General features: G+C 32.4%; 2 protein-coding genes across 2 annotated transcripts in view; both read right to left on the reverse strand.

Annotated features, from left to right (window-relative positions):
* Positions 1–1,040, reverse strand: part of LOC134718256 (fibrinogen C domain-containing protein 1-B-like) — a 5,622-nt gene extending 4,582 nt beyond the window's left edge. Inside the window, exons 1-2 of the mRNA XM_063580750.1 lie at positions 714–1,040; positions 164–285 (exon numbers count right to left, since the gene is read on the reverse strand). Of these exons, the coding sequence (XP_063436820.1) occupies positions 164–285; positions 714–1,011 (420 nt within the window). The 5' untranslated portion in view covers positions 1,012–1,040. The remainder of the gene's footprint in view (positions 1–163; positions 286–713) is intronic.
* Positions 1,041–13,993: 12,953 nt separating this feature from the next.
* On the reverse strand, positions 13,994–52,584 carry LOC134718257 (peroxidase-like protein). The gene is made up of 11 exons (XM_063580751.1): positions 52,438–52,584; positions 27,765–27,915; positions 26,467–26,660; positions 25,316–25,504; positions 24,057–24,105; positions 23,280–23,380; positions 20,627–20,728; positions 18,088–18,760; positions 16,660–16,829; positions 15,366–15,468; positions 13,994–14,066 (listed from the first exon to the last, which is right to left on the reverse strand). Exons 1-11 carry the CDS (start codon positions 52,562–52,564, stop codon positions 13,994–13,996), a joined length of 1,932 nt encoding a protein of 643 aa, XP_063436821.1. The 5' UTR covers positions 52,565–52,584.
* Positions 52,585–54,390: the final 1,806 nt, after the last annotated feature.

Raw genomic sequence — 54,390 nt, forward strand, 5'->3', positions numbered from 1 at the left:
TAGAATATAATGCATTCTGGGTAATATAAAAGTGTAAACCGAAACCTCTTGATTGGTTAAAATGTCATAAACAATTGAAATGTTACCAATGACGTGACGTTATTTTGATTTTGAATGAAATAACCCATGATTCTTTACATGTTGAAAAGGTCAATGTACTTACTGTCCAACCTCCGCCATCTGTAGTCATGTCACAGTAGACACTAAAACCACAACTATCTCTATCAGGGTTGATGGTGTACACTCCACTTAAACCTTTTATGTCACCGCAATCTTTTGGTGGAGCTGAAACATATATTAAGATAAGGAGATAGGGGTTGCAATGAGAAAATTATCCACACTAGGTGATTGATTGTTGCCTGCTTAAAATACAGTGGCAATTTGTTTACTAGAACGAATAAAAAAAAAGAATACAATAGGTAGGTCCTGTAATACACCGACTGAGATAAAGGTTAAACAAACTTGAATGCCACTGAAATATTATGTATACAGGGTATATGTTCATTGTTATTTGAAGTGTCCTCATGTCAAGAGACTATGGTACTTTTGCTACACGGCGCATCCGATTTATGATTCCTAACGTATCAAAGATCCCCAAAATTACTAGACTAGTGTAAAACATTTGAAACAGAAACAAACAACGGTATAATCTTTATGAACAAAAAGAAACGAAAAATACTATATATAATTAATTCATTTGCATATATACGTACGAAAATTATCTCTGTACAGAGTATTCCAGTGTAGATTTGTTTCATTTGGAGGACAACAGTTATAAGATAGGTCCATTCTGCACTCCATCAAAACTTTGTTATAACCCGAAGCACAACAGCCTTCGTTTGCGAAGCATGAATACGAACATTGCACTTCCGACACACCTGTGAATAATCTAACATGTAAGGTATCCTTAATGTTCATCCCAAAATACTCTGTAAACGTATCAGCTGTCAACACAAAAGCGCAAAGAACTAAGGTAATAAGTAAACCGTAAGTCTTTGTAAGGAGGGACATCTTTTATGTATTTTACAACTTACAACTCGTCGTTGATGAACTGTTGATAACACCACCGTTGTTTAGACACTGTATATTTAATTGTATATGTTTTGCAATTAAAACTACTTGTTTCAACTGTTTGTTAACAAATATCAACCTCTTTATACATAATAACTAATTCCATTAATATTAAGTGGTAATTTAAATTTAAACTCAATTTATTTACATAGATGGTTGATCACATCCATTTAATTGTTTATTTATCTTCTATTGGTGTGTTGAAGGGGCATCAGATAAGTTTGTCCTTGAGTTTTTTTGTTTTACATCGATTTGACGCCAATCGCTACACTTGTATATCGCTTGAACAAACTGATATGTATTTATAAGATCGAAACTTATTCTTTAAAAACAATAGGATTTTTGTCAATATTAAACTATTCTTTTAAACCAATTCACTTACATATCTGTGATATTCAAGGTACAAATGTTTAAAAAATGTAAATCAATTGATAACACATTAATAGTTAGCTTTCATATTTAAGAACAATACCATTTTTATTACAAAGTGACAATTTGATGGCCAGGAGGTGCGTTTAATAAAAAAAAATGCATTAGAATTAAAAAACATGAAACGAAAATTAAAGACAGTAATGTTCTAAAACAAATTATTATCGATTGATATCACATTAAGAGTAAGAATTAATATTTTAGAATACTACCAATGTCCTTAATAAAGAGACAATTTAATGGCCAGGAGGAGCGTTTTACAAAAACAATATCTTATTATTATTGACATACTAATTTTTACAGACGGAGTCAAAAGCTAGACATATGTATGCGGGTGTCAGCGGCGGCGTATTCAACAATGTATTAGTTATGATTAGGTCAACATTATGATGAACCACTCGTGGTAAGTCAATGATATTTGGTATGCAGTTGTATAATCATTGGCATGTCTCATTTCCATGGAGACTATTTGGCTCGACCCCCTTAGTCATTGTCTATTGACATTGAACAGTTTGCTAAGTTATAAACATGTTTTAGTGATAAGGTCAGTTCAAGGGGTACTCAGATAGATACCTATATTTTAAATATTTAAATTTGACAGAAATAAACCAAATCACCAAATAACCTGATATTTTGTAAGAGAAATATAAAATGGAGATAGCTGTATATTTTGATGAAAATACTAGCTGCTTTGATTTTTTTTTTTTTAAACATGGCTATCTGAATTTAGTCCGAAATGAAAATTCTAGCTGTTTTACCTTGATGAATGCAAGTCTTAAATTTGACAGCAATATGCCTAACAATAAAACAACACGGGATTCAGTAACTTAAAGATCAATATACAACTGAGATTGACTATCTTAATTCAGTCAAAATACCCAATAATTAAATTCTTAAACTTGACAGCAGTCAACCAAACTACCAAACAACTTGGCGTTCTGTAAGATCAATTAATGAGATTGCTGAACGACTTTTACTAAGTCTATAATATTTGGCATGCAGTTGTATTAGCATTAGCACAGCTCATTTACATGGAGATATTTTAGCCATGTACCTCAGTCATGGTTTATTTACTTTGAATATTTGAATAACTTATGTAAGATGTTACAGTATTACTTTTTAATTTTAACATTTGCATCATCAAAATTACAAAAAGACGAGACATATCTCTGTGGTCGCAGTATATTTAGAATATCAATAATAAAGTAAATAAAATTGATCAATTTATTTCCCATAAGATATCCGTTCGTTTTTCTGTAGCATTTAGGTATCTTGTAATGACACACTGATTTATTTTTCTTCTTTGCAAAAAACACCAAGTATTTACAAAAATACCAAACTCGAAGGTAAATAAAAAAAGGAGTAAATATAAAACAATTGACAAAATCAAACTATATATGACTATATCTTCCAACGGAACGAATAATGAATAGTTTGTACTTGGTTAGTTAAACCTGGTGTTAAATCAAGCTAAAGTTGTTAAAAGTAAAATCACAAAAATACTGAACTCCAAGGAAAATTTAAAACGGAAAGTCCCTTATCAAATGGCAAAATCAAATGCCAAAACACATCAAACGAATGGACAACAACTGTCATATTCCTGACTTGGTACAGGCATTTTCAAAAGTAGAACATGGTGAGACAGTTGTAAGACAGTTGTGTATATTTCAGTTTGATTTGACAAAATTGGGTGACCAATCCTTATAGATATATCACGTTAATTTGACAATAATTATATGTAAAACGGTAATTAAGACAACAACAACCATCAATTATCGCATGATAAGAGTTTAATTTGGTCTACATGTTTCGCCTACAAGTTTGGCGTCTTCATGACAATATTACATATGGAATAAAACAGTGAAGTACAAATTTTGCGATTGTGCGGTTCGCCGATAGAAATCATGCAATACATGTTGTTATGACGACGGTATAGATAATTATATATATAAGATAAGTTTTACAATAACTAAGACCCTAAAATGTGAATCATACAGTGTATGCGCTTATAAAATTCATCCTGATAAGACGAACAATTTTATTAGCGAGAGTCATCTCCCAAAGCATTCTAATTATAAGGTTAATTGATTATTACTTTAAATTGGTTCATTATAAAGCCACATGACCTTTAACAAAAGGTAAGCTGACATATGACCTTGTAAAATGACAACCATACAAAACAACGAAAGAAAAAAAATCGGAAAAAAAAATAACAACAAAAGTTAAAGGGTCTCTCCACGGAAAAGTTGAAACTCCTAATAATTAAAAACCAATTGTTGAGAGATTTGTCGAAAGTCACTTCTAGTCTATAGTGACAAATAAACTCATCATAGATACCAGGACTTAATTTTGTATATACGCCAGACGCGCGTTTCGTCTACAAAAGACTCATCAGTAAAGACCTATTTCTCATCACTTGGCGTCCGGCGGCCGTCGTCGTCGTCATCATCCGTCGTCGTTAACTTTGACAAAACTCTTCTGAAGCTACTTGGCCAAATTTAACAAAACTTGGCCACAATCATGATTCGGGTATCTGGTTACACAATTGTGTCCGGTGATCCGCCAAAACTAACCAAGTTGGCCGCTATGGCTAAAACAAGAACATAGGCGTAAAATGTATATTTTGGCTTATAACTCTGAAACCAAAGCATTTAGAGCAAATCAGGAATGGGGTGAAATTGTTTATCGAGTCAAGATCTATCTGCTCTGAAATTTTCAGATAAATCGGACAATTGATTGTTCGGTTGCTGCCCCTGAATTTGTATTTTTAAGGAAAATTTTCCGTTTTCATAAATCCATCTGTTTCCTTTGTTTAATATGCACATAGACCAAGGTGAGCTCTTAAGAGCCTCTAATTTTATTTTTTGTTATAGGTATATTCGACGTTCTAGATTTTGTCTTTTGCTTACAATTCATAATTATACATGATAAAGCCATACTTTTTGTATTAGGTTGCAAGCAACTTGACCATGGAAATCCAACCGGAAGTGACCTTGTGTTCACTGGAAGTAGCTTTTCTTTGTACTTTTGTAATGTTAAAGTATACTGAACCAAATTCTTTTGGTTTTAGTGTCAACAAACTATCAAAAAACCAGAAGTGACATTTTTAAACCGGAAGTAGCAAATGATCCCACTTATTTAAAAAAAAATGTATAGAAACCGTATATTTTGGAAACTAGCGATCATTTGACATCACATAGAACATTTAAAACCGAACTTTAATGGTTTCATATCAAAATAGATCTTTACAGTTGGAAAGAACTTCATTGTTCTCAATTTAAAAAAATTGCTTCCACCAAATTCTGTTCATGTGATAAATATTTAATTCGCTATGTGTCGCTTAGAAATTTCTTATATTGTATCGTGCAGTGTATGCACTTTTAATTTTCAACCTGCTAAGCCGAACAATTTGCGCTGTAAGAATTATCTCCCTTCTCACTGTTTATCAAGTGTGAGCATGTCATTCGTAACAAAAAAATCAGGTCGAGGTCAAAGGTCAAGGTCAAATTCACAATGTAACTTCCTTTTTGGGGCATTTTCTCCAACACTTTTACAGGTATATAAGAAAAAGAATAAGAATAAGAATACTTTATTAATCCAATCATGGACCCTTGCGGGTTTTAAATTTAATACAATGATTGGTTATAACAATGAAATGATAAAATGAAATACATGACAATAGAACACTGAACAGTAATTGCATGCACATAGTAAACAGATAGTTGAGTTGCATAAAAATGAAATGCAGCCCCAACTGATTAGATATAAGGGTATTTTTCTCCTATGTACACACAGCAACCAATTACTAGATATTTATATATATAATTATATTTTTTGACAATTGCAAGAATATGATAAGCACCTCAGAGTTTGAATGCAGCTTGTTAATGCATATATAAGCATTTATATATTAATAGAAGAAATATGCATCCACATAGAGAAATGTGCACTTAAATTTAATTTCTGAATTTAAAATATATGGATAAACTAAAAGAGATTCAGCCATTTACAGAAATTGTGGATCTCAATTCAAAACTCTGGATAAGAAAAATGCTTAACATGTTGATCTTCAGTGGTCATTAACCATACAAATTTTGATTTGCAGTCTAAGTTATTAACATTTTGACAGTGTTCATGAGCTTGTGCAAACAGTGATTCCCAACATTGATTATACAATGGACAGTTAATTTAAAAATGAAACTCATCTTCAATATCATTATGAGAACAAAAATTACAAGTCCTCTGTGACCTTTCTATAGGTTTGTTCTTATGTCGCTCTTTTTCTACTCGTAATTGGTAGGCACTTATGCGAAATTTACATAAAATTTGTCTTGATTGAAAACTTCGAATAGCAAGATATTTTTCTATTTGAATATATATAAGCAAAATGTTTGTTTTATTGAAAAAAAGATAGGTTAAATTTAGTCTGAAACAATCTAATGACATTTTATATGAGTTACTGCCCCTGAAATGTCTAAATATATTGTGAATATTGATTAATTCTTCCACTTGGTCCATAATAAAGCCACTTGAACTTTTTCCAAAAGGTTGGATGCCATATGACCTTGGAAAATGTTAACCTAAAGTGACCTTGAAAAAAACGGAAGTAGCCATTTTTGCATTTTTTTCATGAAAAAGTATTCGGATTCTATATATTTTGAAATTTTAAAACATAAACTTATCACTCCAGACAGAAGTGAATTTCAATAAACCGGAGGTGGCCAATTGTCTCCTGGTTTATAGGCAAAATTATATAGAAACTATATATTTTTCCAAACACTGTAAAAGAAGCTATCATATGAGACCGGAATTGAAATTTATTTCGTCAGAAGTAGCACATTATATCCCTTACTTCACTCAATAATATGAAGATATCATTTATTTATCGCATCAGTATGTAGGAATTTATGATGGGATGCCAATTTTAACTTTAAATAAACCGGCAATTACTTCTTTTCAATAACTTTGAAAATTGGTGTGGAAAACCCTTTATTTGTTTTGTGAACTATTTGTTTTTAAAGGGAAATTCCGCGATTTTTTCACTAATTATCTAATAATGTTCATCTTAACATAAAAAACACATTTGCAAAGTTTTAAATTTATATTCCTTCTTATTGTAATTGGGACTCTAATAAATAAATCATACGTTTTATATTATATTGACATTGAAATACTTCATTCAAAATATTAGAAAGTCAATACATTACTTACAATTGCAAGGTATACATTGTGGTTCATCTTCATTTTTAAAAGATAGTCGTGTGGTCTTCTAGTAGGACCAATACAGCATCTTAAAATAGCACACTGATCTTTTCTGTACATAAAATTATTAAAAGGCTTATCTAATTTAGCTTTATTATCATCTTTTTAACTCCTTTAATTTTTCCATATATAACAAACATATTCTCTCATATTTATATTTGATCTAAAATCGGTAAATGGAATATCACAGTTAGAGTAAAGGTCCTCCATGGCATGTTTTACTTCCTGCTCTTCAACCGTGTTTCCATGGATTCCAAAATGACTCGGAATCCATAGAAAAATTATCTCTTTATGAAGAACTTTCCAATTCCTCATTACATTTGCATTTTACCCCTATGTTCTATTTTAAGCCATGGCAGCCGTCTTGGTTGGTTGGCCGGACCAACGGACACATTTTTTAAACTAGATACCCCAATGATGATTGTGGCCAAGTTTGGTTTTATTTGGCTCATTAACTCATTTATGTCTTTTAAACAAGTTTAACTTAATTCATTTTTGCTCCTCAACTATTTTGGGAAAAGTCTTATCACTTGCCGTTTCCCGCGTTCTGTTGTCGTTTTCAATCAAATTTCCGGAAATGCACGAAGTTGCATGTGATAAACGTCACGGAAATTAACGGAAAGGCATGTGATAACATACCGGAAGCAGTCAATTAAGGTACCTTTATCAGCCCGCTATAGAAATTCTTAAGAATCTGGTCAATAAACCTAGTAATCCTTTCATAGCCTTTTGATATTTTCAAATATTATTAAACTGTAAAATTTTAGTAATATTTTTTACAAGTATATGATAAATCAATGTATCTTAGCAATATAACGAATTGACAGAGTTTTCTAGTCAAATGTCTTTAAAGTATATAAATGTAGTTTAGTGAAATAGCGAATTGACAGAATATCATAGTCAAATGTCTTTTAAGTATATAAATGTATCTTAGCAATATAACGAATTGACAAGAGTTTTCTAGTCAAAAGTCTTTATAGTATATAAATGTATTTTAGTGATATAGCGAATTGACAGAGTATTATAGCCAAATGTCTTTAAAGTATATAAATGTATCTTAGCAATATAACGAATTGACAAGAGTTTTCTAGTCAAAAGTCTTTATAGTATATAAATGTATTTTAGTGATATAGCGAATTGACAGAGTATTATAGCCAAAATGTCTTTAAAGTATTGAACATATGCTTTATGCTATATATCTTACATTAATGACATGGTTATTTTTATCATAAGGCAGCTTTGGCGTTCCATACTTATTTCTCATTTTAAATGACTTTCTGACAATCATAGCAATGATTATTTAAGTGCCAGTCTTTGTTAAAATCAGGCAATTTAGGTAAAAATCAAAAACATGATCAGAAAAAAACCCTGTTTGAAGTTTGAATCTTGATTTGATATTATTTGAATATTCATTTGATATCGTTTGAATATTAATTTTATATTGTTTGAATATTTATTTGGTATTGTTCGAATAAAAAATTGGATATCGTTTTAAAAATCATTTGATATTGTTTGAATATTCATTTGATATCGTATAAATATTCATTTGATTCCGTTTAAATATTCATTTGATATCGTTCGAATTTTCATTTGATACAGCCCGTAACAGAGAAGTGATCGAATTGATGTTTCTTTGCCATCAAAATTAGCTACTTTATGGACACACTTTTTTCAGAAGTGATATAATTTAATTTTCTTCATCGACAAAATATTTCATGTCCAACATGCAAGTTTTCATTGTTTAAGTCAAAGTTTTTAACACAGTAAAACATATTTTATAAACAACCTCTGTCATTGGCATTTTCATATAAACGGCAAAGTTAATGTAGCTCAATGTAGATACTATATACTGCTTGCACTGTGAATATTTATGAGATTCAACACTGTAATAGTTTTTCTTTCGTCTGATTCAGAATACCGCATATCTTTTCTTTTTACCTATGTTATGTCCCGGGATTATGTCAATCATACATTGTTGCAATACCGACATGCTTGTACTTTGTCACAAAAGAAACTGAAATAAATTTCCTTCAAAAAATACAAATGTACCCTTTAACATTTGAAAAAATGAAGACAAAAGTATTTTTTGTCTATCTGATGAGTTAAGCCTTTTTCAACTGTTTTTTATAGTTCGTTCTTATGTTTTACTGTTATACCACTGTCCAAGGTTAGGGGGAGGGTTGGGATCCCGCTAACATGTTTAACCCCGCTACATTATTTGTGTATGTGCCTGTCCCAAGTCATGAGCCTGTAATTCAATGGTTGTCGTTTGTTCATGTGTTACATATTTGTTTTTGGTTCATTTTTTTTACATTAATAAGGCCGTTAGTTTTCTCGTTTGAATTGTTTTACATTGTCTTATGGGGGCCTTTTGAAGCTGACTATGCGGTATGGGCTTTGCTCATTGTTGACGGCCGTACGGTGACCTATAGTTGTTAATGTTTATGTCATTTTGGTCTTTTGTGGAAAGTTGTCTCATTGACAATCATATCACATCTTCTTTTTTAATACAATATCTTAAAAGTTATTTACAAATATTTGAAATTTAAACCTCTATACGATGTGATGTACGGCATTTCATTTTGTCATTGGCAATAATCCATATCTGACAGAGAAGACATATTAATAATTCTCAGAAAGTTTTCGTAAAGATTGTTAGATACCACTAATCGTTCCAACAATCAAGACAACAGAGGCAAACAGGGATAAAAATATGAAAATGAAAAGATATGACTTAAGTGTTAGCATATTCAGGGAGACGGCACTCAATTTACAAAGGTCTCCACAGGTTTTCAACAGGGGTAGAATTTATAACCTTAAATATGAAAGCCTCGAATTCCATGATACTTTTTCTGTGCGGTATTTATATCTACAAAATTCAATCATGTACACGACATATAATACATATATATATTGGGAATTTATTTTTGTTTCCAAACAGAACTATAAGGTTATGTATAAGTGCCTCCGTTCACTTCACAATTGTAAATTGTCTTCCTACAGACCAGCAAAAATAAATGTCACAATTACACGTAGTCATAAAAACAAGTCGTATAATTAACGTTATCGAACAAAAAAATCTAAAATATGTGAATGGTTAGGAAATCCGTTTCCCCTACATGTTTTAAAAGTCAAAGAAAAATGTTTTCCCTGATACAAACGTTTTAAGAACCAGCTTTGTGTAACCTATAGACACATTCGACTGTATATAAGGAAGTTAATATGTTTACTCTGATTGAAATTATCTTTTAGAACTTTTTTTAGTAATTGAGAACCTATGTTGTTTATGGGTAATAGGTGAAATGTTGCATGATCCCTCAAAATGACAGCAAGCGGAGTTTTCCGGACGATTTTTATTTGTACACTTCTAAAAACTGTCAGGTCCTGCATGGCCGTGGAATATTTTAATTAATTTTTTTTTTCTGATTTTTACTAAAAAAAATATTCTCTGTGTGTGTCATTGCAAGAAATAATTTTGCTCGTTATTTCGTCATATTTAAAGAAATTCTCAACAAAGTTTTCCCGTTTAAACTGTTCTTGAAAAAAAATTTGGCATGTGAAACGGACGAAGACATATTCAAATAGAAGTGCAAATACCAGTCCTCCCTTTTGTGTATACATATGAGAAAACATTTCAAAGTAATTAATTGAATTCAAATCCATCACACATACGGTACACATTGTAGTCCGAAAAAATAAAGGACTTCCTATCAAACACCTTTTTAATTGTTTACCAGTATATTTCTTTTAGTTTTGGGTGAAATTGTAGAGGAAATAATACTATCAAGACGTCCTTCCATAAATTTTTTTTTCCTGTTCTGACTTTGAAGAAATGACTACTTACCGCGCAATCGAAATGGTGCATGGACATATTTTGTTTCAAATTATTAGAATTATTTTCAATATTTTCGGTATTAAACTTGATTATCGACACATGAAAGTTTGTCAGCATTGTCAATCTTTTTAACGTTAAAGTACCAATAGTTCGGTCACTACTCAATTAAGTTTGCCGATAACGTAGCTAATTTTGACGGTAAAGAAACATCAATTCGATCACTTCTCTGTTACAGGCTGTATCGTTCCAGTATTCATTTTATATTGTTTAAATATTTATTTGAAATCGTTTGAATATTTTTTTGAATAATCATTTTGTATCTCCCAGCCTCTCTATAATAGATTATCGATCGTTTGTATATATCGACTTATGAAGTGGAATATTATTTTGGTATCGTCCGCCCATCTATGGACGATTATCGATCGTTTGTATATCCCGTTTAATGAGTTTGAATATTGATTTGATATTGTTTGAATATTCATTTGATATCGTTTGAATATTCATTTGATATCGTTTGAATATTCATTTTAAATTGTTTGAATATTCATTTGATATCGTTTGAATATTCCGTTGACATCGTTCTAAAATATATTTCATATTCTTTGAAGCTATTTGATATCGTTTGAATATTCATTTGACATAGTTTGAATATTCATTTGGTAGTGTTCGAATATACATTTGGTATTGTTGGAATATTTATTCGGTTACGTTTGCATATTTATTCATAAGATATTTTATGATGTAACGCGTCTTCTGATTGGCAGACGTTATTTTGTTCTGAATACTCATTTGGTATATTCAGCCTCTTTCGAGAAGATAATCGATCGTTTGTATAGATTGACTTGTATTTGGTATTGTTCGAATATAAATTTGATATCGATTGAGTATTCATTAGACATCGGTTGAATATTCATTTGATATTGTTTAAATATTCATTTGGTATTGTTCGCATATTCATTTGGTATTGTTTTAATATGCATTTGATATCATTTGAGTATTCAGTTGATATCGTTTAAATATTCAATTGATATCGTTTGAATTTTCATTTTATATCGTTTTAATATTCATTTGGTATTGTTCGCATATTCATTTGGTATCGTTTTAATATTTATTTGATAACGTTTAAATATTCATTTGATATCGTTTGAATGTTCAGTTGATATCGTTGAATAATGTTATGTCTAAAGCCAGTTGGCAAGCTTGTGTGAGAATAACGCACGAAGCTTTAAGCGAATTAATGTACTGGAATCTTCACTGTAGAAATATAAATACAGTAGATGCTAATTCGTTGTGTTGGATTTTTAAGAAAGATGGTGATTCTAATTTGAAAAGTCGACATTTGCGTATGGTTTATATTTTTTTGAATCGTAATCATGATGCAATAGTGAATGACAAGCACGGTATTTTTTTTAAATTTTAGGCCACATTTAGCTCTTACTGGACTATCTCTATTTTAAAATTGAACCAGTTGGTAGGCTCAAAAATGATAATCGACAAAAAATTGTTTTGCTTCCAGGATGTCTTGCAAAAGTACCTACTTAAACACATGTTTAAAAAAAACTTTCAATGTTTTCTAAACAATTATTCTATATTATGTTGTTATTTCTTCCATTAGATTTAAATGTTGCATGTCCATTTTGTTTAGCTAGAAGTATCTTAGATATTTGTTATATAACACTAGAACACACCCGTGATATTGCGGGTTCGTGACTAAAGTATATAACTATGCGTATGCCTTATTTTAGTATTGGTATTGTCATCTGATAAAGTAATGCCGATTATAAGATGCACAGTTTTCTCTGCTTTTAAAATCTTTCTGTTTGAACCCGTCGACCTGGAACCTTTCAATTATTGGTAATATTATTAATTTGCAACACAAAAGGGCCTGGAATAGAGTACCTTTTACTCAACAGTATGCAGCAAAATTCTAAATACACATTTTGGTGGTGCGCCTGTCAAATGCGGAACATACAGATCATGTAGGAATAGGTAACAGTTAATATACTATTGGTATCGGTGTCGGGCTCGACCCTGAACTTCTTAATTATTGGCAATATTAATTACGTGGATAACAAATGGGCCTGGAGTGGTGTAATTTTTAATCAACACTATTGTACTATATTAGTTATATATAAAGTTGAATTCTTTGATTCATCGTTTTTACGTGATGACGGCTGACAAATTGGACCTCGTAATTTTAGTATTATAGATTACACAGTTTATTTGCGATTGAAAATGACCCTGTTTTACCGTTTGGGTTTCATTGTAAGCGTTTCCACCTTCACCGTAACAGAAAACAAGACATACAAACCAGATTCCTCGTTATATCCTGAGGATGTCTTGTCCAATGTTGGATGAAGCGATATAAGCACTACATATAACAGTTATTTCCCCTTTGTATTAAACATAAGTTTAATGACCTATGACCTTAATTTTTTTTAGTGCAAGTAATAAATGTGACGGAAGAAGAAAACGAAATAACAATCAGAACAAAATCAAAAGTTCTTTCCATGATATAGTAGAAAGTAAAATTGAGAATGAAAATGGCGCAAGCCATAACAGCCAAAGGCCTCAAAAAATTTGAGGCGGGGTTTAGTTCGCCTTTAAACATAAACAAAGTTTAGTGAAAATGGACGTCACACTAAACATATAAACATATAAATGAACTAGAATTAAAGACACATTAAGACTAACAAAAATGCGGTGGGGTTGAACATGGTTTGTGAGATCTTAACCCTTCCCCTTTACCTTTAGCCAATGTAAAATAAACAAAAGTCCAACAAAAAAAGGTCACAAAAAAGGTAACAGAAGACACTTAGAAAGCTGACAATGGTGCATTTTACATAAAGGACTACTAGCAAGGGCTGACATGTAAGCTACAAAACTTATTTAAAATGATTAACAGATTATGTCTTCATCATATTCAAATCAAGCACAACCTCTCCCATTAGGTGTATCATATACCCTAATAAAATACGTGAGACGAACCTAACCCTAACTTAACATAAAATATCAAACTCAAAGATAATTCTAAAACAAGAATATGTCCATAGTTCACGGATGCCCCACCCACACTATCATTTTCTATGTTCAGTGGACCAATGGTAAAAATTCAAAGTTGAAATACACACAACCTAGATTTAACAAATGACTTATTCAATGTGTATGAAACTTAAAAGAGCAAACAAAAATTATGTATTTGTATTCATTACTCATTAAACGTATCATTTGATTGAAGGTTTAATGTTGTTATGATACGGTTACAGTTACAGAAACAACACCCTGTCCACAATCGGATAGTATCGGTTATGATTCATTTCGTGTATCATAAATTATAATTCAAATGACAAAAGTCAAGTTATTTTAATTCAGTACAATATTTCATTTAATGAATTTCTACACTCTTCCATGTAGAGCCCATTCTCTGAGGTCAAGCTTAGGAAAGGTCATGCAGGGTACCAGTGGTTCACTGAAAAGAAAATGAGAGCCAATCAACGTCGTTGTTTTGGATTTTCAAGAAAGATGGTGATACTAATTTGCAAAGTCGACATTTGCTTATGGTTTATATTTTTGGTATCGTAATCATGATGCAATGGTGAATGACAAGCAAGGTAATTGGTGAGAAGGATTATATTAGTTGATCGTGGAATCTTCTGAATGAGAGTTTGTAGACTGTTTGTCGTTTTTGTCGGTCTGGGTTTTTTTTGCTCTCTGTAACTTTGACTCTTGTTTTCTTCTACCTGAAATGTCTTTCTCGTCACTGTCTCTTCATGATGTTTTTTTTAAAGTTATGCTGTTTTTTATTGATACATAACTACGATATAATACATCTGTCTTTAAATGGCAATAATGTTAAATGTTGTTGCGTCATAAAATTTAATTGTATTGATGTATTTGGTTGCACCTTAATTCTGCATCAAGTTTTTTTTCCATATAAAAAGGGATAAAAATATACACTTCTTTTTAAATGTTATCGTTCTTAAGGTGGCATGATTGATAATTTTCTTTCCGAAGCACCTGAGATCATGCCCATTTTTGATGGGATTCGTGTTGCTTACTGTTTAGTGTTCTATGTTTAAGTAGTGTCTTTTGTACTATTATTTGTCTGTTTATCTTTTTCTTTGATAGCCATTGCTTTGTCTGTTTATGTTCAATCTATGAGTATGACTATCAATCTGGTATCTTTCGTTGCTCTATCCTAGCACCTTATACATTTAATGTAGATTTGACCAGTCTTCAGCTTTCTATGTAGTATTGTTTGGACTTGTTCGTTAATTCGTCATATTTTGATGTCTTTTAATCGTTGACAGTTTCTCTCTTCGTAGAATTTTAATTTCCTCTTCGCATCTTCCGTCTTTTTTTACGAAGTCTATAAACTCATGTACACTGTTTTAAGTTTAACATTCATGAATACGGATTAAATGGGCAACCAAGTTAATAAACTTATTTTTTGTCGCTACATCCTAACATGGATAAGCTGTTGCCATTTTAAAGGAAACTTCAAAAGCTTTGGAAAAAAATGGACCACATGTATAAACTGAACATTTATAACTTGTAATTTTTAAGTTAAAACTATTAAAGGTTCTTACCAGCATTGGAGTTCACCCATAAACGATTTTGATCTGTGCTAACCAGAAGAAAGAGTTCACCAGAATTCTTTTATCTTTACCTACCCATATCTTGGAAATATGACAGGTATGATAATTCATCTGAGAACCAAATTTTATGCATACATTTGGACTCCTGTCCGAATATAATTTAAACCTACCCTGCTTTTGGAGATATGAAAGCATTCTGTGGAACAGCAGGTACCTTAACATGACGACACATCACTGATGATAAACTTTGCCTCTTAATTTGTCGTAATTGACCTAAAAGAAATTAAACCTCAAACAGTTTCTTGGAATTTCATCAATCGATACCCCCAAATTCTTGATGACTATCACATATGGAACATGTTATGAACCTCTTCTAAATGTATTTGCCCTTCAAGAATACCTGTATACCAAATGACCACATGTATGCTCTTTAATAGCATTGCTTCAATCCTATCTTTCCTTTCCTCTCGCAAGCTATTGCAAAAGTCCAAGTCTGTCATAATGTTTTTCGTAAATGTTTTGGTCAAAATCAGCCAGTTGTTTTCCTTTTCTCGTTTAATTTGTTACCTATTATATAATGTCAGTACATTTAAAAGCTGACTGGACAGTTTGCCCTTTACTTATTGTTAAAAAGATGTTGGTGACTTATATCAGCTTACACTTAAATTGCACTGGTGGATAGCTAACTAATCGGCTATCATATTATATTTTGTTCTCAAACACGTGTCGTCACAACGAGATTCAATATGGTTGAACAATACAAGAATGTGTCGATAGGTAACTTGATGACTTTGTGTGTCTTCTTAGCACTTCGCTGTTTAAATCTATATCAATCATATGGTCATTGTCATAAATTTTTCTGTTATGTATGAGTTTTTCGAAACACTAAGGATTGTCGTATCCTATGCATGAACGCCTTAACCGTATGTGTCACACCGTATTATAACTTTTGGTCTTCAATGATCTTCAACTTGTACTTGTTTGGCTTTATAACTATTTTGAACTGAGCGTCAATAATGAGTCTTATGAAGACAAAATGTCCGTCTGGCGTATAGAATTATGAGCCTGGTTCATTTGATAACTAATTAAAAGATACATGCAATGAAGATTTGTTCCATTGTCAATCATATCATATCTTCTTATTTGGATAATAAACACAATATCATTTTAACCGATTCATTTGAAAAATGAGACCTTTGCTTTACACACAACGCAAACCTTCAGATTTCATGCTAATGGATAGACACTGGATGACATCTAAATCTGTTTTTAATTTTGTGAGAAGTCAAATTGTTTTTTTTTATTACGGAATAAAATCAATACAATATATACAAAATAGATTAACATGTTTTGTATTATTATCAAATAACTATAATCACAATTAAATCCACTAATCGTTTGTTATGGGTATTACATAAACTTGTGCTAACCAGATAGTTTAAAACCAATCAAATTAATACAAACCTTTTGTAAATCCTGTTGGATGAAAATCATTTTCATAAAAATACCTATCTCCCGTTTTAAATAAAGCAAACTGCTCGCCAAGCAAACATGCAAATGTGGGTCCAACAATTCCACCTGAAACAGGCCTCTCTGCCATGGCACCGGAAATAAGGTCTATATCGTCTGGATGTCTGTAATAACATTGCATCTCTGACATTGTAACTATGCAATTATTTAAATGCAGCTTGGAAAATTAAATCACATATATTGTCATAATTTTATTGTGTACTCTTCAACTACAGTTATCTGCTTGTTTTTGTTTGACATATATTATATATATTTTCGTTTACCATATCATGTATATGTTTCTTGCAAATACAAGTATTCATTCATTCATTTGTTCATAAGACAAATTGATTTGTATTTTAATGTAGTTTTAATAATGTATGTATGTTAAAGTTTATCTGGTGAAGAACCAGAAACTATATTTTTATCATTTTCTTTTTATAAATAACATATAAGATTTAACCTTCCGGAGAACCTTAGATCACCCCCAGTTGTTGGTTAGTCTTTAGTTTTCTATGTTGTGTTTTTTTTATATTATTAGTCTGTTTGTCTTTATTCTTTAGCAATGACGTTGTCAATTTATTTTCGATTGATGAGTTTTTGTTCGTCTCCTTTTTACATCTGGTCGAATGCGCTAAGAATCAGCTTTGTTTTGCATCCCGCTAAAATGAAGTTTATGTTCCTTTCATCTGTCATTTATTGTTTTAGACAATGATTAGTTTTAAGACATAAGAGATTGCTTGACCTAGAGGTATTTGCAAACGAAGAATGTTTCCTTAGTACACGGATTCCACATCTGCACTATCATTTTCTATGTTAAGTGAACCATGACTATGGGGCAAAAACTCTAATTTGGCAAATCAATAAGAAAGATTATATCATAGGATACATGTGTACTAAATGTCTAGTTGACTTGACTTACACTTCATTAACAACTACATCGAATAAAAACTTTAACCTGAAGCGGCACAGAGTAATGAACAAACCAACGGACGGTCGAACGGGCGGTCAAACGGACGCACAGACCAGAAAAATCATTATGCCCATGAATGGGACATCAAAAACACGTGGAAGGACATTGTGATATTACATGTATTAAATATTTGATGTAAAATGTCAATTTGCCCTAGTCAACGCTTTAATCATGTTAATTGAAAATCGTGTATTTTATTCCATGAAACTTTTCAACAACTACCTGTCTGCACTTTGCACTAATAATGGGTGTAAGTACAATCATTCCCGTTTTATTCAACTGCTATGTTTCCCGTTTCATTTAATTTAATTGTAAGCCTGCTGTTTTGTTTTCAGTATTAAAAAAACCTAAAATGAAAATATTATAGCAACACGATCAGTTCAATTATTATGTGATAAAGAATCACATACCTATATACAGAATAAAGAGCTTTAGTAGCTCCTATGGTATGGTCAGCAAATCCCATAATGCCTTTTCCAAAATGGAGTATTGGTCTTAATCCGCAATACTCTCGCCATCTATTGTAGGACGGTATACCATGATATCTTCCTCTTTGGATATCAAATGACATTGTGTCAACACTGTTCTTAGGCTCGGATTCCCAAAGCTTGTTTCGTCCAAAATCAGTCATAAATCTATCAGTCTTGCTTTGGAATCGTGTAAAAAGGGTAGAGGATGACGGAGAATTAGTAACAATATTGCTGTAATTCTGAAACGTTTCAGGGGAAAATCCTTGAATAACATCTTTTTCAAACGTATCAAAAGTCGAGTGAGCAAAGCGTATAGCGGCAGTAGCAAAAACATTACTTGTTGTTGCATCACTTTTCGGATTATACATAGTGTTATGTCCATACCGGGTGCTTTTCAAACCATATCTCAGCATGGCGTCCTGTCCTATAACTGCTGGTACATATTCTGTATACACAATATGTTGATAGATAGCTGACATAATTTTCCGTGTTTCGTTGAAGAGACTTTCACCACTCCATCCAAGTTGTTTTAAATCTCGCAGGATTTTGTTGTTTTCTCGTAGAAAGATAACGTGAAATATGGTTAAAGTTGCATCAAAACTGTCTGGGTGACCTACAATTACATAGGAACGCATGTTAAGATAGAATCATATGACACTTAAAAATAATATTGATAGTCAAACGAACTTTTTTATATTATCACAATTTAAAAAAAAAATAACTGTTATTGAAACATGTTCTGCCCGTACATTACTGTATCGATATTTCCGGAGTGAAAAAAACGTAATAAGACTGTTATAACTGATTCTTCGGGAACCAAATCATACCTATATACCATTTTAGATAGTTCAGGGGTGTAAAACAAAAGTGACATATTTTTTTTTATACTTTTGCCAAAATGAAGATTTCTCCTTGCTTTTTAAGATAAATTGATAAAAATTGCCAATATTTGGCTTTGATTGTTCATGAAAAAAACCAGATTTTTTGGCGTAAAAAGAAATCTGGTACCTCTGTATCTTTTTGTATGAGACATAATTTTGAAATAAATATGAGAAGATAAGTTTTATAATATATTTTTAAGAAACTAAAAAGAAAAAATGATGTCACCAAATTTGTAATCTTGCTACAAGTAAGAAAATAATTTCCGTATATGTCCAATATAAATGTTGTACTAAAAGAGTTATCTCCTTTTATATGGCATATTTGAAATAAAATATTTAAAAATCACTTCTTTATTCAAATTGCAAATATGTCTCCAAATTTGAAGATTTGGGCAAATAACTTGACCGATCATTTACTGCGATTGTACAATTCAAGATGGCGCTAAACCCCTGACTAATGCCTGACTACCTTAACCCTATTATTTCTTTTGAACACCGATATACTACTGTTGCCTTTATTGCAGGATAGAGTTTAATACACAAATTGGAACGTGTGAAATCTAACCAAAAAGGAAAGGCAATATAAATTTACTCATTTGTAAATCAATTTGAACAAACCCGAGGTTGGTTAGCTTTCAATCAACAATCACTGATTTAAATATATTTTGTCGATAACGCGTTAGAGATTCGTAAAAATATAATAAACGTACATACATGGCTTCGTTTTATATATACATGAACTTGTCCAAATAATTGATTAACCTATCCCAGCAGGAAGTTTTAATATTTTCCTATATGAACTTTTCGATCTTTTACCTTTTAGCAGTAAGTTTTAATAAATTCCTAAATGATCCAAACTTTTAAAAACTTTGTTCTGCTAGGATTGAGTTTCAATGTCGTCTTGCATGATTGATTGATTGTTGGTTGCTTAACGTCCAGTGGCAAATATTTTATGCATATTCAGGACGAGAACAAGTTCACAATAAATACAATAGGTAGGTTGATACAATAGAGGCCATCTGGGATGATGGTCGGAGAAATTTGGACTGCCACCGGAAAAGAGGGTATATTGGATAGGGACAGACATTTGGCCTTGCAACAGGCCACCTACGGACCCATCAAAGAGTTGCTGCAAGGGTTCTTAACGTGCAAAGAGCGTGGCACTCTCTTTACACGAGGCATCGGATCTAACGTCCCCCTTCTGACCGGACGTGACTGCGAACTTGATACATCCCGCACAGCAAAACGGACGCCCCACTTCAGCAAGCGTTTACTGCCGGTCGGGAGAAGATCAAGTGACCATATTTCTTTTCGTCTTACATAAACCAGCTTTCAAAATATGTGTTCGCCTAGCATTGAGTTGAGATATCGTCATTTCTGATCCAATCTCCCCAAATCGTATTTATCCTAGCATGACTAGCATCAATAAATTGATCATACGTACCATTTTTAAAATATTGGACACCAGAGCAGCGTTAAAGACTTAAAATATTTGACGCTGATATAAAACAAGTGTCCATATAGTCCTACCTGAACCAAACTGTCTAAATCTGTGTTCTCCCTCTATAGAATTACCATAAATTGATTACAAGTCTTACCTGAACCAAACTGTCTAAATCTCTGTACTCCCTCTATTGAATTACCATAGATCAATGACAAGTCTAAATAAGATGTCTTCTGATTCATCTGATTACTTGGACCTGTTATTTAAAAACAATTCTTTATTACGTTGAAGAAGAGGGACACAAGATACCAGAACGCCATTCAAACTTATAGAATACACGGAAAGCGTCATGGCTAAAAATTATTTATAAAGACAAAACAGACAAACAATAGAACCGCATACACAACATAGAAAAGGAAAGACTAAGCAACACGAACAACACCACAAACTGGGGGTGATCACAGGTGCTACGAATGGGTAAGCAGATCATGCTCCACATGTGACAACCGTAGTTTTACTTATGTTATTACAAATCTGTTAATTGGTCTAAATCGATAGGTCGCATTCGTGAAAAGGGGGGGATATTGTATTAACTACATAAGGAAGATATCCGATATCATTTGTTAATAGGTAATTTCATAATGGTAAACCAATTCGTGTTGACGTCCGTAAAATTTACGGAGGGATGACTTCAACTTCATCTGTAATTCGTGTGAAGGCATCCCAATTGTGATTTTTTATTTTTATGTAGAAATAATTTAACAGCGCTTGCATACGGAGCATATATCTCCGATTGATACGACATTCCAGACCTTGTATTTCCTTCCTTGGTATTAAAACAAAAACTTTAATTCAATGGATTTAAAATCATCCCTTCGTTGTTATTACAGACACAATAACAAGCTGGCTAACCGTAACAGAATATGTGTTTTACAGTTGACACGGGAAATGTTGTTATTGCTGTAACTGCAATCTCGTCCACTCCTAGAATGTTTCCGATCTAATTAGACTTGTCACCTGTTTTGTATTAAAATTAGCAAAGTGTGCCCCAAGTGAAGCAGATTTTGCCTTTCCTTCTGTAGCACCTGCGATCACCTCAAGATTTTTGTTCGGATTCGTATTGCTCAGTCTTTAGTTTGTTTATGTTGTGTTTCGTGTTCTATTGTAAACTGTCGTACTTTCTACTTCTGAGTTTAAATGTCCCTTTTGTTTAGTTTATCTTGAAAATATCAAAACAATCGCTGAATGATAGAGCAATATCATTTGAATTTTTAAATGTTTGGATTGATTAATGTTTCATGAAAAGTTTTTTGTGTTCACGTACTAAAGGTAGATATTAAGCTGTTAAATAGTTATATCCTGCAATTGGGTGTCTTACTATACAGATACAGCCCTACATATATCACTATGCTGTATCTGTATAATATACAGATATCACTTTAATCTCCACCCACTGCCGCAGCTGTATGAAATGTGTGACCTGAGAATGTGTATTGCAGTTGCATTTCAATGACGTATTGTTTGACCTTATGCGAACTTAAGATTACTTTTATACTTTTATGCGATCTGTTTGTTTTCAAATATTTCTTTAGAGCAATACAAATTAAACCAATTTTTCAATAACAAACAAATAAAAACAACAAAAGTATTTTCTACGACGACAATCAACGATTTCAAAACCTGAATGTTTACATGGGAAACTAAATCAACGATGTCAATTTCGGTATTCTTGTTAAGTGATTGGCAAGTTCAGTTCAAAATTCTGAAGCGCAGAAAACTCGTACACTTCTATTTCAAATTGGACAATGTTTTATTATTTTTTATCATTGTTAAAATTAGTTGTTATTTTACAATAGATAATGATTCACCTTGAACAATGCATTATTATTGACCATTCGAAATACTTTTTTTGCGAACCGTCTTCAGCTGAATTTGTGATTTCATTATTACTACGCGGAAACCTAGGTATTTTGTCTCGACAATTAATGCCTTAAATGTGAGTTTTTGTGTCTTTCAAAGCAAAAACAATATTCAAAATTAATTGCAGGTATAGACAATAACTATTTAGTATTTCAATTATCACCTGTATTTTTACTCGGCTAGAAACAGGAGTAGTTCCTACCTAAAGCTCGCATTACACCTGTTTCTTAGCTTCGTACAAATACAGCTGATATTCAAAGACACTAAACAGTTATTGTATATTTAAATGTTCTGAATATATTAATACGCAAACAGGGGGAAAATAAAACGAACTGTGCATGTAGAATTGACACCGACAGATACAATATTAGGATAATGTGAGGAAAATCTAATTTTTTTGTATGAGGCTTAAAAATTGGAACAGGCCAAGGTTCTACCGATCCATTATCCAGATTTTCCGCCTAGTACAAAACAGTTTATATTTTTTATGACATTGATCTAATATTGTTTTGATACTGCAGCTTAGAGTAAGACATTGATAGCTTTTTGAGTCGTACCACAAATATCAAACTTTTTTTCATCCCTCAATGGTTCAAGATTGCGAAAAAAGTTTCCCATGATGAAATTGAAATTATAAAAATTTAGCTATGTTACTATATTTAGAATTAAACACAACTAGTTGTAGCATAACATTTACATTAAACCAATTTATTTTGGTTCATGTATGTTCTAAATCGTTCAAGCATATATGTACCAGGCAGATTGTTCTATTTTATACTGGCTGTGCATCGGCCTTATGTAGACGCATAACATACATTTATATGACGCTATATCAAAGCAATTGGTTTAACAAAAAATAATGGAAACTATTGTAATGAAATTTATACCTGGTAAGCACCCTTGTGATGGAGCTATTTCTGATCTCACAAAACTCCGACATGTATGACTGAATTCGCCTGGTAGTGTGAAAAACGGAAAACATGCTGGTCTAAAAATAGATAATGTATCATGAGAAAGCATACTGTAAATTATGAAATTCTTCTGAATTTTTGTTAAAGCGAAAATTGAAACAGTATCAGTTAAATAATAACAAAAATTCAATTGATTTTTCTTCATATATTTTTCAATCGCTTAAATAGGATTTTACATTTTTCAGTAGTCACATATTAGAAAAAAAATGCATGCATATATAATGTTTTGAATGTAGAGTATTACTATTTTGTATATTAATTTGCGTCTCTAACATGTAACACATATTATGCATATTGTAAATGTCTATCTCAGGCATGATTACCTTCACTGGATTTGGCAAAACTTTTAAGAATTCTGGTCCTAAGTGCTCTTCAACTTTGTACTTTTTTTGGCCTTTTAGATTTATGACGATTTTGTCCCCGATGCAGCATACAATAGTTTCCTTCCTATCTTATGACAGCTTTGTCTCGGATGCAGGAAACAATATTTTCATTCCTACTTTTTGACGGGTTTGTCTCCGATGCAGCATACAATATGTTTATTCCTAATTGTTGACGAGTTTGTCTCGGATGCAATATACAATATTTTCATTCCTACCTTTTAACGGGTTTGTCTCGGACGAAGCATACAATATTTTCATTCCTACCCTTTGACGGGTCGCACGATGCAACATAAACTATTTTCATTCCTACCTTTTGACGGGTTTGTCCCCGATGCAGCAAACAATATTTTCATCGACATCTTCGCAGGGTAAAATAAAAGTAAAATGAACAAAATTATGTTACAGTGTATTGTGCATATATCAAGATTTTTTTTTTACAAATTGAAGTTTTCAAATGCAACAAACGAATAGGTTTTAAATTAACATAAATAGTTTAAATCCAATCTAATAAATTAACATCAATTATCATTGATATATTGATAATTATAAATTCACTGTTAACAAAACTTAAGTTTTGAAGTACTAAGGTTGTTCTACCTCATGAATATATTACTTAAGCTGTATTTGGTAAAACTTTTATGAACTTTTTGTCCAAAATGTTTTAAGCTATTTATGATTCAAGTGTAAATGATGAGTCTTTTGCAGACGAATATACGCATCATAGATACCAGTGCTGAAATATTGTATTTGCGCCAGACTGAATAAAAAGAACAATCAATGTGTCTCAATCTATACTGCTGCATTATCCGTCATTGAAATCAAACGCAATGTCACATACATTCGCTGTTTCTGAATCTAATGCATCCTGGGTTTTCAAAAGTAGACATCAAATGTCGTAATTGGTTAAACATGTTATACTTTAAATTTAACCAATGACGCTATGTTAATTTTCTGGTACGAACTATAAAATTCACTATTGATTATTTAGATTCTAAAACGGTCAATTATGAATTCAGCTAAATTGACCAATGAACAGATCAGGCAAACGTTTTTGACATCTAAATATCAAATTCAGATGATAGTCATTTAACGTCTGTTTACGTTTTTTTATGACATTGTAAGTTTTAATTCGACGTAAGAGCTTTAATATCTTTTGGTATCTTTCGCTTTTTTCAAATTAATGAATAATCAAACAGCTTTGATTCTTTCAGATAAAGTGTCCCGTGTTGGTTTATATACCTAGCGTATATCATTACTTTTTGAATCACAATTGATTTAATTGTAAAGCTGTTGCTCATATCCAAATGATGACAAGATCTCAAAATGAAGCAATTTGGTAGTATTTTTCTTTTTTTTACCTTAATATAACCATTAAGCCATGTTAGACGAAATTCAAAATATAAATACCGAACATCGGACAGATTTTATTTTGTAGATGTAGAAGTAGGATTGTTGTTGAATTCAAGGGACCAAAAAGATCAACATTACAGTTACTTTCTATACCTTCTCTGATGATGACTTAATAAACTGGTATTACCCTGACGTAATGGGGTGCACCTATGGACTTACCCTGACGTAATGGGGTTGATATAACATCATGAAAGATTACTAAACCAAAGTGCATTAGGTTGATATTATAAATATGGTCTCTAGGAGCTGTAATCCCAGCGTCGTGTACACTATTACTTATCTCTCTCGGACTAGGCAGTTTGTGGCCCGTCACACTTGTTGAACGTGGTACTACACCAATATCAAATTCTGAAAAGAAGCGCAAGACATATTTAAAAATGGTTCTGTTATCTTTAATAATTTGCACTGTATTAAGGGTGGAATCAAAATACTACTTTATTTTCCCTAAAGTATCATTTGACTGGCAAGTCTGGAATTTGTCTAAAAAATATTGATTAAATGCGTCGGATTTTTCGTTTTCCTAAGATAGGTTATCTTTCAAATATGGCTTCCTCCAGTAGGGTTTAAAGTGGTGTTAAACAACATTAAATAAAGGCAACAGTAGTATGCCGCTGTTCAAAACTCATAAATCAATGGACAAAAAACAAAATCGGAGTAACAAACTAAAACCGAGGAAAACGCATTGAATATAAGCGGAGAACAACGACACAGCACTGAATGTAACTCACACAGAAACGAACCAAGCATTAGACAAAATCCCACGAGAATAACAAATATAACATCAAAACCAAACAGTCACATGAATTTGAAATAGACCTGTTGGTGACCTTCTGCTGTTGTTTTTATTTGGTCGGGTTGTTGTCTCTTTGACACATTCCCCATTTCCATTCTCAATTTTATTAAATACCTTGACACGTCTTATTAATTTACACTAAAAAAAAAACCGCAACGTTAAAATGTAACACACACAGAAACGAACAATAACATAACAATGACCATATTCCTTACTTGGTACAGGACATTTTTAAAGGAAAAAATGATGGGTTTAAACTGGTTTTGTGGCATGCCAAACCTCGCACTTTAATGGCAATGTTAAATATAACATTGAAATGACAACTTAATATTACAGGACTACAATACAAATAAATAGGAGAACGTTTTAGACAAAGAAACACATGATTAATAGATAACAAAAAGCATCAGATTTAAAATGCAATGCGCCAAAAACAGTAAATCAGTCATCCAATAACCAGAATAGAATCAACACATAAAACAATAATATGCATAGTAAAAAAAGTAAAATGACATACGATCTCCATAATCAGGTGGCAGAAACCTAATTTGTGGTGAAAACGTGGTTCCCCATTCAGGGTGTATTCTATTGTTACATGACCCATCTGCTGACCGATATCTACAATTGTTTTCACACTTCGCCTTTTTCGTCGGGCAATATGGTGCAATAGCCGCCCTAAATACCTCTGTGTTCGGTAACTCTCCGCCATGCCTAAATTAAGACAAAATAGTACATTTCACTTTTAAACAATATGTATGATTCTTTGATAGAAAACCTGTCGTGAGATCCGGACACATATTAATAGTATAACAACAATAAATTTACCAAGGTTTATTCAGCAATTATACAATAAAGTAAGTCATAATATAAATAATCAATGCAATCAATAATGCAAATATACGATCAATGCATGTAGTAATAGGTAAAGAGTTAGAATATAACTTTATGTGAATGACGTCATCGATACATGATGAGGTACATAAAAACATGGACTTGTTCAGTTCTATGTATTAGTGTTAAGCACCACAAACTTTTTATTCTAGAATAGATTACTAAATGTGATATATATGTATGCTTGGGGTCATCTCGAGCCTATCCATATGAGATTATTCTGATTTCATGTAAAACTCTATGACTCCGTATCCCCACCACTATACCTTAATTCATAATACCTGCATTCGTTTTTTTTTTAAATATTTTAAGAAATTGCACGATATATAGTGTAGATATAATGAAGATTGAAGATATCTAACACCACCAAACTCAACTATCAATATTTTGTCATGTCAAAATGCATTGAGTGAATGTCCAAACCACAAAACTTAATGCGCCAGTCAGGCGCCAGGTACACATTTCGACAGAAATATGGATGATTGTGGTCAGAATACAATTAAAGAAATAATTCCTACGTAAAAGTGATGATAACATAAAAAGGAACTGAAAGTATAGCCAAATTTTGACGATAAACCAAGGCCTTGTCGGATGGATTTTTTTTACATTTATTAAGATTTAACCAAACAATATCCATTTTTTTCAAGAGGAGAAAAAAGTTACACGGATTGAATGAAGAAAGAAAGCTTATAATATGTTTTTCGATTTACTCCAATAAAACAATTCTCAATATACATGGTAAAATAGATACACGGGAAAGAAAAGATAAGCTCGAATTTGTGACATCAAAAGAAAGGTAGAAAAGGGATAATCAAACTCATAATTGATAATGAAATCTTCACATTTAAACTATTTGATGTTAAATGTGAACTGATCAATACTTTAGTGTTAACTAGGAATTGCTCCACAAGGTTAGAGGTCTACCTTTCTGCATACAGAACTGTAGCAGTTTCAACCAAATCAGCAGCTAATCCATATTTTGCTACAATTTCTGGATTTTCACGTCGTCTTGCCAACGCTCCTCTGAGTGACACCGGATTAGCAGGATCCTTTATTACAGGCCGGGGGATAGAAGCTAAAACATAAAAAATACTCAGAAGTATAAATTGTTAACTTGAAAGAAAACACAAAATATGGTTCTATAATTTAAAAAAAAATCACTATTGTTAACAATACATGCTTGCAATTTTTTTTCATAAACCTTAACTTATTTCGTCGAGATTTTGGGTATAAAAGACAGGTTCAAAATTTGGTTCATAAATTTTACAGTGAAAATAATTGTTTCAGTAAAAACAAAAAAAGGTAGAAATTTACATTGTATGAAGTCAATACTTACTAATCATATAATTGTCTCTATCGCTATTTTACGAATTATAAAGATACGAATTGATCCTTTCTTAGCAGAGTCGAGGGACATACAAATTATCACAAGATACTAAGGGAACATCTTCATATAATAAATAGCGTACCGGCTCAAGCGAGAAAATCAATCTCGTTGAGATAACCAACGATAATCTATAATTATTTTGAGTCTGAGCTGATTAAGCTTTCTATCATGTTGACATTATTTGTCCCATGAGAAGTACATCACACTATAAATAAAGTCATCATAGATACCAGGATTAAAATTGTAAATATACGCCAGACTCGCGTTTCGTCTACAAATGACTCATCAGTGACGCTCGAATAATAAAATGTCTATAAAGGCCGAATTGAAGAACATTGAACACCAACAATTCCAAAAAGTTTTGCCTAATACAGCTAAGGTAAAATATAATTGAGAAACCACATGTTGATTTTGTTTGTTTTTTGAAATGCTTTCCACCTTAATTGAATTATCGGACCAACGGATCTCTAGCAGGCAGATATTCGACATATTTTGATTATGAAGTAATCAAATTAATGTTTAATAGAAGATAACTCCATAAAAACCTTATCATGAATCCGATCTTTAATTTGTTTGTTTCTTAATATCCACAAAATCTCTACATTGTGACGGTTTTGACCAGACCCCGCATCTCCCTACCCAACCCATAAAACAAGTATGTAAAAAGAAATAACAGTAATAACTTCAGAGGTCCAAGATCATAAATTGGAAGTCAGAATTATGAAGTGATGCATGAGAATAGTTCATTCAGGAGTCAGAAATCATAACTTGAAAGTTCGAATATGAGGTTGAACATTGAAAATGTCCATTCAGAAGTCAGAAATCATACTGTGATGTCAGAATTATGAAGTTAAGGGCATACGATACAGTTACAGGGGAGGTAATGACGTTGCTAACGTAAAATGTTATTTTCGCGACGTCAAACTGTGACATATCGGGAAAAGATGCATTTTTCGACTGATTTTTAGCATTCAAACTGATTTAATTTGAAAACGAGTTCATGGACCCCTATTTTTCAAAACAGCAATTTGTTTCATTTTGCAGGGAGATTATGTGACCCAAATGTTATTAAACTGTAAATAGAGGATTTTTTTTAATTTTGATAAATATGCAGCAAAAAATGACGTATTTTCCTCAATTCATGAACATTTGATAACTATGAGTTATTTCTAAAAAAAAATCCATATTTTTTTTAGAATACTTATAAAATACAGAATTTACCGATTATTTAACAAAAAACAATTTGTGTTTATCTTCAATAACTAAAAAGTTATGTCTTTCTTTCGAAAAAGAAATTACGGCCACAAATCTGAATTTTGAGCAAATATACAAAATTTCGACCTCATTTTACTAAAAAAGTAGCACATGAATGTATATTTTTTATTACATCTTTGATTTAATCAGGTAAAAAATAGTCTATATGCAAATTTTCACGAACTTGTAAATACAGGATCAAAACTGTATCGTATGCCCTTAAACATGAGAAATCTTATTTCGGAAGTCAGAAATCATAACTAAGAAGTCAGAATTATAAACTTAAACATAAGAAATGTCCATTCAAAAGTCATAAATCATAACCTGAGAGTCACAATTATGAAGTTTTACACGAGAAATGTCCATTCAGGTCATAAATCATAACTTGGAAGTCAGAATTATGAAGTTTAAATTAAAACATGTAAATTGTCCGTTCAGAGGTAAGGAATCATAACATGGAAATATAATTATGAAGTTGTAAATGAGAAAAATCCATTTAAAAGTCAGAAAACATAACTTGAAGGTCAGAATTATGAATTTGTACTTGAAAAATGTCCATTCAGAAGTCAGACATCATAACTTGGAATGCAGAATTATGAAATTGAACGTGAAAAATGTCCATTCAGAAGTCAGACATCATAACTTGGAATGCAGAATTATGAAATTGAACGTGAAATGTCCATTCAGAAGTCAGACATCATAACTTGGAATGCAGAATTATGAAATTGAACGTGAGAAATGTCCATGAAGAGGTCAGGCATCATAACTTTGAAGTCAGAATTATGAAGTTGTACTTGAGAAATGTCCATTCAGAAGTCAGACATCATAACTTGGCATGCAGAATTATGAAATTGAACGTGAGAAATGTCCATGAAGAGGTCAGGCATCATAACTTTGAAGTCAAAATTATAAGGTTGTGAATGAGAAATGTCCATTCAGAAGTCAGACATCATAACTTGGCATGCAGAATTATGAAATTGAACGTGAGAAATGTCCATGAAGAGGTCAGGCATCATAACTTTGAAGTCAAAATTATAAGGTTGTAAATGAGAAATGTCCATTCAGAAGTCAGACATCATAACTTGGCATGCAGAATTATGAAATTAAACGTGAGAAATGTCCAAGAAGAGGTCAGGCATCATAACTTTGAAGTCAAAATTATAAGGTTGTAAATGAGAAATGTCCATTCAGAAGTCAGACATCATAACTTGGCATGCAGAATTATGAAATTGAACGTGAGAAATGTCCATGAAGAGGTCAGGCATCATAACTTTGAAGTCAAAATTATAAGGTTGTAAATGAGAAATGTCCATTCAGAAGTCAGACATCATAACTTGGCATGCAGAATTATGAAATTGAACGTGAGAAATGTCCATGAAGAGGTCAGGCATCATAACTTTGAAGTCAAAATTATAAGGTTGTAAATGAGAAATGTCCATTCAGAAGTCAGACATCATAACTTGGCATGCAGAATTATGAAATTGAACGTGAGAAATGTCCATGAAGAGGTCAGGCATCATAACTTTGAAGTCAGAATTATGAAGTTGTACTTGAGAAATGTCCATTCAGAAGTCAGACATCATAACTTGGCATGCAGAATTATGAAATTGAACGTGAGAAATGTCCATGAAGAGGTCAGGCATCATAACTTTGAAGTCAGAATTATGAAGTTGTACTTGAGAAATGTCCATTCAGAAGTCAGATATCATAACTTGGCATGCAGAATTATGAAATTGAACGTGAGAAATGTCCATGAAGAGGTCAGGCATAATAACTTTGAAGTCAAAATTATAAGGTTGTAAATGAGAAATGTCCATTCAGAAGTCAGAGATCATAACTTGGCATGCAGAATTATGAAATTGAACGTGAGAAATGTCCATGAAGAGGTCAGGCATCATAACTTTGAAGCCAGAATTATGAAGTTGTACTTGAGAAATGTCCATTCAGAAGTCAGACATCATAACTTGGCATGCAGAATTATGAAATTGAACGTGAGAAATGTCCATGAAGAGGTCAGGCATCATAACTTTGAAGTCAAAATTATAAGGTTGTAAATGAGAAATGTCCATTCAGAAGTCAGACATCATAACTTGGCATGCAGAATTATGAAATTGAACGTGAGAAATGTCCATGAAGAGGTCAGGCATCATAACTTTGAAGTCAAAATTATAAGGTTGTAACTGAGAAATGTACATTCAGAAGTCAGACATCATAACTTGGCATGCAGAATTATGAAATTAAACGTGAGAAATGTCTTTAAGAGGTCAGGCATCATAACTTTGAGGTCAAAATTATAAGGTTGTAAATGAGAAATGTCCATTCAGAAGTCAGACATCATAACTTGGCATGCAGAATTATGAAATTGAACGTGAGAAATGTCCATGAAGAGGTCAGGCATCATAACTTTGAAGTCAGAATTATGAAGTTGTACTTGAGAAATGTCCATTCAGAAGTCAGACATCATAACTTGGCATGCAGAATTATGAAATTGAACGTGAGAAATGTCCATGAAGAGGTCAGGCATCATAACTTTGAAGTCAGAATTATGAAGTTGTACTTGAGAAATGTCCATTCAGAAGTCAGATATCATAACTTGGCATGCAGAATTATGAAATTGAACGTGAGAAATGTCCATGAAGAGGTCAGGCATCATAACTTTGAAGTCAAAATTATAAGGTTGTAAATGAGAAATGTCCATTCAGAAGTCAGACATCATAACTTGGCATGCAGAATTATGAAATTGAACGTGAGAAATGTCCATGAAGAGGTCAGGCATCATAACTTTGAAGCCAGAATTATGAAGTTGTACTTGAGAAATGTCCATTCAGAAGTCAGACATCATAACTTGGCATGCAGAATTATGAAATTGAACGTGAGAAATGTCCATGAAGAGGTCAGGCATCATAACTTTGAAGTCAAAATTATAAGGTTGTAAATGAGAAATGTCCATTCAGAAGTCAGACATCATAACTTGGCATGCAGAATTATGAAATTGAACGTGAGAAATGTCCATGAAGAGGTCAGGCATCATAACTTTGAAGTCAAAATTATAAGGTTGTAAATGAGAAATGTACATTCAGAAGTCAGACATCATAACTTGGCATGCAGAATTATGAAATTGAACGTGAGAAATGTCTTTAAGAGGTCAGGCATCATAACTTTGAAGTCAAAATTATAAGGTTGTAAATGAGAAATGTCCATTCAGAAGTCAGACATCATAACTTGGCATGCAGAATTATGAAATTGAACGTGAGAAATGTCCATGAAGAGGTCAGGCATCATAACTTTGAAGTCAGAATTATGAAGTTGTACTTGAGAAATGTCCATTCAGAAGTCAGACATCATAACTTGGCATGCAGAATTATGAAATTGAACGTGAGAAATGTCCATGAAGAGGTCAGGCATCATAACTTTGAAGTCAAAATTATAAGGTTGTAAATGAGAAATGTCCATTAAGAAGTCAGACATCATAACTTGGCATGCAGAATTATGAAATTGAACGTGAGAAATGTCCATGAAGAGGTCAGGCATCATAACTTTGAAGTCAGAATTATAAGGTTGTAAATGAGAAATGTCCATTCAGAAGTCAGACATCATAATTTGGCATGCAGAATTATGAAATTGAACGTGAGAAATGTCCATGAAGAGGTCAGGCATCATAACTTTGAAGTCAGAATTATGAAGTTGTACTTGAGAAATGTCCATTCAGAAGTCAGACATCATAACTTGGAATGCAGAATTATGAAATTGAACGTGAGAAATGTCCATGAAGAGGTCAGGCATCATAACTTTGAAGTCAGAATTATAAGGTTGTAAATGAGAAATGTCCATTCAGAAGTCAGACATCATAACTTGGCATGCAGAATTATGAAATTGAACGTGAGAAATGTCCATGAAGAGGTCAGGCATCATAACTTTGAAGTCAAAATTATAAGGTTGCAAATGAGAAATGTCCATTCAGAAGTCAGACATCATAACTTGGAATGCAGAATTATGAAGTTGAACATGAGAAATGTCCATGAAGAGGTCAGGCATCATAAATTTGAAGTCAGAATTATGAAGTTGTACTTGAGAAATGTCCATTCAGAAGTCAGACATCATAACTTGGAATGCAGAATTATGAAATTGAACGTGAGAAATGTCCATGAAGAGGTCAGGCATCATAACTTGGAAGTCAGAATTATAAGGTTGTAAATGAGAAATGTCTATTCAGAAGTCTAAAATCATAACTTGGAATGCAGAATTATGAAATTGAACGTGAGAAATGTCCATGAAGAGGTCAGGCATCATAACTTTGAAGTCAGAATTATAAGATTGTAAATGAGAAATGTCCTTTCAGAAGTCTAAAATCATAACTTAGAAAGCAGAATTATGAAATTGAACGTGAGAAATGTCCATGAAGAGGTCAGGCATCATAACTTTGAAGTCAGAATTATAAGATTGTAAATGAGAAATGTCCTTTCAGAAGTCTAAAATCATAACTTAGAAAGCAGAATTATGAAATTGAACGTGAGAAATGTCCATGAAGAGGTCAGGCATCATTACTTGGAAGTCAGAATTATAAGGTTGTAAATGAGAAATGTCTATTCAGAAGTCTAAAATCATAACTTGGAATGCAGAATTATGAAATTGAACGTTAGAAATGTCCATGAAGAGGTCAGGCATCATAACTTTGAAGTCAGAATTATAAGGTTGTAAATGAGAAATGTCTATTCAGAAGTCTGAAATCATTACTTAGAATGCAGAATTATGAAATTGAACGTGAGAAATGTCCATGAAGAGGTCAGGCATCATAACTTTGAAGTCAGAATGATAAGGTTGTAAATGAGAAATGTCTATTCAGAAGTCTGAAATCATTACTTAGAATGCAGAATTATAAGATTGTAAATGAAAAATGTCCATTCAGAAGTCTGAAATCATTACTTAGAATGCAGAATTATAAGATTGTAAATGAGAAATGTACATTTAGAAGTCTGAAATCATTACTTAGAATGCAGAATTATAAGATTGTAAATGAGAAATGTACATTCAGAAGTCTGAAATCATTACTTAGAATGCAGAATTATAAGATTGTAAATGAGAAATGTACATTCAGAAGTCTGAAATCATTACTTAGAATGCAGAATTATAAGATTGTAAATGAGAAATGTACATTCAGAGGTCAGTCATCATAACTTGAAAGTCAAAATTATAAAGTTGTGCACATGAAAAATGTCCGTGCACTTAGTCAAAATCAATATTTGGAAGTCAGGAATCATAACTTGGAATTCAGATATATGACGTTGTACACGAGAAAGCTCAATTTAAATTTGAGAATTCCAACCTTGAAGTTTAAAAAGTCAAGCTAAAAGCAACTTATGACAAAATCAATGGGGAAATTAAAGTGGCAATAGCGACGAGATATACAACAAATATTAGTTAAGATTTTGGTTTGTTCAATTATTAATGAAAGTGAAATAGTGAAATTATAATTCGTTTTCAGCAGCCAGAATGGTCCAATTTTGTCAAAATAAGCTAAGAAACATTGATGATGAATTATTCATTTACAAGTGAATAATTTGACCTCATTGATGCTGTATTCATGCAAACTTCAATGTAATCCCTATGCTAGAAATGGATAACGCATGCATTGTGTGTGTGTTTGATTATTTAAAGGAAAAGAATGATAACAATGAAAGTGAACCAAAGGTTAATCATTTGATTGACTGATTCGATCCTCAAAAAGTCATTCTTATACAGGTAAAAATCATGATAAACATACATTTTTAATCTATAAATGAAATTAATTAGACCTAGAAGAATCCAATTGCCCGAGTTTGTCTTTCTATTCATATCTATAATGTTTATATTTATGTTTATGTTTATATTGCTTATATCACTGTGTCTAAACAACACCGGCAAAACATGTTTGGACTGGATGGTATCTGACATTCAGCATGGTGACGGATCATCGATAGACAGAGAAAAAGTAGGTTTTCTGCTTGTTTAAGTATCGAAAGATATATATACTTATATACCTATATGGAGTTATTTTCTTTCAGAACGTCAGGTCATTCTTTTTCAGAATCAACCCGAACGATACCATGTTTCAATGAAAATGCTCAAAGGCATAAAATAATGACCTGTGTGAGGTCATTATTTTCCTTGATAAAAATGCAATCTATAATTCACTTCAAAATGTTATTCGTCTGATACATGTTTGTAGTTTTTTGTTGCCGATTTGGAAATTTGTTTTTTAAAGTTCAATCGATGATAAATGTAAAAAAAAACATTCATTGCCCGCATTTTAATTTTAGAAACAAATAACGTGAAGTTTTGTTAATTTATCTGTACAATAAATAAACATTTAGACGACTCCGGGTGCAGTAATTTCTCGCTACATTGAAGACCTGTTGGTGACCTTCTGCTGTTGTTTTTTTATTTGGTCGGGTTGTTGTCTCTTTGACACATTCCCCATTTCCATTCTCAATTTTATTATCATATGTGAGATGAATTTTAATGTAGACTTTCATAAAATAAAGCCAGATTTAACATATTCGAGTGTAAGATTTTGAAAATCCTATTGGGTCACACTGAATAGGTTGATTGATTTTTGGTTGCTTGCTTAACGTCCAGTGGCAAATATTTCATGCATGTTCAGGACGATAAACGCTGAATAGGAAATGATACTGTGACCTACATGTCTTTATATTCGTCTTCGTGTCAGTTCTTAACCTTTTTAAATTTATGTATACTTTTTACTGTATCAAATGACCAGCTAATATGATTAAATCTTATATTGTATTGAATAACATTAACGTAACTCAGAAAAAGGTCGGATGTGGAGGGTATATAGTTATATCCTGAATAATTGTTAATAAAATGTATTGCTTTTCAGAAGACAATCTTTCTGAACTTTTCATTTGATTCAATTAAAATTTAAAAAAAAATAACCACTTTTCCGCGATAGATTGATTGATTGATTGTTGGTTGCTAAACGTCCAGTGGCAAATATTTCATGCATATTCAGGACGAGAACAAGTTCACAATAAATACAATAGGTAGGTTGATACAATAGAGGCCATCTGGGATGATGGTTGGAGAAATTCGGACTGCCACCGGAAAAGGAGGGTATATTGGATAGGGACAGAAATTCTGCCTTGCAACAGGCCACCTACGGACCCCTCAAATAGTTGTTACAAGGGTTCTTAACGTGCAGAGAGCGTGGCACTCTCTTTACACGAGGCATCGGATTTAACGTCACCCTTCTGACCGGACGTGACTGCGAACTTGATACAGTAACATCCCGCACAGCCAGCGTTTTACTGCCGGTCGGGAAAAGACCAAGTGACCATATTTCTATGCCCCAGTCACTCTTGGGGGCTATAAATATTGAAATGTAAGTTGTATTTAATGATAATACATAACATAGATAAAGATTGAGGATGAACACGGATGCGGCCACTTTCATTTTTTACAAAAATCATCTGAAAAGAGACATTGTTTGGCATATTTGACAGATTTTACATATTTGAGCTTAAATCGGAGCGTTTTTAATAACTAAACCAGTTAAAATCTTTCAATTAAACTAATTCAATCCAGTGAGATACACTTTAGTGTATTTAAAAAAGTGACAAATCTTTCGTCAGATGAACCTGAAATTTGAGGCCAAACTCGGCCTTTACCGCACCTACTCCTTTCTTTTAAACGGGCACTTTTCGACATAGGAAATACACATTTTCTTATACTAGGTGAAACCCGTATTCACTTATTGAACTAAGTTAAATGGATTAAAGGGAAACTCCGCAAAAAAATCAAACATTGATATTATGTCCATTCTGTATAAAAATGCTTAAATTCATAGATATTAAAGTTTTATTCTGCTAGACAAGAGATCACCATCGATTTTGAATGTAGAATATCAATTCTCTGCGTATCGCCATTATGACCATCTTCTCCGTTTTTAACTACGATATGTCTATGAACCACAAATGACCAAAACCACAGTAGCCTCATGTAGTCGTAATCGCGTGTCGATATCGTGTCAATCGTACGGTTGTTTAATCCGACTAACTAACTTGATACGGAAAATATTTTTTTTAAGTAACCAAGGTTTGTCGTTTTTAACTGTTTATATTGGAATTGGTGAAAAAATCACAGTTCAGTCATTTAATGAGCATAAGTATTCCGTTGAAATTGTTTTCGAAAATCTAATTTGTTCATAATTCTTTTATGTAATAAACTTATTTAAATAAATTCGGACCTTTCTTTGTCTGATCACCAGCATGGCTTAAGGTATAACTCCAAATGTATTGTGAGGTGACACATTCAGGTATTCAAGCTATTTCCTGTCGGACTTGCAAGTTCATGCATCGTTTCACTTCTGAGAGTATCGATCAGTGTACACGACCGATAACTTGAAACTTTCCATTTTGAACTATCAGGTGTATAATATACATCTCTGTCTTGCGTGTCCGATAGTGATATGCTAGTCATTAATACTCGTACGCTTGTTTATAAAAAAAAACATTTCTGGTGTAAAGAATATTATTTATAAAAATCTAATAATTCCAAAAAAAAAAAGATTTGATAAAATAAACATCTGTTTACACATTTTTTCCAAGGGTAAATTTGGGGAACTGTAAGTACTTGTTGCCAAAGTGAAGGACAGTTTGAAACATACAAGAAATATCGATTTAACCAAAAAATACGCCCTTGTCGACCATTTGTTTATACGTCTGGATAGAAAGTTACGGACCTATAGATAGTTGCAATTTTAAAATTATATACATTTTTATATTGAACATAAGAAAGAAACATACATTTTGTTTTTTGGGGTTAAAAGATTTGTTAATATTATGTTATCATGGGACGAAGAAGAAGAAGAGAATCAATTAGAATTAAATACAGGTCGATATTTAACTTGCTTTGGTTCATCGAAGTTATGGACATAGTAAAATCACAGATTTCTATTTCAATAAGATTGTTCTCGAACAGAGGAAGGAATTCGTCATCACAATTGTTGGGTATAATGTATAATAATGTGAACATGGTTCTGAAAGTACATTATGCCAAATTTCCTTTTCGGACATGCATGTTATATATATGCCACTGGACGAACACTAATTATCCCAAAGGGATGTGAATATCTTGCTTGGAAACTATTGAGTATCAAAATTCAAATCAAATTAATTATTTGCCACATGACGCCCATAGTTCTTTCTACCATCATCATCTTATTCTTTGATATTGTTGTAAACATCGATGGTTCACACCCAAACAAAAAGGGAGTAATGTACCTTCAGAGCTTCTCTATCTTATATACTTGTGAAAGTTCATATACAGACGAAATTTCGGTATTGAAATGAATCCACATCTCACAAACAGGATTTTTAAATAACCATGCAGGAATTTAGTTTTAGTCAGACGCAAAAACTCATCACTACCATAAACGTATACGTACATGCATGCAGTTTTAAATATCAAGAACAAGCGGTCGATGTCGATAGTCCGTTTTCTAACTGTTCAGAGTTAGACATGTTATTTGTTCATTCTTGGAAGTCTTCATATTCCCCGGCCGACGATCGGAACCCTTTCTGATTGTGTTGACTATAAATGTTTGTATGGTAATTCTGTCGTTTATCTGTACAAGAGGTTGCGTGTCCTCTCCTTTCCCAACAAACAAACTAACGAAACGCTACTAGTCTGCTTTCTCTTGAGCTCCTCCTCAATGGCGCTTTTACGTCAGGAAACTTACATGTATACTAATAATGATTGTTTCAAGAACAAGGATGAAGGGGCGAACTATTCTGAATTCGTCAATATCAGTTATGCATGACTAAAATATAAGTTTTATTACAACTACTGTATTACTTATTTGGATTAATGACGGCTATCATGTTTAACATTGCACAAATATTATCATAGAATTAAAAGAAAATGTAAAAAAATACTCAAACAAAATAATGTATTAGCTTAGATTTATTATATTGTATGTATATCCATTAATAGGATAAACGATTATTGATATTTTTATCACAAATAGCTCGTGTAAATGATTGTCCAATGAATTTAATTATGTAAGAATAAAAAGTTCAAAAGAAACTAAAAACATGCATGCCCTTGAATTTTCACTAGATAACATTTTTGTTCGCTTTGGGGATTCCGTATATCGTCAGATTATCGGAATTCCAATGGGGACTAACTGTGCACCACTTATTGCGAACCTGTTTTTGTATTGCTATGAGTTACAATGTATGACAAAAAATAAGCAAAGACCAATCGAAACAACATCTGAAAAACAAATTTAATAATACTTTTAGATATTTGGATGATATTTTGGCTCTCAATAATGACGACTTCAATATGTATTTTCAAGAAATTTATCCTGTAGAACTTCCTTCAAATAAAGCTTATACTAGCAATGACCACTGCCCTTTCCTCGATCTTGATATCTATATCACTAACGGAAAGCTGAATACACAAATTTATGATAAAAGAGGTGATTTTTCATTACCTATCGTTAATTATCCATTTTTAGATGGTGACGTTTACTTGTCACCATCTTACGGTGTTTATATATCTCAACTTGTACGATTCGCTCGTATATGTAACAATGTTTTAGATTTTAACGAGAGAAATTTATGTATTACTGAAAAAATATTACACCAGGGTTTTCGATATCACAAACTAGTCAAAACATTTACTAAATTTTATCATCGGTATAAGGACATCATTCGTAAATATAGCTCAACATGCAGACTTCCTATACGTTTAGGTATTTCACATCCATTTTTTATGGAAATATTTTTTATAAAGCACAAAGGTGTCAGTATTCACCTCAAAAACTAACAAAACCTTTGAATAGACTTATTAAGAAGGGATATAGTTACGATACTGTTGTCAGGTAATTAAAGATTGCATATTTTGGCGTTAATAGTGATTCACTTATAGGTTCTTTGCATCGGAACTAAACACATTTATTCAATCAAAGTGACGGAAATCACTCATGGAAAGATTAGAAGAGTAGTTTGAATTATTTCATATTAAGGTATGGTGGGGGAAAATTAACAATTATAAAGCACTATTGCTGAAAATTGTATTTACAGCAGGTCTTTAGAAGGAAACTTGCTTTTCCAGTATGAGGATAAAATGAGCTCAAATTAAATAATATGGGTCTGTTAATTTCCACAATTTTATTTAAACTGCAGTTTATATCTAATCGAAATTATGTTGCCGGTTTTGAACATGTTTGAAAAAGAATAAAAAATTGCAAACATTCTTCTGGTAAATGTTACCAACTATCCTTGTAAGACATAAATCTGGACCAACAGCTTAAAACTTTAAAGTGTCAACACAAAAAAATTGAAAATTGTTGTTTTGGGGCATTTTGTAAGTTGAAACATAGGTTATATGGCAATGAAGAATTAGTTTTAGAGTGCCCTTTGCTTAATTTTTAAAGAATTTTTCAACTTAGGGCATTGAAAAGTACTTTTTCAACATAAATCAATTAAAAAACTGATCTTATTGAAATGTGGAACCTTTCTTGATTGCAAAAATATATATTCACTTCTAATAAAAATTCAAATAACTAAAATAGACAAAATGATTGATGGGAAATAAACTACTGTTATAAATAATGGTTTGTTATAATTACAGTTTTACCATTTTAAAACTGTTTCAAGCCGATCCTGATGGAAAAAAGTGTACTAATTTAATTGTTGATTAATTACAGATGATTATTGGAAATTTATCAAGTTAATTATAGGCCTTACTTGAATACCTTAGTTTTATTTCTTCATATTTATATTCATATTTCATTTTTTAAAGATCTGGTTAATTCCATTAATTATTTATCTTTCAGATATAATTTACAGAATCTCTTTATGTATTGTAGAATAAAAGTAATTGGCAATAAATGAATATATAAATATCAAACATATAATATACACATTTTTGTATTCAATTATTAGGTCAAATACTTGTGTATAAAGAATTATATTTATATTATTAAGTGGTCTGTTTAATTATGTAACACTGAGGTAGATAGGTAATGTGGTCAATTTGATTGGCAGTTTAGGAGGTGGGGCATTGTTATTAAAGGTCCACCTTCTCTCTGATTGTTTAGTGATAATGACAGTTGTCAATCATACTAGTTGAATCAATACCCAGTTACCTAATCAACATGTTTTTGTAAAAAGCTTGCACATCAAAACACCTTAATGACATACATTCTTGAATGAACTGCTCCAATAATATACCCAGTTTTGTTCAGTTTATATGTGTATTGTATGCACATCCATAAGAACCGTAGGGAACTATATTTCAGTGTAAATGCATTTAGTAACAGTAGCTAACCTGTCCTGTTGTTAGGGAGGCCAGTGCCTAAGTAAAGATTTAGAACAAGTTCTAATCTTTCCAAAAACCAGTTGTTGGCATGACAGGGGTTATGATCTAGTCATATATGTTATGATGGTATGATACTAAACCTCTAACGAGAAGGATTGTGCCTGATGTTCATATGATGAAATCATAATCTTTCAGTCAATTTAATTGAAGTCTGGAGCTGGCATGTCAGTTAACTGCTAGTAGTCTGTTGTTATTTATGTATTATTGTCATTTTGTTTATTTTCTTTGGTTACATCTTCTGACAGCATACTCGGACTTCTTTTGAACTGAATTTTAATGTACGTATTGTTATGCGTTTACTTTTCTACATTGACTAGAAGTATAGGGGAGGGTTGAGATCTCACAAACATGTTTAACCCCGCCGCAATTTTGCGCCTGTCCCAAGTCAGGAGCCTCTGGCCTTTGTTAGTCTTGTATTATTTTAATTTTAGTTTCTTGTGTACAATTTGGAAATTAGTATGGCGTTCATTATCACTGAACTAGTATATATTTGTTTAGGGGCCAGCTGAAGGACGCCTCCGGGTGCGGGAATTTCTCGCTACATTGAAGACCTGTTTATGACCTTCTGCTGTTGTTTTTTTCTATGGTCGGGTTGTTGTCTCTTTGGCACATTCCCCATTTCCATTCTCAATTTTATCTTGTATGTTGATTTTTTTTGTATTAAAAACTTTAAAATTGCGATAGTTTTACGATTGTAAGCATTTAAACACAGCCAGATTTGAATACAAGTTAAGACATTTACGGGAAAGTATATCAAACAGATGTGCAATGATAAACCTTATCAAATTGGGTTATATTGCAATTAGTTTTTATTAAAGATTTAGAGTACTATTTTTTACTTCATATTTGAATCTTAACGCCAATTGCCTTTAAGAAACTAATCAAAAAGTATTTCCTTTTATTTTTATACACTTTCGGACTGATTACGAATCTGAATTTTATTTTCAATAGATTTACACAATTTAATTATTGAATATTTATTCTCATCGTGTATAGTTGTTTTAACTAGTGATCATTAATTGTATAAAGTTTTATACTGTTAGTGTCTCATAAAACAGTATTTATGGCTGGATATTGATTGTTTTATGTGTAAATATTATAATTGTTGTGTATGTTTTATGGCAATCAATACGTGACACTTTAATAAACAAATTTTATTTATTATATTAAATCTTAGTGAATTAAATACGGCATACTCTTTTTGTTCCTTTCTGTTTGTCCTTTTCCAATAACAACATTCATACCTGTGTACGCTTGAAAAACTAGAGGCTCTCAAAAGCCTGTATCGCTCACCTGATTCTACTTGGCTACAAGTGACAACACAACCTCATTTATAAGGAAAGGAACATGTTTAATTTTCATTCAAAAGTCCCCCACTGGCGGCTAACTAAATGACGGATCGGCTACAGAGTAACAACACTTGGTCAGCACCTCATAAGGAACATTCATGTCATGTTTGGTTTTATTCCATTCAGTGGTTCTCTTAAAGAAGTCATTTGTATGCATTTCCCATAGGGTCCTATGTTAAACTAAGTCCCATGCTGGCGGCCATTTTGGATGATGGATCGGCTACAAAGTAACAACACTTGGGCAGCACCTCATAAGGAACATTCATGCTATGTTTGGTTTTATTCCATTCAGTGGTTCACTAGGAGAAGTCATTTTTATGCATTTCCAATAGGGTCCTATGTTAAACTAAGTCCTCGCTGGCGGCCATATTTGATAATGGATCGGCTACAAAGTAACAACACTTGGTCAGCACCCCATAAGGAACATTCATGCTATGTTTGGTTTTATTCCATTCAGTGGTTCTCTAAAAGAAGTCATTTGTATGCATTTCCCATAGGGTCCTATGTTAAACTAAGTCCCCGCCTGGTGGCCATCTTGGATGATGGATCGGCAACAAAGTTACAACACTTGGTCAGCACCTCATAAGGAACATTCTTGCCATGTTGGGTTTCATTCCATTCAGTGGTTCTATAAAAGAAGTCATTTGTATGCATTTCCCATAGCGTCCTATGTTAAACTTAGTCCCCCAATGGCGGGCATCTTGGATGATGGATCGGCTACAGAGTAACAACACTTGGTCAGCACCTCATAAGGAACATTCATGCCATGTTTGGTTCCATTCCATTCAGTGGTTCTCTAGAAGAAGTTCAAAATGTAAATTGTTAACGACGACGACGGACGCCAAGTTGTGAGAAAAGCTCACTTGGCACTTCGGGCCAGGTGAGCTAAAAAGATACCAAAGAGACAGTCAAACTCATAAATCTAAAACAAACTGACAACGCCATGGCTAAAATCGAAAAAGACAAACAGAAAATCAATAGCACACGTGACACAACATAGAAAACTAAAGAATAAACAACACGAACCCCACCAAAAACTAGGGGTGATCTCAGTTGCTCCGGAAGGGTACGCAGATCCTGCTCCACATGCGGCACCCGTCGTGTTGCTAATGTGATTACAAATCCGGTAAATAGTCTAATTCGGTAAGTTAAATTCATGAAAGGGAAGGGGATTGTTGTTACGACGTAAGGAATATATCCGATATCATTTGTGAAACGGTAATTCCATAACGGTCAACCAACATGCGGCTAAATAGCTTAATAGCTACAAGGTAATCGAATTGACCTCAAACCGAGAAATATACAGTGACCTTTACAAAATAATATACACACTCTAATCACACATAAGTTGCATTGAAATGATTATCAAACTAATAACGGTAAATAGAAAGGAAATATTTACAGTTCAATATAAGTAAAAATGTTCAATAGCTATTTTATGAAAAAATCTCAACAATAATTAATGAAATGTATTCGAAAATATTTACAAGAGATAATGTTATAGGAGTTTAATTCAATCAATACGAAACAGTATACGCATATTCATTTTCGTTTGTTCTTATATTGTGGTGAAAACTTCGACCATTCGTCAGCTGTGCGCTTTTAATTACGTATAGTGTTGATAAGCTATAAGAGTTGAACAGATTTTATTTTTTCCCAGAATTTTAACACGTCGGGTTAAAACGTCACAACCCACTCTAGAAGTTCAACCAAAAAAGTTACAAATACTTGATTTTCTCCGTTAATAGAAGTAATACAAATTTAAAACTTTGCAAATGTGTTTTTATGTTAAGATGAACCTAATTAGATGATAAGTAAAAAATTGCGAAATTTCCCTTCAAAACATACTTTATAGCATGCAGTAATATATAGTTCCTTTATAACATTATTGTGTTTCGTTGTTTTTTTACTATGCTAGTTTGTAAAGATGTAAAATAAAGAGAGTGTGATATGCAATAGTAAAACATAAGTTTTAAGACATTTTAAAACAGACATATGATAGTGGATAAGGTTTGTTAAATGTAGCCCAGCAATTTAAGAGGAGACAATTTATGTTAAAAATCATTGGAAGACAACGAACGATGGACGACTGGAGCCAAGTGATGAAAAAGCTCACTTTTCCCGTTGTGTCAGGTCAGCTAAAAGGCAACCTAGATTGCTCCTTTCTTTAATTAAAAAAAAAAATCTAACAACTCATAATTTTGGCGAACGAGATAAACTAATCAGACAATGCAAAACAACTTTCCTGACGTTTCGTCCTCAAAATAAACACTGTACGCACTGACCTGTCACAAATGCTTGAATGATTGTAATTACATTTATAGTAAAAGGAATATAATATAAAAGTGTCAAACATTTACCATTGTCTATGGAACCATTTTTAAAAGAGGTGAGGTCTGATAGAACCTGCCCAAGACAGACATGAAGACTTTCTAACTATTAAAAGAACAGCAAACTTTTTTCTAATTTTTATGCTATTTTCACGTTACCTGACCTGAGAAAAATAGTTCTCCTCGCTAGTGAAAAATCTGTTCTCGGCAAATAATTTTCTTATTCTGACGTTATGAAAAATATCGACCATTTCTGATGCCGCCACATCAAAAGTACTCAACTTTCCTCAAATCCTTGAAAAGGAAGGATAACATTTATATGAGAAACAGATTCCCCCACTGTAACTCATGTATTACGATATTTCTCCACTCTCAGCAGTTAAATTTTAATTTATTTTAAAAGATCGGCAAGCCGCGCACTTTAAATATCAACATTTAACTGTCTCAAGTGGAGAAGTATCCCAGCAGGCATCCGATGTTGTACAGACGTCGATATTTGGTTGAAAATAGGTCGCAAAGTCGGCGACCAAAATTCAACGTCGGCCCAACGTCAACTAGCAAACGTCTGTCGGACGTTATAGAATGACGTCTATATAACCTTGGTTTTTGGTCGCGACCTTATACAACGTCAACACAACGTCGGATGCCAAATGTCGGTTAGACGTGTTAATCAATCTAAAATATCGAAATCACACGTACACGGACACACATTCTCTGCAAACACACAACTTTTTGTTTATATTGATTTACTGTTTTTTTTTTCAAATTAACTCAATAATAACTTTTATAAATAAATCTTCTCATTGACCATGTTGACACGATTCAAATGAATACACATGTTTTTGATAGTAAAATATTTCAATTACACATACAGATTTGATATCAATTTGGGCATGCGTACGAGTCCGACATTTCGAATTTTTGTGCGCCAAATTGATTGCAAAAACAACTTCCACGACGTTTGATGTACATAGCTATAAACCGTGCAAAGTAAGTGCAATTTTCATTTATTGTTTGCTTTAATAATATATTGATTTAGTGTAAACAGAATAGAAGCTGTAATTATTCGCTTCCCCGCAAGTTTGAGTTTAGTGATTTGTGTAGATCAGATCTCGGATCAAATATGCTTGTTTATGCAAGTAGTCTGTCATATTCCTGAAGAAAGGTTGGTCCATGGGAGTACTATGTTGACCTTAAGATATATTTTACTTATAAATGAAATACATGTAATAGGTAAAAAAAACTAATTAAATTATTAAAAATATGAACATTTGTTTTGATAATAATTAACTACATAGGCGTTTGCCAATTGTTATTATTCTATCATTAGTTTAAACATTTTAAAAATTTCAAAATTTCAAAATGAATTAGACACGCCAAGTTTAGCAACTAAATTGTTACGCCTTCTAAAAAAATACATCCTTGCAGATACAGGGCGGATGGATTCATAAATTATCACGGAATATCAGATCAGGATGAAATAGAAAAATGTACTTGTCTGCATGGTAAGTAAATATTTATGAAACCTTACTAAAGTTCACCTATATAATATCGGACGATACAATTTTGTTCTAACATTTTGATGTAATTACAAGTCAACAGATTTACAACACATGAAATTCCTGAGCTTGAAATACATTAAGAACAAACAAATTCTTTTCTACACTAGCTGTCGCTCACAGCATGTATTCCATCATGTTTTCGGTGAAGTGATGTGCAGATAAGGAACACGTGTGACCATAGCAAATTAATACACAATCTGCCCAATTTCAAAGTGGTTTATTTGATAACATGTATTTGATACGAATGCTTTATTTATTGACCACACTTAATTATTATAGCACTAAAAACTCAAAGGAAAAGCAAGTGTTCCTATAGTTTCGATATCTAAACATAGACAAAACAATTATCACAAAAGACTGGGATTTTATTACAGTCTGAATAAAAATGTAAACAAAGTGTCATTGTATCTGCTCCTTGCCTATAGCAAACATGCAAAAATTATCTTTTGATGAAGAATTAAAATATGATAAAATATATCAATATAATCAATTATACATGAATAATATTTACTATGAATTATATAAACATTATAGGGGTCTATCTGGCAATGAAGGGTACATTTTTATTCCCCATTTAACGGCAATAAGTTTTCTGGTCTGTGCGTCCGTCCGTTCGTTCGTCTATCTGTCACGCTATGGGTTAAAATGTTCGGTCAAGTTAGTTGTTGATGACGTTGAAGTCCTATCAACTTTAAACTTAGTACACATTTTCCGTATGATGTGATCCTTCTTAATTCAATGCCAAATAATGTTTTGAACCCAATTTCACGGTCCGAACATAACAAATGATAGTGGGATTGGGGCATCCATGTACTATGGACATATTTTTGTGTAAGGGTGTTTTATTTGGAAAAAATAGTGTTTATCAAGATGTCGGTGCTGGTGGTGCATTTTATAGTGCCTGTAAAGAGCTTGGTATTTGCAGTGCATACATTATTGTTTCCAAAGATGAGTGAATGCAAAGATATCGGTGCTTGTGGATCATTATTGTTTCGCAGGATGAGTGACTGTGACGATCTCGGTGCTTGTGGTGCGTTATTGTAACTCAGGTTGAGTGACTGTCAAGATCTCGGTGCTTGTGGTGCATTATGTTCCCCAAGATGAGTGACTTCCAAGATCTCGGTGCTTCTGATGCATTATTGTTTTCCAAGATGAGTGACTTGCAAGATATTGATGATTTTGTTTTGGGGGAGGGGGCATTAGTGTTTCTAAAGATGAGTGGCTGTAGAAATCTAGTGCAGTGAATTATTGTTTCCCCAAGATGTGTGACTGTAAATATCCCGATGCTCGCGGTACATTAATTATTATTTCTCTAGTTCAGTGAATGAATGTCAAGATCTCGGGGATATTTCAAGATAATTTCAATAAAAGTGCTTCTTATTTTCGATCACTGATCTGTATTTGAAATGTATGATCCCTGATTTTTTTTAAACAAATAGAAAGAATATTTTAGATATACGTAGAACAATTTCTAAGGCTTTGAATTCAATGGTTTAACATTTTGCCTCTAAACTGTTTGGTTTTCACATATTGAATTACATATTTTTTTTTTATTTTAGAAACGGAACATGACGACAGCTTACCTGAAGTATCTACCGGACAGATAAGGAGAATTAATCAAAAGGAAAAAGCTGCGAAATCAACCGATGGAGCAAACGAAATCAATAGAAATGGAGCAGAAAATTGACATTAATGTTTTTAAAAATACCACAATTAAATATGTAGATTCATTCAATTATTTATTGTTTTGTTTTGAAACACAATTTCAAGTGATCAAATATCATAGTTCTCCTTTTTAGATACTAGCTCATTGATATTTGTTTGGTTCTCCTACTGGACAAAATCGTATACATGTATTTCCACTTCAGACTCAGCACATCTAGTCTGAAGAAGATGTTTTCAAGATGTTGAAGCACTTATTCAGGACGTTACCTTAAGCTTTATTTGTTGCTTCATTACTTAAAGTTGTAAAATTTAAGAACTTTACTAAGGATTTACTTTCGTCTTTAATCAGCTCTAAAGACATCGACAGATATTTTGAGAGGTTTAATGTTGGTTGTTATAAAATTGGTTAGACGGTGTACAGACATCTGAGGATATTTGAAGAGGGTTAATGTTGGTTGTTATGACGTTGTTTAGACGTTGTAAAGCCATTTTGGGATGTTTAAAGAGGTTAATGTGGTTGTTAGGACGTTGATTAGACGTTGTACAGACATCTGAGGATATTCAACAAGGTTTAATGTGGTTGTTATGACGTTGATCAGACGTTGTACAGACGTCGAACATCTTTATTTAGGTTCATCCTATTAGTTGGTCGGATGTTGTACCAACGTTAAACAGACGTTGAACGGACGTATGTTTTTGACGTTGGATAGACGTCAAGTTTCGACGTCTAAAATTTTTTATATACAACCAAAATCTAACGTAGTCGCGACGTTAGGGTCTGACGTCAAACTGATGTAAATATAACGTCAAATGTCTGCTGGGATCGTAATACATTTGTTGCAGTTGTGGAATCTTTATGTACCAATTAACCAAGACAATAAGTTCACAGTCACATAAGTAGTATAGTTTTTGACATTTTAATCAAGGAAAGAACGGAAGGTTCTTAAGTGCCACCGGGGATTTCCTAAAACACTAAAAATAGATGATATAATTCGATCTAGAACGTATGACGAAAATCTATTATGACAACTAGCTCTCTCAGTGAATGTTCATGTTTTCCCCGGAAAGAGATTTACATCATTATACCATTATACTAATATGAACTGGTGAAATACATGTATGACAACTTAATCCCTCCGGGAATTGCAACTTAATCTCTATTATAATGACAACTTAATCTCCAACAAGGAATTAATATTTATAGTTTTATAATTTGCAGCAGATGTACAATGAATTTGAAGTTTGATCAATCTATATCGCTCCAATTATTGTTATCCTTCTTGCTTGAAAGACCAAGGCAATTAAATTTCGAAAATTCAGCATATTTTACAAAGTATTATTTTTTGTTTTAACAATATGTAGAACGATATTTAAATCTCCAATGACAACTTAATATTTCAGATGATTGCATGTTAATCCCCGACACTGATTTAAAATCCTTGTACCGTTTTATTTGAATGCCACATATATCATTGGTCAAAAATACGTCAGGCATTTCATAATATTTCGATTAAGCAAAAGATATGACCTAAAATGTGCATTCCATGGTGTAGTATTCCGACTATTCCAAAATATAAATGTGAATTTATATAATAAACATGATAATCTAACTCATCTACATCGGATTTCGCTGTTGTCCCTGTTTTGTTATTTCTTACCAAATGTCAAGCTGGCATACGATTTTGTTATAAATTACCAGTGGCGAGTTCAAAGTGGCGTATAGGTCGAACGACCCCGACCCGAACTTTGATGACACAATCTAGAAAAAAAATCATGAATTAAGGGATTTTTTAAAAGCATTAAATCGTCAACAAATTGTTAGCTTCGAAGGTATGTATGTATAGGCTGCTTGAAAGAGGGGCGAAAGATACCAGAGGGACAGTCAAACTCATAAATCAAAAATAAACTGACAATGCTTGACTAAAAATGAAAGAAAACAAACAGACAAACAATAGAACACATGACACAACATAGAAAACTAAAGAATAAGCAATACAAACCCAACAAAAAACTAGGGGTGATCCGAGGTGCTCCGGAAGGGTAAGCAGATCCTGCTCCACATGTGACACGCGTCGTATTGCTTATGTTATAACAAATCCGGTAATTAATAAATCTGATTGAATAACGTCCACTTTGAAAGAACCTGAATCCTTCCGTATTTTAATTTCAAAAGATATTGACCAACGTCAATGCACGATAATCATAAGACAATGGAGAGAGAACAGAACCGTTTATTTATAGAACTTCTTATCAAATAATCATTATAATTACATTGACCTGATAAAATCATACTTAATTATACTTAGTATCACTTTAACCATTAGTGATAGCAAGATTTTATTTTCATTGTACGATAGTTGTAATAATCTTTTTCTCCCCATACAAAATTGTTTTTTTTTTCTATGGCGATCATTCATGCATATAAGGTAATTGGTACTCTTTATTCTGACATATGCGGCAATACTAACATTTTCTAAATTAATCACTTTTTATGATAAAAACCTGCATAAAGCAGTAATGAGTGGTGTTCGTACTTTAACTTTTGTTTTTTGAAAATTAAAGCCAAATAGTATCATGAATAACTTCCAACGGATGTTTTTTTGTATAATCAATCCCCACCGTCATTTTAAACAAATTTATGAAATTTTGGAAGTCTTTTCGTATAATCAAGTGTAAACAATCAAACGAAATATTAAACAAATTCAATGCAGGGTTCACTCAATTCGTCATTTTGACGTGCATTTTTACTCATTTTCACGTTAATATAGAACGGTTGTAGACAATATTACATCTCACAATATAAAATAGTTATAAATGTATATGTATATATATATATATTCTTCGATATTATATAAAAAAAGCAGAATCCTACCTTTTCTCTGTTTACTGATGTTCCGTCACCGTGTCGGATGGTAGATACCATCGAGTCCAAGCATGTTTTGACGGAGTAAATTAGACACAGTGTATATATATAAGTATCGGTGGTCTTAGGGAAGTCAAATCAGGTAATAAGATGGCGTCTAAACTAAAACACGCACGAATTGCCAATAAGGCAACTCTCCACAAGAGACCAACATGACACATATATTAACAACTATAGGTCATCCTACGGCCTTCAACAAAGAGCAAAGCCCATACTGCATAGTCACCTATAAAAAGCCCCGAAATACAATAACAATGTAAAATAATTGAAAAATGAACGAAAAACAAATGTGTAACACAAAAACAAACGACAACCACTGAACTATACATGTTATAGGCTCCTGGCTTAGGACAGGCACATACATAGATAATGTGGCGGGGTTAAATATGTTAGAGGGATTCCAGCCTTCTCCCTAACCTAAGACAGTTGTGTAACAGTACAACATAACACCGAACTATAAAAATTAGTTGAAAAAGACTTACACATAAGATGGATTAATATACAAACACCATAAGTAAGTGGACGTGGCCGGGAACTTGTTTTATGTCAGACTCTTGTTTTATAATTTAGGTAAATATTTTACACTGTTATCCAAACAAATAATGAGAATTGGAGTCAAATCGGTGAGCATGCATTTGACGGCTATTGTCCCTTAAATAGTCATGAAATAAAAGCTCTTCCCTACAATATAGATACCTCACAAGTGATGATCATTTTAAAAACTGTTTTGACATACTTACCCAATCTTCGAATAGTAACTTTTTCTAACGCAGCATTTATAGCTTGTCCAATGTCATTGTATCTACCACCGTCTACTTTAAGAATAACACACACTACCAATGTATGGGCTAAGATCTTTCCTAACATGTTGTGAAGGAAAAATAGGATCTAAAGTTTAAGCGACCAAATGTCTACTGTTCAAACACAGTTGAATACATAGAATATATATGTTTTTTGCTGACAAAAATCGTACACCTGATTTCATCAGTGCAGAAACAGATTAAAACGTGTTACCTTTGATAACTATTAATAGTTTTAAATGTCAATTGTGAACAAAACAACTGAAGCCATAATTTACATTAAAACAATTTGGTTAGAATTACTTATGAGGTATTTTTCTTTAAAAGCAATTTATTCGTTTGATGTGTATGAACTTTTGATTTTGCCAATTTATAAAGGAATTTCTTTTTTGAACTTTTCTCAGAGTTCAGTATTTTTGTTAATTGACTTGTTTGGTTACCTTTGATAACTATTAATAGTTTTAAATGTCAATTGTGAACAAAACAACTGAAGCCATAATTTACATTAAAAGCAATTTGGTTAGAATTAGTTATGAGGTATTTTTCTTTAAAAGCAATTTATTCGTTTGATGTGTATGAACTTTTGATTTTGCCAATTTATAAAGGAATTTCTTTTTTGAACTTTTCTCAGAGTTTAGTATTTTTGTTAATTGACTTGTTTTTATAACAGGATAAAAATGGCAAACGAGGCAAAGTCTATAATTAAGTACAAACTAAAAGGTACAGGTGAATGTTTCTGCTTCTAATATAAGTATAATTGTATTCTTTTCAGACGGACATGACCAACAAATTTAGCATTGAGATGTTCATAGTATACGGAAACGCAAAAATAATGAATTTAACAGACTTTGGAAACAAGGGAGTTTTCATGTTTGTCAAAATATCTACCATTAGAAGAAAAAGACCTTATGGACCAAATGGTAAATGGACAGAGAGTCACAGGACATAAAGTCACAAATGACAAACCACTTTGACATTTGATTTTTTAACAAAGATTTGATCATCTTTGATTTTTTTTGGATAAATTTTGTGTACAAAGTTGGTTCTTATTCAATAATTCCATAAATATACAATTAAATCTTTTTGAAGAAATAAGCGGTTTAAATTGTGCCTATTAGTCCTGCGTTTCTCCTAAACAGTGTAACGATATGTATATGTTTACGATGCGCTTCATAGATTAGCACGGATACTGATGACGTTGTACACGTACATGATGCAACTGTTTGGAATTATACTTGTGTGCCTAAACTATTGTTTGTACTTCTTATTGCCCTCATATCGTAGGAATAACGATACATGGTGACAGATGTGGATGCAAACGAACAACATAAATTATATTAGTGAATTATGTGCACCGAAAAGATTATAAATAACATTTGAAGCGAGACGCCAGCATCCCGGCATTGTTTGGATTACACGTTTTGTTCAAGGACATACAATTCGCTCTGTACCGTGAGTTATTTATGACTTGTTAACAATTTATATTCGAAAATCATTCTCATTTTTGAAGAAAACTTTTCATATATATATTAATTATCAAAATGGCTGATAATGAAGCTGAAGTGGTCGCTGAGGCAATAATTTCTACGGAACGCATAATTAACACTAATCTGCCGTTTCCACAGAAATTGGATATTCGAGGAAACATTGCTACACATTGGAAACGCTTTAAACGAATGTGGACTAACTATGAAATTGCAACAGGATTAGAGAAGCAAGAGGGCAAAACAAGAACTGCTACGTTCTTAACGTGCATTGGCGCAGATGCGCTAGACATTTTTGACGGATTCGTGTTTGCTAACGAAGTTGAAACTATTGATATAGATGCCGTTATTGAGAAATTTGAGAACTTTTGCATTGGTAAAACGAACGAAACTTATGAGAGATATTGTT

The sequence above is a fragment of the Mytilus trossulus genome, chromosome 5, assembly GCF_036588685.1.
Source record: "Mytilus trossulus isolate FHL-02 chromosome 5, PNRI_Mtr1.1.1.hap1, whole genome shotgun sequence".
NCBI lineage: Eukaryota > Metazoa > Mollusca > Bivalvia > Mytilida > Mytilidae > Mytilus > Mytilus trossulus.

Bases quoted from the DNA above. Each gene is read 5' to 3' on its own strand.
- LOC134718257 (XM_063580751.1), bottom strand. From the start codon at position 52,564: ATGTTAGGAAAGATCTTAGCCCATACATTGGTAGTGTGTGTTATTCTT. The intron at 27,916-52,437 runs GTAAGTATGTCA...TTTATGTTTTAG, and splicing joins AGTTACTATTCGAAGATTGG to CTTCTATCCCCCGGCCTGTA. The intron at 18,761-20,626 runs GTAAGACTTGTA...ATGTAATTGTAG, and splicing joins ATTTAGACAGTTTGGTTCAG to GTCACCCAGACAGTTTTGAT.